This window comes from Phodopus roborovskii, unplaced genomic scaffold (genome assembly GCF_943737965.1).
Source record: "Phodopus roborovskii unplaced genomic scaffold, PHOROB, whole genome shotgun sequence".
Lineage (NCBI taxonomy): Eukaryota > Metazoa > Chordata > Mammalia > Rodentia > Cricetidae > Phodopus > Phodopus roborovskii.
Genome location: NW_026126571.1, coordinates 629,702 through 694,900, shown reverse-complemented (window position 1 = coordinate 694,900; position 65,199 = coordinate 629,702). Strand labels below are relative to the sequence as shown.

Genomic DNA, 65,199 nt, shown 5'->3' with positions numbered 1-65,199 from the left:
TGATTTTTATAGTAGCTTGGACAACAGGGGTCCAGCCCTTTTCTCAAGAGCAAGGGCACACTCATCGAGTGTCCTCTAAGCTGTCCTTGAGTTTTTGTGCACCAGAGGGCTACCACTGGCCTTGCAGAGCCTATTCTCAGGGAGGGCACAGAGAAGCAGGAAGGTGGGCAAAGGCGCAGAGAGGAACAAAGAGGCAAAGGCAGGAATCTAGGGCAGCGGAGGGGTCACTTCTTATCTGCGGGGATTATAGTTCCCACCTAAGCTTTGCAAAGGGTTGTGGGCAAGACCTGTTTTCCCATTCTTTTACAGGCAAGGGACCAGGGTCCTTTTAAGCAGGGTGAGGAAGGACCTTAGAACAGGAACAGAGCCAGCCTGAGACCCTGGACTGAAGAAAGGGGAGTGTGAGGTGAGCTTTCCAAGGGCTCCTTGGGGCTAGCAGGGCTGGCAGGGAGAACTCTGGGGTGGAATTACCAGTTTTATCCTTCCAGCTAAACTGTCCACAGACAGCTGGGAGATACTAGGCAAACCCTGTTGGTTCTTAAGTGCCCAGGCATGCTTTCCACCCACCATTGCCTGAACTCTTTGTCCTCAAGCTCCTTTTGTTCCCAGTTTTACTCATCTCTGGTTAGAGAAATGAGAAGTTTTGGGGTGAAGAAATTGTAGCACCAGATAGAAAAAAGGTCAGGGCCTAAATTATGCAAATTGAATATAAAATGGAGGGTGTCCTCTATTCAATAGTGGGCAGCTTTCTCATCACAGGAGTATGCAAATCCCTGTAGAAGACAGTGCTGCCTTGCAGTGCCGTTTGTAAAGTGTGGACGTGAGCTGTTGGAGGCCGGGAATGTACCGAGAAGGGTGTGGAAGGGCACTGTCCTCACTACTTTGCGTGTACAGAGCTGAGGAGATGCAGCCATCCTGGTAGCTCTGTGTCCTGAGGAGCAGGCCTTGAGACAGATCTGTGCCTGTGCAGGGACTTCTTGAGCCCTAGAGGAGCTTGCCTTGTACCTTCTCTTCAGACCTCCACGGTTCCTGAGGCTAACCCTTCCTATTGTCTCAGGCCCATCTACCAAGCCTTGAAAATGTCACCTAGGCAAAACTCCCCTTGAGCCAGTGTCTCCTGACTGAGCTCCTAGTCTGCTCTGGCTGGGGTGCTCTAGGGACACTCCCTGAATCCAGGCTCCCCTGCACTGCCCTGGACTGTGGAAAGGGTTGTGTGAGTGTCACTGAGATTAGCCACACTGGCCTGCATTGGGAACATGCAGGGGACATCTGGGGACAAGAAGATCATTTCAAGTTCTGGATGACAGAAGTATTCTGACCGAGAGCCCTGACCTGCCCCCAGGAGACCTATGGGTAGAATCCCAGCTTAGGGACAGTCTGGAAGGCAATGGCTATACTCTATGGCCTAAGGTGCACCTGGAAGTGCTTGTCTGTTCAGAGACTCAGCCTGTGGTCAAAGACAGTCTCAGTGACCAGGGTTCGGGGTTAATATGCTCAAAGGTTTGTTTTAGGACAGGCTTGCATGTGTATCAGCAGTCCACCCAGGGTACCAACAAATTTTCTCTCCTTCGAGTGTGGCCAGCAAAGGTGGCGCTCGGCCTCCCTATGCACAGCTAGCCTCCTTGCAAGTCCTCAGAGACAGCGCTCTGATCCACCTGCAGCACCTCCAAGAAGCCCTGTGCATTACTGCTTGCATTTCAGCCCCTCTCCTCAGTGCTCACTGGGACTTGAAGAGAAATGCTTCCCATTAGGAAATGCTGCAGCTCTTGCTACGGGGCTGTGTGTCCCTGTGGACCCTCTCCAGGACCTCACTTGGCAGCTCAGCAGTAAGGAGTCAGAATTCCCTCCATGTTCCCTCCTCCACATCACATTTGAAAGGGAAGAAAGGCCAGGCAGAGAGGGGCAAAAGGGTCCCCAAAGCGAAAGAAAGAGTAGGCGGACGTGCTGGAAAGAGTAGACTTTTGGCCCCAGAGTGGGTGGGTCCTGTGGTTTGGATTTGGTGGCTTAAAAAGGGAGCCCTCCTGGCTGTGGATAGGATCTCATGTGCATACCTGTGTACAGGTTCAGTACCTATTTGCATGCCGCCTCCTTGTATACCTCTGTCCGCCCGTGTTTGTGTCCCTCTGTCCACAGGTAGATGGCCCTGTGGTGGGTCTTCCTGTTTCATCCTGTTTCATCAGGCAAAATGGAAGGCAGTACTTCTGGGAACCTGGTCACATTCTTAGGGTGCCTCAAGACAACAGGACCCCCCTCCCCAAACTACTTCTCCAACCAAACTCTGCCAAGCCGTCCTATTAAGTAAAATGTCCCTCAGCTCTTTATTTCTGGGGCTACAGTGGTCCTGACAGAACTAACCTAATGTCCAAGCCCAACTGTTCTGTGGGAATGGACAGCCTAGAGGGTTCTTAAACGGAACCCCTAGGAATGCCTTCAAATTGGCTGTTTGGAGCTGGTGTTCCACTAGGAAAAGACAATTAGGGAAGGGAAGCTGGATTATGTCCCCTGCAGATGTAGTACTATAAGCATCCACCAGGTGGGGTTCCAGGGCAGAGAGTGAGCGTGAGCTGACCTTGCGCTAGCAGCCTGAGCCTGGCTGGAAGAGCCCTTCATGCCTCCAGCAACATAGGCGCGCATCTTAGACACTCTGGCGCGCATTTTCTGTTAGTGAACTCTAAAGCAGACCCAGTACTGTTGATGCAAGGAACTATTAACAAGGTAGGGTGGGTTAATTTTCTTTGCAAGCCCAGCACCCCAAACCACAGTTGGGGTGTCTAGAATGATTTATTATTATTATTTGCTCCGTGGAACGAGAAGACAAGAGGACTGGGGGAAACCCCGAGGCACTGGACAGGGAGAGCCACGCACTACTTAAGCAGATGTCGGGGCTGGTGTGCACATCTCGGTCCCAGGCTCTAAGGAGAGGCCATATAATAGGCAGATCCATGGGTGCCCAGACCCAATATGGCTCTGCAGAGACCCCTAACCTCACTTTTCTCCACCAAGGTCGGGCCGACGCCAGGAGGGAGCACATGCAGGTGCGATCTGGAGCCACAATCACACCTCAGACAGGCACACGCTCTGGGTTCTCTGTGGCTATGCTCACAGACATGTTTACTTATTCAAGCATTCATACATGCATGCCTCCGGGTTGTAGGGGCCACTGCATTTGTCTCAGGCGCTGGACATTTTCCGGGACCAGTATTGCAGTTAATTAGGGCAATGTAGGCTGTGACTTGTAACTACCTTGTGCGTGCGTGCCTCTCTCTCTCTCTCTCTCTCTCTCTCTCTCTCTCTCTCTCTCTCTCTCTGTGTGTGTGTGTGTGTGTGTGTTGTGTGTGTGAGAGAGAGAGAGATGGGGGTGTCCTCTGAGGTGTTGGAGAGTTCAGCATCAGTAGCTCCGGACAAACCGGTGACCCTCTAGGGCTTGTAAGGTAAGAAACAAGTGGACCTAGACAACTGAGGACCCTTCTAGAGGCAATTGGAAGGGAATGACACCTACGTGGTACTTGCTGTCTGCGGGATGAAATACCAGTAGAGACTCTGGCAACCCCCAATCGAGGGGTGGAAGCTGGAGGACGGTTCCAGGACCCAGGAGGGAGAAAAAGCGGGAGCGAAGTAGTTTTGTAGCCAAATGAGCACCATGACAGTGCGCACCGTGCGCGCCGGTGTGTCTGGTTGTGTGTGTGTGTGTGTGTGTGTGTGTGTGTGTTCGCGCGAGCGCGAATGTATGTGCACGCGCGCTGGGCGTGTGTATCATCTCATCCGTCTGTAGGTGCTGGACTCGGTGCAAGACGCGGGCGAGAAGGAAAAGAAGGCGCGAGGTGAACTGAGTTTGATCCTGAGGCGCCTACAAGTGGGTCCCCGGCGGGCGGCGGGCGGGGCGGCTGGGCGGGAGGCCGGCGGGAGCTCACACGCTCGGCAGCCGGCCGGCCTCTCACCACGCCTCCCGCTTTGTGAGCGCGCCCAGGGGGGGTGCTGGCTGTGTGCCCACGGCGCGCCTCCCGCCTCTATATAAACACACGCATCGCCTTGCCTTGGATCAAATCAGATTGAGAGACGCTTTTCAAACCACCAGCCCTGAAGTCCTGCCTTCTGCTTTCCCCTCTTTTATCCCCTTTTGCCCGTTCTTTCTTTCTTTTTTTCCCCCTCCTCTCTTTTCTTTCCCCCAACAGCAACTCCAGAGCCGAGAGACTGCGTCCCGGGACAGACTGCCTTTTCTTAATTGATAGATAGCCGGGCTCGGGTTTTCCACCTCCTCCCCCAACCCCACCCCGCCTCACCCCTCCCTCCCGCCGCCGCCCCAGCGCCCGCCCGGGGCTCTGTCGCCGGCTTCGTCCCTTCCCGGCTGCGGCCCCGCCGACTCCGCACTCGGGCTCAGGCCAACGCGCCCGCCTCGCCCTCCTCCGGGTGCCGCGGCCGCTCCAGCCTCTACACTCGCCTCATCCGGGGAGCCTTTTCCCAAGCCCCCAAAGTTTCTGGGTTCGTTGGAATTTTTGGATCCCGATTCCCCCCCCCCCTTTTTATGCACCTAGGAATTTCGGAGGAATAGTTTTGATAAATTGATCGCAATTTCCGCTAACTCTCGGTTCTCCTTATTTTTTTGCCCACCTCGCTTTGAGCTTGGAAGGGGCTTCCGAGAGGCTCCTGGTGGATAAAGTTTTCCAAAGTTTTTCTAGTGTGATGGTTGAGGGGAGGGCAAGCTCGCTAGCTTGACTGAGCTCCACCTCACCTCCCCAGAGCAGCCCTAAGCCCGCGTAAAGGGACAAACAAACAAACAAACAAAGTTACACCTAGAGTCGCCTCGTGTCTTCTCTCTTCTTCCAGGAAATCTTTTTCCTCCCTCTCTTCGGCCACCTCGCAGACTCCAGACCCCTTCTCTTGGCCCCATCTCCTGGGTTTCGCCTAGGGGTGCCAGGACCCCCGGCTGCAGCCTCCCCTCCCCCGTCACTCTGGTCCGGCCCTCCCCTCCCCCTTCGCGGCCCGCACAGCCAATCCCCCGAGCGGCCGCCAACATGCTCTTTGAGGGCTTGGAGCTGGTGTCGGCGCTGGCCACCCTCGCCGCGTGCCTGGTGTCCGTGACGCTGCTGTTGGCGGTGTCGCAGCAGCTGTGGCAGCTACGCTGGGCTGCTACCCGCGACAAGAGCTGCAAGCTGCCCATCCCCAAGGGCTCTATGGGATTCCCGCTCATCGGAGAGACCGGACACTGGTTGCTACAGGTAAGCGCACTCTCGCTCAGCTGCTCCTAGAGTCCGCTTGCCACGGGTGCCCGGCCAGGGGGCGCCGGTAGCTCGGACACTCGGACGAACTGGTCCCCGCCCCGCCCCTTCTCTGCCTCAATCGGCGCCGCCTGGGTTTCCCCAGCTCGCCTGCAGCTCGGCTCGGAGTCCTCGGGCTCCCCGCGAGCTAGTTCAGAGGGCTGGTGACGGTGGAGGGATGGGTGAGCAGAGAGGGCTCCCAAATGTGATGCGCCTGGGTTTCCGACACCCAAGCAGGGATGCGCGGAAAGGTCTGCGGAACAAGTCTGGAGGGGCGTCGCTTAGCTTTCACCTCTGTCTCTGAGCCCTAGTCTGGGTTAGCGTCCTGGGTAGCTACCTAGACGCTGAGAGGTAAAAGAGGAGAGGGCCGGTGGCAGCTTGGAATGGTAAGACCTGGACAGCATTCTGCAGTGTATCCGGCTCAGGTACAATTGGGCTGGTACAAGGTGCTACTCACAACGTACGTGTGTGTGTGTGTGTGTGTGTGTGTGTGTGTGTATGCGCGCACGCGCACGTCTGTGTCTGTGTGTTGTGGTGGGAGAGGAAACAGGGTAACCTAAGGAAAGTTCGAGGCAAGAGAGCTGAGAGCTCTCAGCTTTCGGGGAAAAGGGTCTGTTTGCTTATTGGGTGGGGACAGTTTAGCAGAGGGAAACTGGGAGAGGTATGTTAGAAATTCAGAGTGTGCGTATGCAACTGGACGCCTCAAAACTCCACTCTGATGACAATTGGGGCCAGGCTCGTTGAGGACCAGACCCAGGTAAGTAGCAGGCAGATTAACCTGGAGTTAACCTCATCCAGTGCTAGACAATCGCTTTTGCAATTTGATATACCCCAGGATATTTTTTCTTTGGAGAAGGGGGTGCACCTCTGGGGGTAACAGTGGGAGGTGAGTTTGTCGGGCGGTGATCCCAGACGTTAGAGGCAGCCGGAATATCCCTAAACAGACAACCCCAACTCCTCAAAATGAAAGATGAGCGCACACGCGCGGACCTATGGGTTTAGACGTGCGAAAGCTTGGCTTGAAATTAATAGACGCGTGCAGTCAGTGCTCGTGAGCGCGCGCGCGCGCGCGCGCGCACACACACACACACACACACACACACCACTGTGCCCAGTCGGGAGCCGAGTGACAAGAGAGGGGCCAGTATGGAGGGGCTTGAGAGATATTCCTTTCCCGGGATCTCTCCATGCATCACAGTCGGACCTTCTCTTTGGGGGTGGGGTGCTTGTCCAATCGTGTGGGGTTCACTTCAACCAATAGGACAATCCTTAGAGACAAACATCTCTTTTGCCTCTTTATTGTCTCCACGTTTAAAGGGTTAATTGTGGCGGTGGTCCGGGCTTTAGCCGGGAATTTATAAAATAAAATAACTCAAGTGGGCAAGGACTCCGGCCTATTTAAGGCAAAGCCTCGGCATCATCGTTCCCATCCTGTTTCCTGATCTGCCCCTCCCCCATGTCCCTTGCCCTTTTTCTCAATCCCACAAGGGCCCCTACGGGTGTGGTACAGCCAGCACAGAAGCATCCTTCGCGAGGGCATCGGCGCCCCTGGGGGTCAGATTCCCCGGGAGGAGGGACCCGGGTTGCTTAAGGGGTTAAAGTGAACCCTCCGAATCCGGTGGGTTTTTTCTGAGTAATTTATCAGATTTTACGGGGGACCTCCAAGGGCTCTCGGTTTCCACTAAGCACCATCTAAACAGAGCCCAGGGCTAAAAATACATTTTTGTATAAATTGGACTCGCGGCCCGAATGGCCGCCCCAATGAAAGTCCTCTTTGTGAAGGCCGTGGAAACTGCGGACAAATAACTCTTTATTAAAGCCACAAAAAACGCACTTTAATTATAGTTAGGCAGATCAGAGGCGGGGGTGGGGGGGCGGCGAGGCGGCGGCGACCTCGGAAAATTCACAACCCAACTTTTGTGTCGAAAGAAAAGAAAAACAGAGGCAAAGACGGGAGAGCAGAGACGGAGTGAGACCGGCCGAGGGAGACTGCGCGGCAGACGAGGACGCGAACCCCGCTCTGCGCCCCCCTCTGCCGCACCCCACCTCCGCCCGACTGCTCTTAAAGGAGCCGGCGCCGTCTAAAACGGCGTCTGGATGGGGGCGTCCCCGACTCCGCTCCTCCAGGTGGCGCGGGGGATCCCGCCTCGCCTCCCTGTCGCGCGCCGGGCCCAGGAGCATGTGGAAAAGCCATTAGGAATCTGGGTTCTGTAGCCACTTTTCGCATCTGGGGCGTGTTCACTTCTAGCTGGAGTTCAGTTTCCCTGGGAGAAAGGAAAGTGAGAAGGGGGCGGTCAGCCTAGAAAAGGGGAGCTTTCTATCTCTCGGTGGAGGGAGCCGAAGTGTTCCTGGGAGACCACGACCCAAAGGCGGGAGCCACGGCCACAGTTCTGTCCTGAAGGCCGGCGGGAGAGGCTGGACAGGTGGCTCTCCACCCCTTGGCACTCGGTGCACCCTGGCGGGAGAAGGGTTAAGGCGGGCTGGGTGGCGAATGCGTTGAAGGTTTCCGGCACCACGGGACACTAGCTGCGGAGCGCCAGCCTGGCCCGGGCCCCGAGATCCGGTTACCTGCGCGGGTCACCGCGTCCCATCCCACCGCCTCTCAGAAGCACCTTCCTGGGGCTTCCGTTCCGAACTTCAGGGCGGTGACGAAAGTCCGTCCCAGTTATTCCCAGGACAAATGCTCCAGGAGAGTCGTGGCTCTGGGCCCAAGACTCCACCCTGCGGAGCCCACGGAGGGCCACACCGGAGCAGAGAGGAAACTCCAACCCCCATCTCTGGGGACAGCCTCCGGGCACGCACAACTCGCCGCTATAAATAATCTTTGGCCTGCGGCCACCCCGCGGGGTCTCGCCAGCCCGTGGCCTGGAGCCTGGAAATATTTATTCCGAGAGGCTTCGCCGCGCAGGGGTGGGGGATCAGGCTCCAGCTTCGGGTCCAGCCGTCGGGGATAGCCCCCTCCCCACCCAAAGCCATTACTAAAAGCAGCCTTCCGTGGGTGCCCCTAGATCTTCGTCCTCCCGCATTATTTATTACCCTCCAGGCCCCACTTCCCAGTCCTAATGCACGCCGTGAAAAATAAAACCCGTAAGTGTGTGTGTGTGTGTGTGTGTGTGTGTGTGTGTGTGTGTGCGCGTGTGTTAGATGTTGGGGCATGACAGGAACCGGATGGCGGTGCCTCGGGTGGGGCTGGATGCAAGGTCCTCTGTGAGCCCTGAGAGGCTTCTGTGTATTCCCGCAGGGTTCTGGCTTCCAGTCTTCGCGCCGGGAGAAGTACGGCAATGTTTTCAAGACACACTTGCTGGGGCGGCCGCTAATTCGTGTGACTGGCGCAGAGAACGTGCGCAAGATTCTCCTGGGAGAACACCAGCTTGTGAGCACCGAATGGCCGCGGAGCGCACGCGTGCTGCTGGGCCCCAACACGGTGGCTAATTCCATTGGCGACATCCACCGCAACAAGCGCAAGGTAAGAGCTCAGATCCTTGCCCTAGGACTATGTTCCACCGGCAAGGAGCGCAGAAATCTGAGCTCCTCTGCCTAGACGTTTCCTGCTCGAATCAGAACTAGGCTCGGGCCTCCTTTTGATGCACCCTTTACTGGCCCACTGCGCGGTGGGCACCACTGGGGTTAATGGGCCTGCCTGAATATGGTCTGGACTAAGCTTGTATGTGTGGGGTCTGCAATGATAGATGCGGTTACTCAATGCACCAATCTACTGGAAAAGGAAGAGGGCGGGGCGGGCGGGTCCACCCCCCCCACACACACACACTCCTCAACCCCCATTTCTCAAAGTTTCCCCCAGGAAAGCACCCAAAACCGATCATGCTAAAACCAAACCTGGCCTAGCAGCCACAGGTTGCCTGCAAGGCGTCTCTGTCGTGTGTTGCGGGGCTGGAGGTAGTCTGTGGGCAGCGATCTCCTGGCCTAGCCTGGGGAATCAGTTGGTGGGTTTGGGGCCCCTGCCCTGGTAGGTACGCAGACCGGTGGTGGGGAGGACAAGGGGTGGGAGCGCAGTTTAGGTGCGCTAAGGTTCAAAGCGCATCCAGCTTCCAGAAAGAGGAAGAGAAAGTGGGTGTTTATCCAGTGGATTTCCCGAGCTAGAGCAGAGACGCGCAGCAGGCGAGCAGCGCGCAAGCAGCACGCCTCCCCGCCCCCTCCAGCTGCGCAGCCGCCACCGCTGGGCTGGGAGCGCGGGCGGCACGTGCTGTTTGAACTGCAGTAACCCGAAGGCTGAGCCTGCCGGCTGGCGGGCGGGGCGCCGGCCTTGGGCTGGAAGCCGCCAGAAGGGAGGCTGCAAGGCTCCTTCACTCTGTTTTTTCCATTGGGTCAGAGGATTCGTTCAGGTTTGGAACCTAAAAAGAAAAAAAAAAGAAGGCCTCTTGCGTCGGGGAGGAGCTGTGGAACGAGGGGTGGGGGAGAGGCGAACCGCGGGGATCATGACCCTTTCCAGCAGCCCCACTGTTAGGTGGTCTGGGTAGTAGTGGGACAATCATGGATGCAGCCTCTGGGTTTTGATGTTGTCTGAACCGTCCTGTAAGGGTCGTTCTCCTTGGCAGGCACAAGAGAGGAAAAAAAAAATTAAAGGAAGATGTGCAGGTTTCTCAAGAATTCTACAGAAGGGCTTCTGAAGGCCTGACTGGATGCTGGAAGCAGTTAACCACAACTCGCAAATGGGGGAGGGGCTGAGGCAGGGTTTCCCCCTTTAGACTCCATCACAGCTTCTTTGCACGCTCCTTTATGAAGAGCTAAGAAAAAGAGAGCCGAGACCCTTGGGAGCCCAGCTCCAAGCGTCCTTACTTCCCTCCAGAGGCTCCATGCAGAGGCATCTCAGATTTAGAATGAGATTTGAACTCCCAAAGTCATCACAGCCTGCACCACTACCAGAACCTGCCTGCTGGGAGTGCAGGAAGCTGGGGTTGGGGCGAGTTGCTAAGAGGAAGAGGAAGGAAGAGAGCTTGACTAGGACCCAAGTGTGAGGCCCAGGGGCGCACACAGGCCTCTGAGTTTGGCTGGTACCGGGGAAGCTTACACTCACACCCTCTTCCAGGGTTACCCTCTGGCTTCCAGGAGCCAAGTGGGAAAGGCCAAGGTTTGAGTCCACATTGTCCACCTGCAGGCACGGGGAAAGGTCAGACGAGCAGTGCCCGGGGAGGCATAGGACAGGAAAAAAGAATTCTGATGAGGTGGGAAGCAGGGCATGCACTGGGACTCTGAAGTCCCCCTTTCCTGGGCTCCGAGCCTTCTGGCTCTTAGGGATAGAGCAGGTCAGAGGCTAGTACATATTGACCCAGGCTCCAGAAACAAAATCCAGAAGGAGTTTCTGTTAAGTGTGCTTGCTTTGTAGTGGCCATGTGGGTAGGATCCTTCTCGCATCACCCTAAAGTGTGATCCATAATCCCATTTACAGAACTTCACTGGTACTAAGAAGCAGAAAGTAGAACGTGATAGGAAGGACAAGATTTGAATACTCAGGGGCCATGTTCCTGAACGCCCAAATTGCCCTGAAGAGATAGGTCAGTTTTGAGAATGCAAAAGCCTGGAGGGCACCTTATGGCCATGATGAGGGTAATGCAGCTCCCGTTACAGTGAGGGCCATGCCCCAGCCTCATTAGGAGTGGGGCCCAGGTGGCTGGCTGGCTGAGAACTAGAAGAGTCACTGTTTCCATTAAGGTGGGTGACTACTGCTTCTCGCGGAGGTCTAACCAGATGTGTGGGAGAGGTCTCCTCACAGGCTGCATGCACTCCACATGTTGGCCCTGGCTGCCCTGGTGGTCTAGGACTAGCAGGGGTGGGACTGCCTGGAGGGCTCCAGAGTCACCCCTCATCTGATTGCATCACCTGTGGAACCCAGGCCTCACACCCCCTCCCTGCCTCTTCCTTTGGAACCTTCCAACCTGGGGCAGAGGGTCCTAGCTGACAGATTGTACAGAGTGGCTGGCCTACTGCCCAGAAAGGGTGGATGGAGTCTGGTTGAGGAGGTAAGGACAAGAAGCTGTAAGAGACGAAAAAGAAGGCAGCACATCTGGAAGCCTCAGCTCTCCAGCCCCATTTTTCTCTGTGCTTTTGTAGATGGGGCTGGGTCTGGACACTTAGACTTCAGTGTACCAAACAGGGGACCCAAGACTCCCTAGAGTCAGAAAGATGCAAGAGTAGGTTCCCTGCCCCCTAGATGGGCAGAGCCCAGAGTGGTCCCTGGTAGTAGAATCATGGGGGAGGCCAGCCACACCTCATTAGGCTCTGGATGCCTCTGTCTCATTACACAGGCTGTAGCCATAGACATGCCCACATGGATCCAGACTTGGCCCAGGGTAGAAGCTGATTCAGGGGTCCATGGATAGGTAGGTAGCATAGCCAGACAAAGGGGACAAAAACCTTTGTCCTGCTAGATGAAGTCCTTCATCCAGAAATTAAGGTATCCCCAGCAAGTGGGCCCAGGGGCTGTGGAGGAGGCTGGTAGTAGGAGTGGATCTCTTTGAAGGTCAGTGGGGGAGGAAGCCCAGGCCAGCTGCCAGAGTGTCTGGGTGCGGATGCCTCCCTCTGCTTGCCCTTGCTGCAAGGAAGCAGGCTGGGTGAGTGTGGGGGCTTCTGCTTCCTGTGTTCCTTCCTTTCTGTGTCTGTCTCCACTGATGGCCCCCTCACCCTGCTAGCAACTGTGGCCTTGGTGGGGAGAGGGGAGGCTCAGCTGGAGTCTTTTCTGGCCCTGAGCCCTGATGACAGTTCTTGTAGTCATCTTGGCCTCCCCAAGCCCAAAAGATTGATGTGAGGCAGAGGCTGGAGGATCCTACCATAGGGTGTAGAAGTTACTCTATCTACTCTATGACCTTGAGAAGTCCTTCGCTAGTGGCTCTCAGCTTCCTGAGAGGATTTGGGGGGGGGGCTGGAAGATGGTAAGCAACCGGGCGGCCAGTTGATCTCTACTCTGCCAGTACATTGGTTGGGAGTCTGTGGAAGAGTTTAAGTAGGAGGGTACACACATGGTGACAGAGACGTGTGCAGGTAGGGAAGGGGGATGCTTGGCCAACCCTGTATGACCAGAAGGGATGAGTGAGGACCCCCTGGGTGAAGGGGAAGCCAGGTGGCTTTGCTGGCGGCAGCACCCTCTTCGGACCCCCTCCTTACCCGAGTATAAAGTACACACCTTGGCGTCACCCCTATACAGACTGCTGCCCGCCTTCTGTTATTCTTTCCACTCCACAGGCCGAGGCTCCGGTGGCTTGGCTGGGTGGCCTGCCTGGCCCCCACCCCTCCTGGGCAGCAGCTTCCATTCCTCCTCAGCTGAGTCACTGGCTGGGCAGTGGGCTCCCTCTACGGCCCTGCCCACCGCTGTGGCTGCCCATCAATTTGCCCATCCACCCTCAACTGCTGGCTGATCAGGAGGGTACTACTCCTGTGAGGCTGTGGGATTTTACAAGGTGACCTCTCATCCCAGAGACATCCCATTAGAGGCGAGAGGAAGTTTGGCTGAGAAAGAAGACTTCTGTAAGATTAGAGGGGATTTAGGCTTTGACGAGCTCAGGTGAACATTCTAGGCTCTATGCAATCTGGGTCCATCCACAGGGAGATAAGCAGATACTGGGGGTAATTATGCTATTGAGGAGACAGAAAGGACCAGGAAATGTTCTGCAAGGACATTTACAACAGCGACCATCCTCCTCCAGACTTTCTTGTGATTCTATGGGTGTCCTGAGGTGGATGTTCTGGGTGTCCTTGCCCTCCCAGCAGCCAGCCCTTGCAAAGACCATACCTGTTGCTTGATCTGCCGACCTCTTTTGGGGCCTGGATGGTTCCCATGGACCTCTGTGAGGCATTCTTGGCTTCACTCTGGGAGTTCCCCAGGGAAGACCCCATGAAAGACAAAACAACCTGGCCACTGTGTTTTCTGTGGTCAGGGCCAGTGCTTCCGGGCCAGAACTGTCTTCATAGGGAGCTGTTGCACTCCCTGTGCCCCAGGCCTGACCCCCCAGTGGCCAGTGGCCTCAGATCCAACAAGCTGATGGGGCCCAGGCCTCTCCCTGCCCTGGCAGGCACCTCTGCCTGTCCTCAGTGGTGGCTGGTGGTTTCTGGGCTGCCTGGCTTTGGGAAGTGCCCGCCTTGTTAGCCCTGGGCACAGACCCAGAGATGTGGACTTGGCATCCTCCCAGAGCCTGGGAGGCCCCTGTGTGGCTAGAGCAGCTGAACCAGAGGCAGGGCCACGGACTCGGTGACTCTGAGCAAAGGCTCCTGCTAGAGTGCCTGCTACCAGCCTTTGCTTGGTTCTCATGCCTGTGCTTTTCCCTCCCTTCACACGGGAGCAGGAGGAGAGCCTCCAAGGAGAAATGGGGAACATCTGGGGGGAAATGGACTCTTGGTAAAACCTATGGGGAAACTAGACCCAGAGGAGCAGCAAGCCGGGAGACAAGAGCCTGGACGTTCACTCCTCTCCTCAGAGCTCCGGGAAGAGTGGCCATAGCTCCTGGCCTTTCTCAGGACCCCTTCCCTCTTGGGGACAAGTTTGGACCCCTGCTCTAGAGTTCTTAGCTCCAGGCCATCCACGTCTCTCTGAGTTGTCCCTGCCCTCCTGGACCCCTCAGGCCAGAGGAGAGATTCAGTTAGCCGTCGCTAGATGGCGCAGGGATTGTAACCTAAGGGGCACAAGGGGCTTGTTCATGATCCCAGTGGGCCCTCTCAGAATGCTTTTCTATCAGCCATTGGGGTAGCCTGTGCGGGTCTCCCAGGGCCTTGGTGTGGTGGGTGTGAGTGTGGGGTGCCAGGCTGTCTCCACAGGGCTGGAGTGTCATGGCACTGTCCTGCTGGGCAGGGGTTCTTCTTGGGAAAGTAGAAATAGGTGCTAAGATGCTGTGTGTCTTGAAAATATCCCAGATGTCTCTTGGGTAGGTCTCTCACCATCTTATGGATGAGGAAACCAAAGGCTTGGAGTTAGCATCATGACCACAGGCACACTTTGAGCTGGTTGACAAATCCCTTATTGTAAGTTAGGCCTCTGGTCACCACTCCGTTTGACCTTCCTTGTCATTTTCTTGCGGTTTCCTGATGGCTTGCTTCACTTTGTCTGGTTCTGGTGACAGTGGCCTCTGCACTGTCTCTCCAGTATAAGCCATCTTTGTGTCCAGATCTCCACTGGGCCATTTCGTACTCTATTCCATTTCCAGTTTGCTGGTTCTCGGCCAGTGTGGCTTCGCTATCCCCTCCTACCCCACAGCCAGCGTCCGTGTTCTCTTACAGTGAGTTATCCCCCAGCCTCCACACTGTTTCCCGGTGAACCCCCAGAGCTCTGTTCCCTGTGGAGTCCTCTGTTGATCAGTAGTCACTGATTGGACTCCCCTTCAAGTCCCCTTGGCTGAAGGCTGAACCTGCTTCTAAGAACACCAGCACAGGGGCTCAGGAAACCAATACAGTCTTCCTCTATAACCCTCTGACCAGAAGTAGCGGCTGAAGACCCCTGCCGGGAAATTCCCCAGAACCCCCCAAACCGGGCAAGGTGTGAGTGAACTAGAAGACCTTTGTCACCCTTGTTCCTCTAGGCTGTCCCTTGGCGGTGGAACTGGCCTGGGCAGTGTGGCCCTCTGCCCCTCACTGGCCTCCCTCCCCTCCCTCTGCCCACTGGGAATTGGGGAATGAAAGTGCTATTGTGCAGAGTAGCTGGGCCACTGAAGGGCCAGCACTGTTATTTCTGCAAACCAGCCCTCCCATTAGCCATGCAGGGCACAAGCCAGGAAAATGTTACCTTTTCCTCCATGAGCTGACTGCAGGGGAAATTCTCACATTTACAGTTTGTGCGGTGGTGGTTGTGTTTGGGGGGCAGACGGGAGGGCAGTGTGCTTGTGTGGTTTCGCACGAACGGGCGGGTGGGCTTCCTCTCCTTCAGTGTCCCTCTTTTCCAAGCTCTAGGGGTACTTCTGCTCTGGACTTGTGTCTAGCGATAGAAGTAGACCCACAGGCTGTGAGTAAATAAACAGACTCCCTCCCTCTCTTGGCTAGAGGGTAGCAATGTGAAAGCATGCTGATGTTGGGGTGGAGAGGAGGCACTTCCCAGTCAATCCAGAGGATGGGTGCAAGGCCAGGAGATGAGAGCAGGGACCCTGGATGGCCCTAGAAGACGCTAGAATTAAAGGGTCTTCTGCCTTTGCAACCTCCTGGGATAGAATGCTATCGCCTCTAGGCCTAGCCACACAGTAGATGTTTGGATGATACAGTCTGGGTCCCCAGAGAATCCTAGCAATAGTTTCTCTATCCTGCCTGCCGATGGAGCAGAGGAGAGCCATATACTTATTTCCCAAGTGTGCTATGATCAGACACTTGCGTCCCTCCTCTCCTCACACTTCTGCCCGAGGTCCAGGGACTCTGATAGTCCCTCAACAGAGGTGCAGAGTCCTTTGTATGGCCCCATCCCAGCCCCTGTGGTTCCCCAAGGCTTGGAGAGCCTCCCACTCTCTCACAGACACAGGCAGTAAGGTGATGGCTCAGTGTAGGGGACTGCATAAGGGAGCTGGGTTGGAGCCACCCCCAGGGCGCTTAGTAGGGGGGATGTGGACAGCCAGTGTTTCCCCTGACCGCAAGTTCCTTACCACCTGCCTCCTCCTTCAGGTCTTCTCCAAGATCTTCAGCCATGAGGCACTAGAGAGCTACCTGCCCAAGATCCAGCTGGTGATCCAGGACACACTCCGGGCCTGGAGCAGCCAGCCGGAGGCCATCAATGTATATCAAGAGGCCCAGCGACTTACCTTCCGAATGGCTGTGCGTGTGCTCCTGGGCTTCAGCATCCCCGAGGAGGACCTGGGTCACCTCTTTGAGGTGTACCAGCAGTTTGTGGACAATGTCTTCTCTCTTCCTGTGGACCTTCCCTTCAGTGGCTACCGAAGGGTGAGTACCCACCACCTGGGAAGGGAGGGCACAAGACTGCCTTTACAAGGGGAATGCACTGCCAGACGGGCTGAGGGGGAGCACAGGGCATGGGAACAGACAGATGAGAGCTGGGGAAAGCAATGGGACGGGCCTGGAGCCTTTCCTATATTCCAGAGGCTTAGAAACACCCCTGCCTTCAAGAGGAGCTGATGGTCCACTCTCCCCTAGGGCATCCAAGCTCGGCAGATCCTTCAGAAGGGCCTCGAGAAGGCTATCCGTGAGAAGCTGCAGTGTACCCAAGGCAAGGACTACTCAGATGCCCTGGACATTCTCATTGAGAGCAGCAAGGAACATGGCAAGGAGATGACCATGCAGGAGCTAAAGGTGGGCATTCCATGTGCGCCGTGGAACTCCCTTCTCCCTTTCTGAGCAGTGGTGGCAGTAGCTGCCTCAGGCCCCGTGGTGCTGAGGCAGAAGCAGAGTGGCATCTGTGCCCTTGCTCTGAAGGATGCCTGGGGCTGTTCTGGGCTTGGGATTATGTGTACCATGTCCTGGGGTGGCCAGGCCCCATGAGCTCCATCCTACCCATATCCATCTCTATCGTTCTTAAGATGTTTTTGAGCAGTGACACTTAGGCCTACAAAGCAGCTGTCAGAGGCCTGTGGCACCTCCCATTGAGCCTATTCCTGGGTTATTCTCTCAGTTCATTACATGGTCCTGAGGAAACGTGTGCCCAGAGCCATGCAAACTGGAGGCCAGCTGCAGACTCAGAGAGCTTTGACTGTAATATGGGCTCGCTCCTCTTACAGCTTCTCCAGCCATGCTCTACCCCACTGCCTGGACACAGCTGGGCCTCAGTCCCTTGGCCCTGCAGTAGGCCCTGTCTGGGGAGCTCTTACATGTGAAAGAGCTTGTCGCCCCCACCATTCTGCACCCTATTCCCTGCTATCTACAGACTTCCCCAGGAAGCTGGGGAGATGCCTCATTAGCAAGTACCCAGGCATTGGGAGGAGGGGAGCTCTGGGTTTAACTGAAGTCCCATCTTAGGTCCTTCTGGCTTCTGCATTATGCTGCTTCTATTTTATGCACGCCTGCCCATCTGACCACCTGAAAGGCATCCCTTTTGTGGTAATGGAGGAAGAAGCTGGGGCATGGATACCTAGTTACCTATCACACACACACACACACACACACACACACACACACACACACACACACTGCAGAGCCTCTGCAACATGACCTTTCTCTCCCACGAGCTTATTGGTTGAGCAGGTCAGCCGGTGCTGGCTCCATTTTAAGCTCTGGAGCCAGCAGGCCTGTACTTCTGCCCTGAGTCATAGCAGTGTGTTTCCACTAAGCTGGGGGTCAGGCTATGACCTCCATGAGCCTTTTGAGAGTGAAGCTCAGAGCAAAAGTGTTGGCGGCTGCCAGGAGGTAGGTCCTGGTGAAGATAGGCTCTGGGGAAAGGTAGCTTCGGAGGTCCACCCTATGTGGCTGCCGCAAGTAGCCCAGAATGCCTGTCTCTCTGCTGCTGCAGGATGGTACCTTGGAGCTGATCTTTGCAGCCTATGCCACCACAGCCAGTGCCAGCACATCCTTGATCATGCAGCTGCTGAAACACCCCGCCGTGCTGGAGAAGCTGAGGGAGGAACTTCGGGCTCAGGGCCTGCTGCATGGTGGTGGCTGTCCCTGTGAGGGCACCTTGCGCCTGGACACACTTAGCGGCCTACACTACCTGGACTGCGTTATCAAGGAGGTCATGAGGCTGTTCACGCCCATCTCCGGTGGCTACCGTACTGTGCTGCAGACCTTCGAACTGGATGTGAGGCTGGGCTCCTGTGCTGGTGATAGTGGGTGGCTAGAGCTTTGACTAAACACTGGGGGAAGATGGCCATCTTGGGGTCTTCAGTATGGTAGTGGGGGGGGGGGCAGAAAACAGTGCCGATTCTAGTAGCTTTCAGTAGAGGTGAATGAAGCCAACCTGTGTGTCACACTGGATGGGATGCTGCTTGTGGCCCATATGGAGACTTGAACTTCCGTGCTGGGGGAGTGTCTTTGGTCAGGGACAGTCCTTGAACATCTGAGGATGAGGACAGGTCAGTGGGCCTCTGCTGGCTCTCACCACCCTACTCCCTGCTGCATCTCCCTCCAGGGTTTCCAGATCCCTAAAGGCTGGAGTGTCATGTATAGCATCCGAGACACCCACGACACAGCACCCGTCTTCAAGGATGTGAACGTGTTTGACCCTGACCGCTTCAGCCAGGCACGAAGCGAAGACAAGGATGGCCGCTTCCATTACCTCCCGTTTGGCGGTGGTGTGCGGACCTGCCTGGGCAAGCACCTGGCCAAGCTGTTCCTGAAGGTGCTTGCCGTGGAGCTGGCCAGCACCAGCCGCTTCGAGCTGGCCACCCGGACCTTCCCTGGCATCACTCTAGTCCCTGTCCTGCACCCTGTGGATGGCCTCAGTGTCAAGTTCTTTGGTCTGGACTCCAATCAGAATGAGATTCTGCCTGAGACAGAGGCCATGCTGAGTGCGACAGTGTAGCCTCACTCTGGTCTCAGCCCAGCCCAGCCGAGGGGTGGGGGACAGAGACAGAGACCTGTGGGGTGGGGAGGGGCTGGATGGGAGGCCAGCAGCCCCCCCCATGCTGTCCTTCTCTGGCCTCTTCTCGGCTTCCCCTTCCCAAACACACAAGGGCCCTGCCCCCTCCAGACTCCCTGTTCTCATGGATCGCCACTGCCCCCTAGCTTCTCCTGGGCCAGGGCCAGGGCCAGGACGGGGCCCTGTGTGCCAGTGACAGTGTTAGCTCCAGTCGCTGAGCTGGGGAATGTGCTTATTACCTTCTGAATGATCCCTCCCCTTACCCCTTTGTCTTTTTGTTCGTGGTCTGATGGTGGTGAAGGCAGGAGGGAAGAAAAGAGGGGGCCCGTGGAGCATTCTCTGGCACCCTGTACCCCCCACACACACACCTCCTGTCACTGCTCAGTGTCCAGAAGAGCATCTTGGGGATTCTCACCTAAGCCAACTTGGGCAGGGCAGGAACTGCCACCCGCCTTGATGGGAGGGTGCTCTGTGCCAGCCTAACCAGTTTGGACATTGGAAATTACCTATTGCTGCTATTTGTTCTCTATCTGACCTTGGGGTACAGGAGCCTATAGGCTCAATCCCCAGCATCTTCCTTGGTGGCCCTGGGAGGCACAATGTCACTCCTCCCCCATGGGATCTGCTGAGCCAGGTGGCTTTTGGCTATAGCTGGACTCTCAGCCCACCCCTGCCCCTTAGCCCATATTTATTCACTGACCTTGGCTACCCTGAGCTCTGGAGCACACACCTGCCAGCCTCTGTCCTAGCTATCCTTTTCAGGGCTTATATGAAGCAAGAAGACAGGTTTTTGATCTAACCCAGCTCCCTGGAGAGGGTTAACAGCTCTCTTTGGCTCCAGGCAAATGTTCAGTGTCACCTCAGCATCACCTCCAGGTGGATCACCTCCGCCGTCTGTCTGTCAAAGCCCTGGGCTTGTGGTAGGCATAGGGCCTACCACTCTCTGTGTGCTCCCTGCCTGCCCCTGCTCCAGCCACTCCCCTAGTGAGGGGGATGTGTAAGGATACGGGTTCTTCTGAAGGGACTTCTTGTCTTCCCTTCCTTAACCCTGACTCTTTGCCCCTTTGCTCTTGGGAGAGTTCCCTATCCTGCACCCACCCCCATTCCCAGCCCCAGCCACCACCTAAGCCCAGCTCAGGGTTGAAGCAGAGATGAAAGCAGAGAGGCTAGGTAGAGAGAGCTCTCCCTCTGAGAAGCCTCAGGCCCTCCCTGTCGGGTCCTGAGACACTGGGGGGAGGGGAGGGGGGAGGCTGCAGCCAGAAAGCTGTGGAGGAGGAGAGGAGGAGGATGGAGAAAGGACAGATAGAAGTAAGGTTAGAAGAGATTCAGGTGCCCAAGGGCCAGTCGGGGTGGCTGGCTGGAAGGGGCAGGGCTCCTGCCTCTGGCATTTTGAGGCCTGGCCACTAGGGACACGCTTCCTGGGAAGGGTGTGGGGCTCTGGGGAGTCTGTAGGCAATTTTGTCTGTTTTCCTGTTTGCTTTTGTTTCCCATCCACCGCTTTTTGATGTTAGGGAGGCAATGGGCCCTCTTCACAAAAACACAGAATGGCAGCCCACACCAACCCGACCCTAGATGGTCACTGTCTTGGAAGTTCAGCCATCTCACTAGCCACACAGGAAGATGTCCTATATGAGCTGTGCTTCCCAAACATTTCGATGGTCTCCTGCATTTTCCTGACAGAACCGAAACAAACAAGAGCATTAGAACAGATGTTAGCGGCAAAATTAATGTGAAATTAAAAATAAGTGTATTCCTCGATTTCCTTTCCCAGTTCTGAAACAGACCGAGATGTGTAAAGACTCTTCAAGGCTTACAGAAGGAATAGGTGCATGCTGCTCTACAACCTTCAGAGTCTGGAAGGTTGAATCCCTGCATGCTAATTCTCCTTGCCTGCAACCATCTGTTTCAGACTGAAGATGTGGCATGTAGTAACTCTGGCCTTGGTGAGGGGCAGGGGGACTGGAGGGCCCCGACAGGCTTCAGGGGCCTGTCCTTGTGAGGGGCCAGCCCAGGAGTTGTGCAGAAGGAAAAGCTGAGGGGGATCCCTGTGAGCGTGGGAGGAAGAAAAGATGAATCTGCCTGGATGGGTCTCAAAGGTAAGAGGCAAAGGGGCCCAGGCGCCTGTGGGGACACATTTCTCACCTTAGTAGATGCCTCTGTTCTGTGTTGGTGTGTTTCATTGTGGTAGCATTAATGGGTGATGTATTCTCACATTCCTAACTATTGTAACTTGACATTAAAAAATTAAACCCCACAAAACTTCCTGCCACGGGCTTTTGCAGATTGAAGCACTTTCAAAATTAGGCGCTGGCATGTGCGTTCTGGGCAACCATTTTGATCCTGCCTGGATTTCTATTATTTTATACACAAAACTTTTTTTTCATAAATGTTATAATTTTGTGTCTGTCTTTATAAACTATTATAAGTACTATTTTTGTTATAATTCAAAATAGATATTTAGTATAAAGTTTTTGCTGTTAAATATTTGTTATTTAGTAAAATATGAATTGTTCTTTATTGTAAACATGGTTCAAAATATTAATATGTTTTTATCACAGTTGTTTTAATATTGAGAAAGCACTTGTGTGTTTCGTTTTGGTATGAGCTGGTGCTGTGTGTGTTTGGCTGTCGTGTGGTTTTGATGTGTATATAATATTCCATGATGCATATTACAACAATGAATGTCATTCATTTTGTGAAATACTCAATGTGGCTCTTTTATTGGCTTCCATAATAAACTGTGGGGACTCAACCCTTGTGTCTGTTGGCTGTCTGGTCTCTTCCCCTTCAGACTTATTAGAAGGCTCCTGGGGTTATCCATCAGCAATGCCCAAACCAAACTGTCAGGAAGTTCTAGAATGTGTTGTGGAATTCTGTCCCATATTCCCACACACAGAAAAGGCTGTGGCAAGGTCCAGGGCCTGATGGGTGACCTGACAGCTGGGAGACCACACCCCTACCAAGTGTGACTAGTGCACTGGTCTTTGCACTGGAACCAGTGGCCCAAGGGTTATCTGTCAGCTTGAGCAAAGATGGCTCAAATCCACAGCAGGTACAGGAGTGGGTCCCTGTTTTAACTTCAGCCTCTTGCCTGGGCAGATGATTTCCCAAATCTGTTTCATGGCTATCATGGGATCAAGTACATCCCACAATCACACATGCTTGGAAAATGCAATGAACAAAATTAATCAGGTTCCTGTACTGCAAGTCTTGAGCCCCAGGATGGTCACGGGGGTCAATATGAGACGGGGCTACAGTGGTCTGCAAGCCAGACTATCCCAGAGGCTTTCAAGAGTGGGGGTGTAGTGGAAAGGCACACCCCACAGGGCTGGGGCAAGTAGTGTTCTCAGGGGCTCTAAGGACCAGGGACGTGAATGTGGCGAGGGATGCTGGGGGCCAGGAAGCACCATTGGTCTCACACTTGGTCTTCTCCCCATATCCCGGGGGAGGCCACTGCGTCTCAGTGCGGTCACCTCAGGCTCACAGTCTGACAAAAGCCCTGCCCAGGCCCAGGCATACAGGGACGCAGGGCCTTATTTGTCTAGATCACAAAGACAGGCCACCGATAGTGACACTAGGGAAAGGCCCTGACCAGGCATTCGGCACTGCATGCACGGTGGACAGAGTCCTCCCTCTTCCCATCCCTGATTGCTCATCCCCAACCTTCCGCCTTCCTTCCTCCTCGGTGTGGAGAAGGCAGGGGACTCCCTTCCCCATAGAAGCAGAATCCCCCCCACCCCCCGCAGTGTTGCTGACCTTGCAAAGGTCACAGGGGAATGAAGAGAAGGTGGCAGGTAGCAGCTGCGTGGGTGCCCTGCTCCACAGACAATGTCCTCTGCAGTTCCCTTGGGCAGGCCCAGGCTCAGCCTGCAGTAGCAGCAGTGCAGGTGTCTGGGGAAACTTTCCAGGGAGGCAGCTTTTCTCAGTCCATCAGGGAGCTGGTCCTGTCATCCCCTCAGCCCCTGCTCCTCCCACGGGGCTGGGGCCGGAGTCAGGATGGGAACAATGACACTAGCTCCACTCCTGCTTCTCCAAGGCAGCTGCCACCTGGGATCCCTAGACCTGAAAGGGGACCACAGACACTGGACAGACAAACAGCTACCGGCACTGTTTCTCAGGCCTGGGGCACCAGTTTAGAGAGAACCCGGAAGGTTCACATTCAGCCACCTCCCAGCACCTTCCCAAAACTGCCCTGGCCTAGGCTGGGCCTGGCTGCCCAGGGGTAAGCAGAGTGAATGAAGTAAGGGAGGTGAGAGTATGCTCAGTTCCATAAGCCTTGAAGAGAGGGGGGGAGGGAGGGAGACAAGAAAAGGAGGGAGGGAGGGAGGGAGGGAGGAAGTGCTTAGTGAGATGAGAATTAAGTAGGGATGTGATGACTAGGGTATATACTGGGACCACACTCTGAGCCAATAACCTCAGAAGCCTTAGGCCTTTTCTCTGCAAGGACCCTAGTTGGTCCAATTTGAGTCAGGAACCAACCCCTGGCCAGGAAGCTGGCTTCTGATTGGCCCCCAGAGTGGGAACAGTTGGCATGCAAGCAGAAGCCAGAGGACACTGCTTTTGGTCCTTTGCCTCTCCTACGTCTCAATGGTGAGTGGTACAGCTCAAGTTCTTACAGGCCTGGTCCCAAAGGCTACCTCCTAACTTACCACACAGCATTCCATCAACACAGCAATTGCAATTGCTTCCTTTAGGTCAGCAGGGATGTCTCTCCTGCTTCTGTCTCTGACCTCTAGACCTCTGGTTAGGTAGAAGCTACCCAAGAACATCCTTCTCCTTCTGTCCCACCCTCCTCCTTCTCTTCTTCCTCTCTTTCTTTCCTCTCCCCCTCCCCTTCCCCCACCCCAACATTTAAATCCAGCTTTTATATTGCACAGAGCATATCCTCACCACAGGAGTGGCTCCCATCTCAGGTCCCTCTCACACCTGGGGTGGGAGGGTATTGCACAGGTGTGCACTCTGCAGGGTCAGGACACTTCCCAGCTTTCTTAGGATAATCTTTGAGATTATACTATGAGCAACTCCCAGTGCTGCTGTGAGAGCTGAATGGAGGATCCCAGGAAGGCTGAACCATGGAGACCATAGGTAAGTAAGAGGCACATGCACTCATATACATCTATATGTACATATAGAGTACTTTTGGTGGTACTAGGGAACTGAAGCTTACACGCGCGCCTGCGCTCGCGCGCGCGCACGCGCGCACACACACACACACACACACACACACGTCAATGGTTTAAAATTAATTTAATTTGCATTTTGTGAGTATACACCTGGGAGTCAGAAGACAATTTGCAAGACCCTGTTCTTTTCTTTCATCACATGAGTCCTACAGGTGGAATTCAGGTCATGAATCTTGGTGGCAAGTATTTTTACCTACTGAGCCATCTCTCTGACCTCCATATGTATGAAATGAAGTATATTGCTAAGGATTCACCCAGGGTGTGTACAACTGTTGGAAGAGCAAGGCCACAATTCCCACCCAAGGGCTCCCATGGTGACGTCATGGATATTGTCCTTGTGTTTACAATAGGGTCCATGCTTGAAAAAGCTGGAACAAAAACCACACCCCAGGCCTACATTTATCTTTGTATGTGTGACCATAGGCTGGTTGCATCACAGGTCTAGGCACGCACACACACAACACACACACACACACACACACACACACACACACACACACAAAGAAGAGACAAGGAACGATTTGGCCGGGAGCAGTCTCTGGGAAGACTGCTCTGAGGGACCTGTGCAGATGCTGTGCTTGGCAGACAGCTTTGAGAGTTCCACAGCTTTCACTGTCTTCACGCATTCCTGGCTCTGCCAACTCCAATACCCAGTTGACATCAGACTCAGGGCTGCACAGAGCTCCTGTCCCAAGAGCAGTACCCCATGGGAGGGCCAGTATTGTGACAGAGGCAGTGCTGAGTGACTGTGAATGTTGGACTAGAGTCTGGGGTTGAGTCTCATCCAGACAGCCTTGTAGAAGAGGGGTTCTCGACCTGGGTTCTAGGGTGGCTTAGGGAGGCCTTGTTTTGTGCATGTGCCTGCCTGGAGGGATAAGCTCTGAGCATCCACAACTCCTTAAGGGGGTCCTGAAGAGATTTAGCAGGGTTCTAGGTTTGGGTCAAATAGCAGAGTAATGAGAGATAGTGTGCACACGTGTGTAGGTGCACATGTATGCAGATGCATGTGGATGCCAGCGGTCAACCTCATGTGTAGTTCCTCAGGAACCACACAGCTCCTTTTTTATTTTTAAGAGAATGTCTCACTGTCTATTGCTGCCTGACCTGGAACTTGCTATGTAGACAGGGCTGACCTTGAACTCACAGAGACCAGTCTACTTCTGCTTTCAAAGTGCTGAGGTTAAAGACCTTTGTGCCCTACTCACTTTTTGTTTTTAGACATATTATTTTTACTTATGTCTATACATATGTGTTGTACATGTGTGTGCAAGCACCGATGGAGGCCAGAAAAGATCATCAGGCCCCCTAAAGCTGGAGTTATGGGCATTTATGAGACTCTTGATGAGTGTGCTGGGAACCAAACTTAAGCTCTCTGCAGACAGCAGCCCTCTTAGAGGCTGGGCCACTTCTCTAGTGGGGCCTTGGCCTGGAACTCCCCAAAAAGTCACGGCTGGCTGGCCATCAAGTATCAGGAATCCTCCTGTCTCTGTTTTTCTGGCTCTAGGATTTTAAGCCTCTTAATATTTGGATTCTGAGCATTTAACTTCAGATCTTCAGCCTGCTATGGGCTTTACCTCCCTACTCCTTGGGATCCATTTTTATTCTTCATTTTCCTGTATCCTTGGCTCTAATGTCTCTTTTTATAGATGGCTCTGAGTGCCAGGTCACACATTGGGTGCCAAAATGTAAATGGAGTTCTTAATTGGTCTAGATAATAAACAGCTGGAGTCAGATGTAGAGGGAAACTCTGAGAGACCAGAGAGAAGGAGCAAGCCACAGCACGCCTTACCTCCTTAGCATCTCAGCAGACAAGAGAGCCGTTTCCTGTTTCTCCCTGTTTGTATCCTGTTTCTGCCTTACTTACCATCTTTCTGTACAGACTCCCAGACTTCTATGGTTAGCTAGTGGCAAGCTCCATTCTCGGAACCACCAGAGACAAGCTTTATTTATACAAGCAAGATTCACCGTGTGCCCAGGATCCGACATCAATAAGGTAAGATTCCTTTACTGTAGACTCTCTCGGAGGTATTACCTGAGGTTGGGAAGAGTGAGGAGGCCTCCCCTGGCTTGAAGGCTATATGTCCTGGCAGCGGAGCGTCTTTAGGTAGGCCTGGGGCATTGGCATTATCTTCTGGTTTGGGAGGAAGCTGCTGGGCATGGCCTTCCCTTGACCCTCCTGAAGGATGGGCAGCAGAGAAAGGCCTCAGGGACAGGGCTCCGAGATGGTGGGCGGCAGCAGGAGTGTGGGGTAATCAGTGTCAGCATTCCCCACTCTGGCTTTTTGGTGGCCCCTGGGCTAGGGGTGATCTCGCCTCTCGCAGCACCTAAAGCATGACAAGCAAGGAGCTATGCCCGGGAGGCTGGGAGGGGTGTTGTGAGTGCAGAGAAAAGTCAGGGCATGTGTGGGCTGCAACCAAAGGACTAAGCATAAGGTGTGTCCCGAGGGGCCGACTGGCAGCATGAATATAGGGTGGGGTGGCCTGACAAAAGATCTGGGGGTCAGGGCTGGCTCTGTGCTGGCTTTGAGCAGTGCTTAGAAATGATGGCACAAGGGTGTGGGAAGGCTGGGGGCCAGGAAGTGATCTCTATGGCTCTTCGTGCCACTCCCATGGTTGAGGGCCCCGCCTCTGAGGGACAGGGTGATGCCTACCCTGGAGGTGGAGGCCAGCATCTGCTTTTCAGACTTCTGGCCTTAGGCTTCACTCACAGGCTGCAGCTCTCAGACTGGCATGTTACTTCCTTAGCCTGAAAGTGCGTGCTGTTTATTAACAGAAAATGAACGTCACCTCAGGACTAAGGGTGGTACTGAGCGGGATGCTGGGAAAATTCCTCTTTGAACCAGTGCCAGATCAGAGTGTAGCTTTCATCTTCCTAAGGAGCAGAAGAGGCTGGGGTGCTGCACGGGTAGAGGGTCCAGGCAACTGCAAGGGACTGAAATCGCTCTATTACTGCCCATGTCTTGCATACACTCAACAGGAAGAAGCTTGCTGTAGAACGGGTTGTCATGGTCCAAAGGCAAGTGGGGAAGGAGTTGTCCAGGAGGAGGGTGCTCCAGAAGGGGGTGATTCTGGGAGAGGGATCCCCCAGCAGGAGGTGCTTCTTAGGAGAGGGTGCCCCAGGAAGGAGTTCCAGCAGCCCCTTGGCATGTTGTGACAGGGAGAGGTGCAGGCTAGCCAAGCGAGTCAGCCACAGTGAGTCAGGCTTCTGGCAGACAGCCCCTAGCTCAGGGCATCTGTGACTCAGCTACTGACTGACAGGCTGTGGACCCACAGTGAAAGTGCTGGGAAAGGGTGGCACCGAGGGTGCCCGCCCTGGGTGCCTCTCCTTACTCCTTCCCATCCTCCACCATGCCCTACTAACCTCCCAGCACTCCACAGGTGGGAGGTCCACCTCCGTCAAGGGTCAAGGATTCCCTGTCGCTCAGAGAAACAACCCATGCTGCAGCTCAGAGGGACCTTAAGAGCACAACAGGGGTAGGTAGGTCCAGTTCAATACTTTCCTGTCTTCCTCCCCCTTTCCAAGTATGTACCCTCTTCTCTGGATCACAGGGCAGGAAATAGGACTCAGTAACCAATCACAATGCCTAGTCTCTATCCACAGCCTACCAGAATCTTCCTTTGATTGTTATTGTCCAGGCAGGGGGGACTGGAAGCTGTGTGGAAGGGCTGAGGCTTAAAGAGAGTAGGAGACCTTGTGAGAGGGAGCCGGTGGTAGAAGGAGGTCTCCATAAGAGAGGATCCAGCATAGTCCTCCTCCCCTGGGGAAACATCAGATCACATGACCAGGCTGAGTTCTCTGGGTGTACAGGGACCCTCCAGAGTTGGTGCTGCTGGAATAGCACGGAAGGACCCAGAAGGACCAGGGATCAGTGTGGGAGGGAGACAAGGGCTCTGGGAAAGCCTGGTGTGGAAGGTGTCTTTCTCAGCAGAATGCCTCCCTCCTGCCAGGAGCTGTCGCCCTAGTCTCCTGGACCCTGGACTGGGGGAGGACGCCCAGCAGGGATTCAGTTTCAGAAAAGTCAGTCTTTGGTTCCCATTCCCTTGTCTTGGTTCAGCCACAAACTGTCCATCTTGCACCAGCTGTCACATAAACATTCCACCCAGGGTGAGCTGGAGCAGGGACAGAGCAGACTGCCTTCCTTATCTGGGAAAAGCAGTGCATCTTCTGGAGCGAACAGAACTGGTGCCAGGGACGCACGCACGCGCGCACACACACACACACACACACACACACACCCTGCCCCCTCATCTTGTAACTCTCCTCTGGGATCTTCACACTCCGAAAGTAAAGACTAGAGACAGTACACTGTCAACTTAAAGGTGGAGCAACTGAGTCTAGGGGAGTAGAGGTGACACCCTGGGGAGCCAGGTTCCACGTAGGTAAAAGACTCTGTGACTGCACAAAAGGTGTCAAGCTTTCTCTCGGGTTTTTCTGACTGTTTAACAGTAGCCCCCAGGGCTGGGCACATCTCCAGTCGGTCCAGCTGATGAACTGGAATGGGTTCAGTGAAAGAGAAGAACTCTGTAGCCTTCACACACCTGGCTGGTTGGTGCAGGTGACAAGCAGGGGCTGAAATGGACCGTCACTGGGGTCCCTGTGGGGATCCCGGAGAGCTCTTGTGTCTTGGCAACCCCCCCCCATGGGAGATGTCATTCTATAAATATGTTTCTCGCATTGGTTAATGAATAAAGCACTGTTGGCCAACAGGAAAGCAAGATAGGCGGGACTAGGAGAAGGAAGTTTCGGGGAGAGGTAGGAGGAGATTCAACATGTAAGACCCAAGACAGCAAAGGTCTGGGCCCTCTCTCCGATAAGATAAGACCACGTGGAAATACTTAGATTGATAGGAATGGGTTAATATTTAAGACAGAGCTAGCCAATAAGAAAGACAAGTAACAGGCCAACAGCTTTATATCTAATACAGCGTCTCTGTGTGTTATTTGGGGCTGGCGCAGCTGTGAGACCAGGCCGGCAGGAAAACTGCTCGTAACAAAATGGCGCTGCAACGTGGACTCAAGAACTTCCACTTAAAACTTGACAAAAGCTTAAAAAGGGGCTTTAGAAATAAAAGAACAGAGATAAGCAAGGCTTCTTGGTAGCAACATTTTTCTTCATTGGGCTCTGTTTTGCTGAAGACAATCAGAGATTTGTGCAGCTCCTTTAAGGGAGATTTCCTGACTCAGCATAGCGGCAAAAAACAAAAATCGCACAGCTTTTAAGAAGCACTGCTAATAATTCAATGATGTGTATGAGCAACTGGTTTATAATAATAATAATATAATAATAATAATAATAATAATAATAATAATAATAATAGAGTAGCTGGGGCACTGGTGGCACATGCCTTTAATTCCAGCACTCGGGAGGCAGAGGCAAGTGGATCTCTCTCATTTCAAAATAAACCTGGTGTACGGAGTTAATTCCAGGACAGATAAAAGTTACACAAAGAAACCCTGTCTCAATAAATAAAAAATAGAAATAAAAGGAATAGAGCGATAAAAAAGGCACGTAAATAAAAGGAATAGAGCGATAAAAAAGGCACGTAAAGATGAAAAGCACAAAAAGAGTCTGTATACTGTATGGTATTGTGTTGTCTTTGTATCGTTTTGACTGTTGAGGAAATAGCAACAATTGTTAAAAGAAATGCTGCTGGATTATATATTTTGAAAATACTTTGACTCCAAAATTTAAGTCTAAGGACAGGTTGCTGGGGAAAATAATTAATATTTTTGTTCCCACAGAAAATAAAAAGCTGTGGATTCCTTCTAGACTAACATGGTTTGATCAAGCAAGACCCCCTGAAATAGCGTCCCAAGTGATCCAACATTCAAAACAGCTGGGACAAGGCAGCCAGGATTTCTGCATCTTCTTAGGATTCCTAAGACAGCGCCCCCTACCAGCAGGAAGCAGTTTGGAAAGAACTAGGGAACTAGGAGACAAGGAGCTTTCCTGGAGACGTTAGACCTTTCAACATGTAGGACCAACAGGTAGAACTCCGGATCCCCTCTCTGGTAAGATAAGACCACATGGAAACACTTAAATTGATGGAAATGGGTTAATATTTAAGACAGAGCTAGCCGATAAGAACGACTAGTAACAGGACTACAGCATTGTTTCTTATAGAGCATCTCTGTGTGTTATTTGGGGCTGGCACAGCTTGAGATCAGGCCTGTAGGAAAACTGCTCGAACGTCATTCAGATACCGCACTGCCGTGGGGAAGCCCTTCCACCTGTGACAAGCACTCAGAGCCAGTCACCTGGACCCTCAAGCCTGTGGGTGGGTGATGGAAGCTGTGGCAGCCCCTTCTCTCCCTCCCTCCCCAAGGAATAGAAAATGTGAGGCTTTGCTGTCTCTTTCAGAACCCACGAAAATGTCAGTGGCCGGTGTGGGAGCAGCGAGAGGGATAATTACTCAAATGGTGGGTTTTCCTGAGAAGATGCTGTATCTCCGTTCTCTTCGACCCAGCACCTGGTGAGTTAATCAGCAGCAAACACTGGCTGCAGGTAATTCAGTGGGTCAGGAATTTGGGGACCGCTAGTAGGGTATCAATGGCCTTGGAGCTCATTTGGGGCCAAGGTCTTCTAATCAGCTGCTGGGACTGGCTGTCACCAGAAGGCTGGAGGGACCAGGAGGTTTTCCCAGGCTTGATATTAGCAGGAGAGCTTGTTCCTTTCTTCAAGAGGAGCCTCCTCCAGGGCATCCTCAGAAATTCACAGCTAACTCTCTAAGTGAAAATTTAGCAGGCAGGTTTCAGACTGGGGAGTTCAAAGTCATCACTCTGCATCTAGGAGTGTCATTGTTTTACCAGCATGGCCACACAGCGAGGACACCAGAGCAGATGCCCTAGGGACACACTTAGGACACACACAGCAAATGTAAGGAATGAGACAGATCCCCCCCCACACACACACACACCGTAAGAGAGTAACTAGGGAATGAAAAGAAACACTATGATTCCTAAATTAGAAAAGTTGTTTTTAATGTGAAAATTCACTACTAGCAAATTTTAAAAGGCAAGATGTGTATAGCAGCTCACTGAATGAGTAGGAAACCAAGTTTGAGGCTTCCAAGGAAAATGAAAAGTGAGAGAGAGAACTGGGCAACGAGGTGGGAAGTGGGTAGGGGGAAGGGGGAGGGTTGTACTGTCGGGGAAGGTGGAGAACGAGAAGGGGGGGTTGAATTGAGCACCGGGTATCTGTTGACACACACCAATTAAGAGTGGGTGCCACTCAGAGCAGAACCTTCACTCAGCTGGTGTGGGGCCCTAGGTTCAATTCCCAGCACTGCAAAGGAGGAAGAAAATGCCAAGGGGGAAGAAAGAAGAGGAAGGAGAGGAAGGATGGGCAGAAGAGGAGGAAGAGAAACAGGAAATGGAGGAGGGCTCAACCAACAAATCATGCATTTATTGAGCTCATTGTAAGTCAAATACCAATGGAGCTTTTCAATTTTTAATTTAAAGTTTCTACTCGAAACTGCATTGGATTTTATAGGAGTTAGAGAGATGGCTTGGCACTTTGGAGTTTGTAGTGATCTTGCAGAGGACCCAAATTCATGTCCAGCAGCCCATAGCCTCCTGTAACCCCAGCTCCAGGAGATAGGACACCTCTGACCTCTTAGGCCACCTGCTCTAGTGTGCACATACATATGCATACATATCCACATAATTTAAAATGATACAAATAAATAAATATTTTAAAATGTACTATTCTACCCCCTCTTACTCTCTCTCTTGTTTTTGAGACAGGATGGCCTGGAACTTGCTATGTAGATTCGGCTGGCTTTAAACTCAGAAATTTGCCTGCCCCTGAGTGGCCTGAGTGTTGGTATTAAAGGTGTATACCACCATGCCTGGCTATTATTTTCCACTTCTATAATCAAAACATAAAAGAAAAACAAACAGAAAGAAATCATAGAAAAAATTTTCTCTGATGTGAAGAAAAGAAAAAGCTGTCAAAGTGGTAAATCTGATGTGAGGGGGCTCTGAAACACTTAAACTAAAACCCTCTTGCTCAAGTGTGAAGGAAGACATTTTCAGTAGGAGAGGAAGAACTTCCCCACAGAGACTCCTGGCTTCACTAGGGTTCCACTTTACACAATCATAAACTTCACCATGAATCAGCGTGGGCCAGGTTTGGGTAATCAACAAGATCCTAAAGAATTCTATACATAGCTATGGCATCACTCATATATAGGTCAAGAAAGAGACATTCTTAGACACGTAAGGACTTATGTAAACTCCTGAAAAATAATGGTCTCAAAGAGCCGCTAGTGAGCAGAGACGTGAGTCAAACCGAGAGCCTAGGGATGGTAGAGATGGGGCAAAGGACAGAGGTGTGAGTAACTGGGCTGGAGGAAGAGGCTGTTGTCTAAATCACTGTTCAGAACCCTGGTTGTGAAACCACACGCAGACATCAAAAGTAACTCTTGAAGGAAAAGAGGTGCAGATTCCAGGCTTGTGGTTATTCTGAGAAAATGTAATAGATGAGTCCCAAGCTCCTCAGCTCAGATCCTTGCTGTAAGTTTAAATAACATATGTACTATTTTATGTGTGCATTGTGAGTCCCAGAAATGCTCCTAATATGTGAACCATCACTCTAGCTCTATACTTGCTATTTACTTCTTGGACCGAGCAGGAGACTATTATTGGCATTTGGTTGTTGTGATTCCTTCCATAGCCACAGATCTTACAAGCTTTTACAGGAGAGCTAAGGAGAAACAACTGACTGAAAATTCATAAAAGTAAGGGAGCAAATGTAAAGTGTGGAATGTTCTAGAAACAGCACCAAGCTCATCAGTTTCATAACAAACACAAACAGCAAGTGCTGTAGACAGGTGAAAAATGTTCAGATGCAGCAAACAAACAAAAAACCCCACCAAAATATAAACTGCTTGCCAGAACAGGAAATGACATGCAAATATAGAAAGTATAGGATGAGGGACGGGGCACGGCTCAGCTAATAGCATGCTTCTCTAGCATTCACAAGGCCCTAGGTTCAAACCCAGCACTCAGGAAGTGGAGGCAGAGGGATCAGGAGTGAGTTAAAGCTAGGCTAAGCTACCTGAGACCCTGTGTCAAAGAACTTAAAGAAACGAGCCTGGTGGTGGCACAGGACTTTAATACCAGCACTTGGGAGGCGGAGGCAGATGAATCTCTGTAAGTTCAAGACCAACCCAGTCTACATAATGAGTTTTAGGGTAGCCGGGGTGAATTAGGAAGACTTCAGTTCTCAGCTGGGGCAGGGACCTGTTCTGACGGCAGGGGACATTTGGAGATGTCACACCAGGATTGCTGTGACAGCACACGTGGAGAAAAATGGATTTTCTTTACCAGCAGTTATCAATTGGAGATAACTTCTGGGTTAGGGCTGGAGCTTGTGTCTCCTTCCCCTCTCAGCACTGAGACTCCATCTGACTTAGACCTGTGCAGGCCCTGTGCATGCTGTGGCAGCTTCTGGGAATTCAACCTCTCAACTCCAGGCGACTAAGGATCTTGATAATACAGACTATGGGAGAGGCTCACACAGGAGAGAGGGGGCAGCAGCTGCACCTCCTACCCAGTTTTTCTGAAGAATCTACAGCCCCTCTCTTAAAAACAAAACAAATGACTGTTCTTTCTTCTTCTTCTTTCTTTTTAAGCCTGTAGTCTGCCAAGACACAGAGCTATTTTGCTCTAGCGTGCTCACAGTGTGGTCCTCTTATCCATGGCTTAAACCCCTCCTGGGAGCTGAGTAGAGACTCCACCTCACACCAGAGCTGCTGGAGAAGGGCCAAGTCCAAGGCTCTCCAGAAACTCGTTAGGTCTGAGGATGTCAGTTCTCAAGCGTTCTCTACAATTATCTAGTGACCAAGCAAATGGGGACATGGGGATTTGGGCCCGGGGCAACACTATTTCAAAAAGATCCTTGGGTTTTTTCTGTTGCATCCAGTGTAGGACAGCATGCAGTGGGCAGATAGAGTTAGTGAAAATAAAGAAGGGGATGTGGGCTCCAATCTGCTGCTCAGTTGCTAGGCACTCACTCCACAGAGAGGCAGGGACCGGGGAGGAGGACAGTCGGAGTGGGGACAGAGCCAGTGACTCGGATTCCCACTCACATCTTCCCGAGGGAAGGCCACTTGAGCTCAAGGTTCAGGCCAGCTTGCGTCTGACACATGTGCAGCAGAGGCTGTGGCTTTTAGGTTTCTGTGCAAGACAGGGAGAGCTGGCTTCTAGTGAGGCAGGCATGGGCTTCTTGTATACCACAGCAGCCATGAACTGACCTGGAGCTGCAGACATCCTTCCCAGAGGACATTCGAAAAGGGGCGGGGTGGCTGGTGACAGCCAGACAGGGCTGAAGAAAGTTGTGGAAGGAGTTATAGCCCCTCCCACTTCAAGCTTTAAGGCAGGTGCTGCTGGCTGCAGCCTGGCATCCTCCACAGGTCCTCTGCAGGCCAATCTATGTTCAACAGAGCAAAGCCTTCTGCGGTGAGCACCTCAGGCGACCTCTCCCCTCCACTGTGCCACAACCTTGGTGGTGTTGGGGGGGGGGTTTACAGGTCACAATTACTGGGCAGAACGAGATAGATAAACGGCAACCCCTGCCTACCTGTCCCCTGTGCGCCACTCTCTTATGCAGAATGTCTACTGCGCAGACCCCGGTAAAGCCCTCACCAGAGCCCATAGCTGCTGGCCCTTGATCTTGGACCTCCCAGCCTCCTGAGCTGAGGGAAGTAAGTGCCCACGGTCTATAAAACACCTCACCAAGGTAATTTGGTTTGTGATGACATCCCTGGAATCCTCCCTGTTGAGGTGAGAAAGACCTGGAACTTCCTGAGGTGTGGGGTCTCCCAGAGAGCTCAATCCCACTCTCTTTTCAAGCTGTATCTCCAATAACAGCATGTGTGTGTGTGTGTGTGTGTGTGTGTGTGTGTGTGTGTGTGTGTTCACCTGCATTTCTCACGGTGACAAGGTACCCAGCAAGCTCCTTAGGGGAAAAGGCAAACTTTGGCTCATGATCCCAGATCTGAGAGGGTGGGAAGGCATAGGCAGTTTTTAGTGGCCACAGTGCAGGGCTGGGACCTCATATACTTTGTCAGACCAGGAATCGGCGAGCAGGGAATGCTGGTCCTCCACCCTCTCTTCTTAAGCCCTGGACCCCAGACCATGAGATGGTGCCACCCGCATTCAAGGAGGTCTTCCCTGCTCCGTTAAACCTCCCCATCAACCTTCTCATAGACACCCTAGAGGTGTGTCTCCCAGGTGATTCCAAGTCCAGTGGACAATGAAGGTAAACCAACATGGAGGGGAGGGGAGCAGAGAGGAGGAGAGAGGACAGGATGAGGGCGCAAAAGGGCAAAAGGCGGTTCCCAAGAGTGGCAGACTGGTTCCTGTGGTTGGGATGCACTGCTCCGAGAGTTGAGGAGGAAACAGCCTGTTGTCTTACACGAAGCACGCACACAGGTACATGCATGAGCACACATACACATGCTCACACACTTTCAGCTCTGGGGCCATCTGAGAAAGCAAGTTCCCCACAGTCACTGCCGAGGACATGCTCAGAAAGTGTGCTTGCACAAGGTCACAGAGATGTCGTCAGAGACCTCTGGGATGACACATAGGACGGTGTACCTTTTCTAGCCAGAACTTAATGGGAAATTCAAAGCCACACGGGCAGTTAGATTCCGTCGCTAAGTGACTTCCATGTCTAAGAGGAACTGTATACCTCACTGACTCTGTGACAGCTGTCTAGGACAGAATGACAAATGGCGAGAGCAACAAGAAAAATAAATGAGCCAAACACTTTTTTTTTTCCAGAGAGAAAGAGAGAGAGAAGCAAACAGCCACCGCCACCCAAGGAAATGAGAGCAGCAGACGATGAAACTAATGGGTTAGAAAATAGAACATGAATTGATGAATAAAAGCAGGGTCTGATTCTTTAGGAGGGCCGATGAATTTCAGGAACCATCAGAAGCCCAATCAAGGGGGAGAGAAAATATGAGCATGTAAAATGAGAAATGGGAGCGAGTAAAATAAAAAACACAGAAATAGCTTTCATCTCCCTGCTAATAACCCTGAAAATCCCAATGAAGTGAAGGATTTTTTTTTTCTAGGAAATGTAAATGACTAACTTAGAATGTAGAAGTGGCCGGGTGGCGGGATGGACAAACAATCTGGGGAAAAACTGAAAAGATGGTGAAAAAAATTAACCCCAGTCTGAGTCAGGGTAGTTTCAAGGCTTCATGCTTTGTAGATGGGGTGAGGCTGTGGGTAAAGAGAGGTAGCTCTGGTCAGCACCTTCCTGAGCTGGCAATGCCCGGTGCCAAAGCCAGCTAGATGGGCAGGAGAAATCCAGCCCAATGACAGAAAGATTGGAAAAACCTCAACTCAGATGCCTGGAAAGCTGACTCTGGAAAAGTGTTTCGAACTGCAGCGTCCCACACACAGCAGGGCCCAACATGCAAGTGTTGGATTCAGAAGCCTCGTTTACAGTGAACAATTATGTTTTGGATCAGCATGGCACATCAGCTCTGTTACAGAGAGACCTCAGATTCTGAAAACTGCCCAAGTTTATTATTTATTTATGTATTTTATTTATCGTGAGTGTGTGTGCATGTGTGTGTGTGTGTGTGTGTTGTCTGTGTGTCTCTGTGGGTGTGTTGTCTGTGCATATGAGTGTCTAGGTGCACAAAGGAAGGCAGAGGAAACAGCTCAGTGGGTAAAGTGCTTGCCGTGCAAGCATATGGACCTGAGCTTGAGTTCCCAGCATCCACATAAAAAACATATACATTCAAACAAAACAAAATGAAAAAAATAAGAAAAACAAAACCCAGGCATGGAGGTATGTACAGGTAACCCTTGCAGCAGGGAGGTAGAGACAGGAGGTTCCCTGGAACTCACTGATTGGCAGGTCAGCTTAGCTAATCAATGAGCTCTGTGTTCAGTGAGAGATACTATCTCAAAAAACAAAGTGGAGATTAACAGAGGAAGATGCCCACTGTTGGCCTCTGGCTTCTATAAGTATGTGCAGACATGCCCACAGACATCATCACCCCATCACCACAACTGAACACACACACGCAGACACACATCATATCACACACACACATACAGACATATATACACACAGACATACATATACACAAACCTCTCTCTCACACACACACATATTACAAACACATCACACAAATTGACACAAAGGTCCATGGACAAACACAAGTGCAGACCCATGAGACACATAGCCAGACACCATTCAGACACATACATTTACACATTTGGACTCATGATGATGATGATGATAATTAATAATAATAATTAACAAAAACGTCTTGACACAAAACTAGTCACAAAACCAGACTTGGTAGGTCAGCATTTTAGAAAGTTCTGTGGTGTGGCTAGCTATCCCTGGTGATGTCTCTGTAAACATTAGGTGTGAAGAATGCTCCTTCCCCATGCCAGAGAGCAAGGACCCCTCTCCAGTAAGAGAAGCAGCAGCCTCAGGCCCAGACAAAGGTGCCCTGCTCTGCTCACATCCGCTAACTCTGCAAGCTTAGCAAAGCAATTAAAGAAGAAGATAAAATAAGGGCCATAAATATTCCCAAAGGCAAAATATTACTGCCATCATTTTCAGAGGATGCGGTTTTTTAATTTGAGCATCTGAAAGAGAAAATCAACTGAAAATGTCACAGAGCTAACAAATGAGAAGCTGAGGCACATGGCCATAAAACCTAACACCTTTGACAAGGAGCAACTGTTAGAGCATACTGCAGGAGTATATTGCAGTCACTGCGACACCAGAATTTATGGGATTAAGCTTAACAAGAGGTAGATGAGATTTATGTAGAGAAAAAGAAAAGACTTTGCAGAACTCCAAACAAAACTTACAGAAAAGAAGCAAATATGTTTCAGGCTGGGGGATGGCTTGGGGATGGGTGCCTGCCGCACAAACATGGCGACCTAAATTCAGATCCCCGGCATCCATGTAAAAGCCAGGAGAGAATGTACCTATCTGTAGCCCTGGCATTGGGCATTAGGGTGGGATGGACATAGGTGAAGGCTGGCTGGGTGGCCAGTGGAACCAAAATGGTGAGCTCCGGGCACAATGGCAGACCTTGCCTAAAAAAAAAAAAAAAAATAGAGGAAGACACCGGCCCAAGATTGACCTTGGGTTTACACCCACCTCCACATCCTCACACATTCCCCTGTGTAGGGGGAGAAAGACACAAAGGGAGGAGACAGAGGGACAGAGGGACAAAGAGATAGAGTCCAAGCTTTTCATTTTTAGGAAGAATCTATTACATACAATTCTAATTATCTGTGTTAGACAAAATTCTAATCAATTTCTGAGTGAGATTTTTTTTTTTAAAACTAAGAATATCTTGACTGCACATTTCTTGGGACGAGCAGCTGTGTGCACATTTTTACTAAGAACAAAGCAGAGAGGCTTGCTCTGCAGACAGTAAACACAATTAAGACCCCCTCACACACACAACGAAAACAGACTTACACGGCAGAAAGTTCCAGAAGGCAGTGCCCCCCAATACAAATGTGTGTGAGATTGATTGTTGACTACAGGGGTAGGCCAGATGCTGGAGAAATGACTAATCAATATGTATGGCCTAGGGAATGATGAGCTGGGTCAGCAGGTAAAGGCGCTTTTAGACAAGCTTAATAACCTGAGTTTGATCCCAGGATTCAAACGGTAGGCAGAGAAAACTGACTCCAGCAAGGCGTCCTCTTGATGGAGTGCACCCTAATGTGTAGTAAATAATAACACAAAGAGTTTTCAGTTCTGCACTGGTAGGGTCTGGAGTCCCCTGGAAGGAGAGTTCTTTGAGGATTGTCTAGACTAGATTGACATGTGGGCTGTCTGTGAGGGGAACAGATAGGAGAGGGTGACTTGAACACCAGTATCTGCTGTTCCATGCTTCTTTTTTTTGTTGCTTGTTTGTTTGGTTTTTGGAGACAGGGTTTCTCTGTGGCTTTGGAAGCTGTCCTGGAACCAGCTCTGTAGACCAGGCTGGCCTTAAACTCACAGAGATCCTCCTGCCTCTGCCTCCTGAGTGCTGGGATTAAAGGCACCAACGCCTAACACTCTTGTCCATGACTGCAAAGGGCACTTCCCTTTAAGGACAGGCTGTCCCAGGGGACTGGGAGTCTGAGTAAGCCAGCCCTCCACTAAGTTGCCTTTGTCAGAATTTTTGTCACATCTCAGGGAGAGGAACTAGGATACTTGCCAGTGCTTGGCCATTGCATCATCTCCCTACCCAAGCTGTGGTTTTTATGCAACAGCATAAAAGTATTCCCTTCTTGTTGCATTTCTACAGGAGCTCCTGCGAAGGCTCACCATCACTCATGGTGGGTTATGTTGGTTTGTTTTGTTAAGATAGGGCTTCACTCTGTTGCTCAGGGTGGCCTTGAACTCACTGTGTAGCCAAGGATGGCCTTGAATGTCTAATTCTCCTGATTGTCTCCCCTGCTAGAATTATAGGCCCTTGCCATCACATCTAGTTTATGAGGTGCTGATGATAAAACCCAGGGCTTTGTGAAAGCTTGGGCAAGCTTCTCATCCAATTAGCCCCAGTTTCCCTGTCCCTTGCTGGAAATCCCACCATTAATCTATAGTCTACTTAGACAGGTCTCTCTCCCTCCCTCCTTCCCTCCTTCCCTCCCTCCATCCCTCCCTTCTTCCCTCCCTTCCTCCCCCCTTCCCCTTCCTTCTTTCCCTCTCCTTTTAGCCCTGGCTGACCTGAACTTGCCAAGTAGATCATGCTGGCCTGGAACTCACAGAGATCCACCTGCAAGGGATCCCCTGATCTGCCTCCCAACGGCTAGGATTTAAGGCATGCGCCGTTAATTCTGATGAATGTACAATCATTTTTCTTTTTGCCTACATATGTGAGTGTAAATGTAAGGGTGGGCTTGGATGCACACATGTGTCTCTCCTGCATGTGTATGGAAGCCAGATGATACCCCAGCTGTCTTTCCTCAGATATGATTTCTTTATGAAAATTTCTTTCACTAGCCTGGAACTTGCCAAGTAGCCTAGGCTGGCTGGCCAGAAAGCACCTAAGTTTTGTATTTAGAATAATCAAAGAGCTGTAACCCAATAATAAGATAAATATTCCAGTCTTAAAAATCAGTGTAGATGGACAATGGTGGCACACACCTCTAATCCCAATACTTGGGAGGCAGAGGCAGGAGGATTCCAGTGAATTTGAGGCCACCCTGGTCTACAAAGTGAATTCCAAGACAGCTGGGACTGTTGCACAGAGACACCCTGTCTTGAAAAACAAAACAAAAACAAAACAAAACAAAAATGAGCAATGTAGGGGCTACAGAGACAGCTCAGCTCCTAAGAACATACACTGCTGGCAAGGAGGAGCTAAATTCAGCTCTGGTACTTAACCACCCACAACAGGCAGCTCACAGCCACCCACAGCTCCAGCTCCAGGGAATCCAGTGCCATCTTCTGGTCTCTGTGGGCACTGCACACACATGCTCATACACATACACATAAATAAAAATAAACCTTAAAACGTGAGCAACATATTTGAAGAGACAATCCTCCCCAAACAACCCACTGCTGTTGAATAAAACAGGCAGGGATGCTTGCATCACCATCTCTCAGTAAAGTACAGAGTACTTTAACACACTCACCAAGGTGAGAATGTTAAACATCTCCGAGGACAAGCCGAAAAGACGACAGGTTGTTTGGAAGCATAAGACGAGAAACTCACTGTGCAAAGCAGTATGACTCACTTCTGACCTAGAGCCCAGCAAGCCCCTGCCAGAGTTTCCCCAAGAGGAAAACAGTATCCTTATGCAGGTGCTTACAAGTAACTTCTCATAGTCACTTTATTCCTAAATGGCCCAAGCTAGAAATAACCCAGATGCCCAGCAACCAACAAGTGAGTCAAGAAAGCGAGGCATACTCTGTGCTGTGATGCTCCTGTGGCATAGAGTGCTGTGCAGGTGCATCTAGGGAAACCTGGAGCTTCATGAAGGCGCCGGAGGCAGCAGGCCCTTTGCAATGCCATTTACATGCTCTACAGTGACAAAAGACTCAGGGTTGCCTGGGTGGGGGCCACCAGAGAAGACTGGAGCAGAAAACCACAGGGCATGTTTTAGGGACATGGAAATGCCTTGTGACTTCAAGGTGAATGTGGATTCATGGATGTGAAGAGTTACATAATTTCCCAAACTACATTCAGAATAAATGATCTTCAATGTGTCTACATTAAACCCCCAACAAATCTGATTTCTCAAAGGAAGAGGGAAATATAAAAAATGGGAAGAACACTGAAGATTGAAAAGACTACAGGGAAGATAGCATGCTCAATCTCAGAGCTAACGATGGAAAGGAATTGTCGCACCCAAGTGGCCCTGACCAGGATCGTAAGGCTTTGGGGGGAGAAGGGGATTCCAGAGCAATGCCTCAGTTGATACTGTCAGCAGCCCTAGTCCACTATCCCAGGGTCCCCATAAATCTTTTTTGAAAAGTTGATTGTATTTGTGTGCACATGTGTGTGTACGTGTGGCTGGAGAACAACCTGAAGGAATTGGTTCTTTCCTTTCAGGGTGTGGGTTCCAGGGACTGGATTCAGGTCGTCAGACTTGGCAGCAAGTGCCTTTACCCACTGATCCACCTCACTGTCCCCCTGAATCTTGAGAGATTCTGCCTCGAGGCTGAACTTTCTCCACTGAAAGATGAGTAAGAAACAAAGGGAACCACCACAAAAGCTATTTCAACAGAGAAAGGAGACAAAGCCTCATGAGTAACACTGATGACAAGTGGATGTCAGTGAAAGAAACGCTTTAGGAGATAGACAGACATTTCAGAAAAATCTGCCCATCACCTCAAAGGAATGCATGAGAACATGAACCCCTAGAGAGAAGAGGAATAACTCAGAGAATAGGAGAAATTAACCCGGATGGTGGTGCATGCCTGTAATCCCAGCTCTTGGGAGGTGGAGGCAGGTGGATCAGAAATTCAAAGGGAGCCTCAGTTATAAAGCAAGTTGGAGACCATTAGTAAACTAGAGAATTGTAAAATGTAGTAAATGTGTTGGTAAGACATAAGTCTTGTTGACAGTCTCAAGAGTGAAATGGACTTTTGCAAGTAGAGTAAGATGTATAGCAGCTGCAAGGGAAAAAATCTGATAAAATGAAATAGAGAAGAGAAAAGGTAAGAAATAACCCAGTGTCCAAAAGATATAAAAGGAGGCTGGCATAGTGCTGGGAAATGGCTCAGACAGTGGAATGCTTGCCTTGCAAGCACATGAACCAGAGTTCAATCCCCAGAGCCCAAGTGAAAACAGTCAGGTGTGGAGGAACAAGTCTGTAATCCTGGTCCTGGGAGGCAGAGACAAGCAGATCCCGGGCTTCACTGGCATCCTATTTGGTCAGGCCAATGAGGGACACTGTCTCAAAAAAAAAAAAAAAGATTAAAAAAAAAAATCAAGGTGAATAGAGCCTGAGGAACAATCCAAGGTTAACATTTAAGTTCTTCACATGCAGACACAAACATACATGTGTACCCTCCCCCAATATACACACACCATCATGCATACATGGGCATGTGCTCACACAAAGTTCAGCATAAACCTAATTGTTATTTCAATAGTAGATAGCACAAATGAATAGAAAAATTTAGAGTAGAATGTCTCTACTAGGGGAGCTTGGAAGGAAACAGTTGTCTTACAGATGGAGCTGGGAGGTCATTAAATAGAAAGACTCATGGGGCCAGCCAGCCAGAAAATAAGTCAGTCACAAGTTAAAGTATTGGTTTCTCAGAAGTTGAAAGTAAGTTCTTATTGCTGAAGACACCATGCCCTTCATACATAGAACTCAGAGGATCCAAGTTGGATTTGACCTGAAAGCTTCCTCCCTAAGGACCAGCTTTCATAGTATCCAAAGATGCTGTACAAGAGGGAGGGAAGCAGTTGATAGGCCTACCTCCCTGTGATGCCCATGAACCACAACACAGCCAGCATGGTAAAAACATCCCTAAGGGTGCGATAGTGGCACTCACATCTTGACAGTAACCAACAGCTATAGATAATTGGACTCAGAGTTCACTCAACAGGAGGAAAATCATGCTTGATACTGGAAACCTGGCCAACTATCTGGGACTAATTATGTTATGGATCTTAGAGGAGAACCTACTACTGTCACTTTATTAGGCCAGAACAATTCCTAAATGCATTCTAAACACTTACACCCACAGAGAAGTGTAGCTTTGTCCATGATAACCTAACCACACAGTTGCCAAACAAGGCCCGAAGAAGTACAGCAGCACCAGGAGACATGCCAACATGGTGGTCAGGGGGAAACCTCAGGGAGGGATCCCATCTTTACACAAAGAACTACAGACGATGAAGGAGTGCCGAGAGAGCAGGAGAATTAGTGCCCCCTCAGGATGAGCCCCTTAACTGGTTACCCAATACCAAGTGGCCAGCTCTGAAGATGTATGCAAACAAGCCACACTAAACAGACCCAACAGGTTGTGTTTATACATTTCCTTGTTTATATATCTAGAAGTATCAATGAGAACTAAAGAAAAAGAAGTCATCAACTAGATATTTTTCAAGGGGGAGGGCAAGGGAGGGGTTGAACAGAAGAAAGGAAACGGAAAACTATATAATTATGTTTTTGTTAAAAACAAATTAAACAACAACAGCAACAAGAAAGGATAAAGCAAGCAAGCAAACAGTATCAGCCAGCTTAGGCAGGCCCCCATCAACACTCAATTGCAAGTTCTGCAGAGTGCTGATAGACACGTTACCCAACAAGTTTTCCCTCGGCCAAGTTGTCACTCAAGTGCAAAGGCAGTAGTCACTCACAAACACGGAAATATGCCGGGACTATTGCACTCGTAAATCCTTCTGGAAAAACTACCTGATAATGGAATCCAGTTGATCCTGAAATGACGCTAAATAAAGAACTCTGGAATGGAGACACCAGCACACTCAAGAGTTAGTGATGAGCATGACTAAATTTACATGTGGAACCATTACCGTGCTGCTATAATGTCCATGCTGGAAAAGCATTGCTTGCAGCCCACACCAGTACAAGCTCACTGCTATGCTAGACTAGATCACATTTTCTTAATCATGTGCACTGATTCTTTGTATAGAAAAGATTTTTGCTATATATGATACTGGTTTCTTTGCTATATATGATACTCTAGAAAGTCAGACTCCATGTGACAGGTTGAGGAGCCTTCTGGAAGAGGTTATGCTGTAAGATTGGAGAGTACCATGTGTGATCTGACTGACTGAGAGAGGTTAAAGGAATCTAACACACAGTGTCATTTTTTTCCCCTAAAACTTAAATACAACTTTTGGTCATGTTCCAAGAGCTCAGATCTTGTCCTTGAGGAAGAAAGTGCTGTATGTAGGTAAACTCAAATTAATATTTTACTAAAACTGAGTGATATTGTATGTGTGCATACATATGCGTAGTGTAGTGCATGTGTATGCATGTGTGTATTTGGAGCCAAGAGTGTACATTGGGAGTTTTCAACTATCTCCTCCTATCTTTGATTTTTGAGACAAGGTCTCTAGCTGAACCCACAGCTTACCAATTGGCTAGGCTTGGTGGCAAAGCAAGCTCTGGGATTCCAGCTGTGTCCATCCACACCATCCTGTGTTAGGATTACAGATTTATACAAACACTCATGACTTTGTCTGCATGGGTGTTAAGAAATCAAACTAAGTCCTCATTCTTTGGTGCCAAGCACTTTATCCACTGAGCCATCTCCCAGACCCAAGACTCTGAACACCAGAGTAATGGTCGCTGATACCCTGTCCCAAAGACCAGCACAGGGCAGAGAGAGGTCCACTTTGGCTCATGGCCCTGAACTCTATGTTGGCTTTGTCTTGAACAATCCTGGCTGTCAGTGACTGTGTCCACTGGGAAATGTCCCTCACTGGGACCACATCTCTGGTTTTTCTACCTACATCTACAGAGGGTGAGGTGGTGGCTTCTTCTATCAATACCACTGGTAGCCTGGAGGTCAAGGGTGAACATTCTAACTGTGAGACAAGATGAGGACAGCTCCACCTAGAAGACTGGACTTTTCCCCACCTCTTTATTTAGTTACCATGGTAACTGCCTCTTCCTACATATAGCAAGAATTAGGTTTGCAAGATGGCTCCTCTCACGTTCTAGGTTGACATACAGAGCAGTTAAGTTCCATCAAACATGGAACACACTCCTTCAGCTTCACTAAAATTAAAACCTAGGTCACATATCCAAGTCTTGCCAGTATCCATGGACGAGAAAGGCACTGAGAACATTAGCTGAACCATTTGCACTAAACTAGGGGTAATTCCACGCCCAGGGGACATTTAGCAATGCCTGGAACATTCTGTCATAATGTAGGCATGCATGTGATGAGCATCTAATTGCTAAGGGCCAGCAATTCCTTATACAGAACAGCCCCATATTGCCCCAACTAGCCTCAAAGCCTACAGTGCTGAGATTAGAATTCACTTTAGAGCCAAGATGGGGTGGGGGTAAGGGCCATTAGATTGCTTGGCTGGCACACAGTGGGTGAGGAAGTAATGGATGCTGGGAAGGTGATATTGTGTCCTTGATAAGTGCTCAGCAGACCACTAGGTGGCAATGGGAATATTATGTGTATGTAGCTGATACACTCTGGGGACTCCTAGACATACTTGTAGTAGAGATTGCATGACATGGGCTAGAGATATCCAGGTTATTAGCATCAACAGAGTGACCGACTCTATTTGTTCCCAGAGCCTGACGAGGCTTTGGCCAGCTCATCACAATTATAAAGATTTGGAAATTAGGCCTGGTGGTTTGGAGTACCATTGCCTGCTAAGGAGTCAAATATTTCAGGTGTATGGGTGGGGGCTGAATTTTGGTGCAGGGTGGGTGCTGCAGAGATGAGTATCCTTGAGCTCGGGGCTACAGACCTGAGTGGTGATGGAGCTCACTTTCTGGAAGTGATGGGATTTCACAAAGGAGAGATAGCAGAAGAGGAGGGTGGGCAGGAGGAGGTGGGAATTTCAGTGGGACAGGTAAGAAGACTCCATAGGGCCTGCTGCTAGAAGAATAAATCTCAGGAGAAAATAGAGGGCATCAGTCTGGGTGCCACTAAAGAGGAGACAGTTACAAGATTTGGAGATGGGTTGAAATAGAAAATGAAGGCATGGGGTATACGTCCCACTTACGCTCCCCACAGTTTGGCTTCGTGGTTGTGCTCCCGGCCACTGAACCAGGGCAGAGGTGGCAGGAAAGGAGACAAATGGGAGAGGAAATTGGTTGGATCTGGAGCTCGAGGGGTTATGAGTTAGTTGATGGCACTGAACCTATGGTAGAGCTCAAGAAAGGGTGTCCCTGAGAGAACATAAAGCTGCCCTCTTAGGACAGGCGGGGGAGGCGCCTGAAGAAGAGGAGATGGGAGCTAACACAGGAGTAGGGGAGAAGACAAGAGGGAAGCACCAGGTCTGAAGCTGGCAACCTTCAACAGTCTTCCTGTAATAAGCAGGGTCCGCTTGCACGTGGTGGGGAGAGGGTGAATCCGGAGGAAGAGGCAGTGAGCTGGGCTCGCTGTGGAGCCTAGGAAGAGGACCAGGGAGAGATGAGGCAGAGGGAAGAGAGAGCTGGACAGATGAGACACTTAGAGGAAACTGAAGGCGACTTCCATTAACTAAAACCCCGGTTCTCAGAAGAGCTGGCGACGACATTAACAACGGACTTCTAAGAATTGAAATGGGTGTTCATGTAAGTGTGGGGAGTGAATGCTTTGGAACATACACTTTCTTTTGGCTTTGATTGAGCAATGCTGAAATTATTTTCTTATAAAAGGATCACAAAACAACTTTAAACTTAAGTGATTACAGAAAATATAGCTATTTCACACTGTCTCAATTCTTACTGATAATTAAATGATTATCAATGGCAAATAACTGGATATGGATACACACACATATATATGAGAGAGAGAGAGAGAGAGAGAGAGAGAGAGAGAGAGAGAGAGAGAGGGAGAAGCTGAGTGGCCAGGGAGCATGAGACCTCTGCTTCCATGGTTATGGCCCTTCCAGGACACTTACAGATCTGTCTCCAAAGATCCAGGCACATCCCTGATTTCCAGTACATTGCAGGGAGAAGACAACTGATACTGAGGGGTGAGCAAGCCCTTCACAGCTGAATTTACCCCCTTTCTTACACTGCAGGATTCCCCTCTGGCCTTTTGAGTGTAATAATTTTCCGGGATCTTATCATTACTGGTTTTAGAACGCACAATAGTGCTATGTTGAGAAACTGCAGTCCTTGTAGTCATTTCCTCACAGACACTGAGGCGTTTAGACTTGACCTTACAAAATACGGGAGGAATTGGCTTTGTCTTGCCACCCCCCTCCTCCAGGAGTCTTCCTTTACTGCAAATGGACTCCACCCACTGCCTGGGGCTGAAGCTAACCTTTCCAGGGGTGAATGAGCAGTAGCCAAGGCAGAGGTGTAGTTCCTACAGTGCCCTTCTCATGACTCAAGAGGAACTCAATGGTGGCCCTGGGGTGCTTGATGCCTCTTCTGACACCACTTGGGGAGACTCACAGGTGCTACCTGGCAAGCTGGAGGAGATCTGCATAGCTCTGTAATGCCAAGTCTTTGTGGAACTTAGGGGAGGAATGATCTGGATTTAAAAGCTGGAGAGGAGGGCTGGAGAGATGGCTCAGTAAGGCACTCACTGGGCAAACATGAGGACCCGAGCTCTCAAAAAATGTACATTTAAAAGCCAGGCAATGTAACTAGCATGTGCTTGTAATCCCAGGGCTGGAGTGACAGAGATAAGTGGACCCCTGGGGCTCAGTGGCCAGTCAGTCTTGTTGAAATGGTGAATACCATGTAAGTATGAAAGACCATCTTGAAAACCAAAGTAGGCTGAGTCCTGGGGAAGGACATCTGAAGTTGACTTCTGGCCTCCACACATATTCAGACATGTATGCATGCACTACACACATGCACACAAACATGTATAAATAAAAAAGATGTTTGAAAACTGGACAGAAGAGCTGGGGAAATGGCTTATAGGGTAAAGGTACTTTCCTCCAAGCCTGACAAAGTTGGAGCCCCAAGATCCACATGGTGGAAGAAAAAACCCCGGCTCCTGAATGCTGTCCTCTGACCTTCCCATGTGCACCATGGCGTGTGTGTGTGTGTGTGTGTGTGTGTGTGTGTGTGTGTGTGTGTGTGTATGCATATATATACCCACACATTAAATAAGCATATTAAAAAATTCAGAGATCAAATATTTAGCAGTAGTAACAACAAAAAGGCTGGCAAGATGACTCAGAATACGTATGGTAGGAGAAGAGAACTGAGCCCCTCCATACATGTGTTATGGCATGCACAAGTTCATGCACACATACATATGCACACAATAAATAAACACACAGAAAGTCCTTGACGGAATCTGGGTTGTGATGGAAGGTGTGAAGCCTGTAGTCTTAGACCATGAGAGTAAAGTCGTGTGAGAAGCTGTAGGATGGGAAATGTTCACCACTAGGAACAGACCCAAGGGCTGCCTTTCACGTTCCTTCCTTATGGGGCTACACAGTAGGAGGTAGAAGGGAAGGGCAGAGAGTCTCTGGAGTCACCCTGCTGGGGTCCATTAGAGACCCGGGAGCTGGGGTGGCCTGTCATTATCTGAACTTCCTTCCTTCTTCCTCAAAGAGGAGGCTGGATGTCAGTCCATTTATAGGAAGTCTGGATCAGGGATAAGTCACAGATAGGGAGGACTATAGGGAGTGGGAGGGGCTATGTCTGTGATGGATATAAAGTAATGTTTGAAGCTTTTCTGGGATTCGATAGTTCCAAAGACAAGGGCTTCCCTTATGCCCAGACTAATGTGGGTGTCTGTGGGGTTTCTGACCTGTAGTGTGCCTGGTTGCTTTCAGGATTCCAAGTCCACTCAGGCGTTGGTCAGTTTCTTGCCCTCGTTATTCCATTGTAACCCCTCTTCTAAGGGAATCCCACTCTGTGGGGGGCCGTGTCTGGCTCCTTGGCTGGCCTGCTGGGATGCTCACAGATACACACCAATGTGGGTATCTTCCTTATCTCACTGGGTGTCTCCAAACTGGCCCTGCTAGGATATAATCCCGTGATTTGGCTGGCATCTTTCTACTAGCTGGATTGTGTGTCACTGCTCATGGTAACAGCCCTCAATGCTCCAGAATTGTATCTAACTCCAAATTCCAGCTTTACCACCACCTACATGTCCCCAAGACTCTGTTCCCATAGCCTGGGTGCTGGAGTGCTAGTCTGTAGGGCTCTAATCTTGGACCCTGATCCTTTGGTTACATTTGATTAATAGTCAGAACTTAAGGGGTACAGGCATGCCTGATTTGTAACCAGGAGAACACAGCTCCTTGGCCATGTAGAGCCTCCCTGGGTATCTGAGGTCAGTCTATATCACCGCCATCTCCCACAGGCCTGGATTTCCCAGGTTACCTAAGCATGGCTTTGCTCGTCCCCAGCTATCCAGGGTGAGTGGCTGCACCCAAAGGGAGTTGGATGGAAAGATCCAGGTCAGATGGAAAGAGATTTCTTCAGAAGTCTTGGCCCAGTTAATGACTGTGGTAGCTATGGATACAAAGGCTTAGATGATGTATGTTTATCAAATTTGGGTAATGACCCAGGACTGAAAAGAATTAGTGATTAATAAGGTCAAAGGTCAAAGCAACCTGGTCAGACTAGAAAGATGGGGCCAAATTACATCCGATGACTCTTGAGGTGGACACACGGGGAGTGTGCCTTACCTCCACCCGATTACAGCATCTTACCACACTGCATTTGTGTGGGAGATCCCACCATACTAAAAGAGGCACAGAGCAGGGAAATGTCTTCCGTTCCACTGCCTGGGGGGAGTGTGCTATGGAGACAGTCTAGAGCACTCCAGAGAAAGCCCAGTGAATCAAAGTGAGGCCAAGCCAGGCTCCTGACACCATCAGGGCTGAGTTAAACAGGCCTGGGTTCTCAGGCCCGCTCCTTGCAGTTGAGAATGACCCTGCACAATGCTGATCCAGCCTCACTCAGCTGGATGAAACGTAAGAGACTCAGCCATGCTTTATCTGTACATCACAGTCTCGATGGCCATGTATTCCTTGAGTGGATAAATCATTTTCAAGCTGGTTTTATCTGTGATCCACAGAGAATGGAGGAGACTCAGGTCCTGACCATGTCTGAGTACACACAAATGAGATAACTGGTGTGCAGCGTCCCTCTAGGTTGAGTCTTTCTTACCTGGACATGCTGTAACAGACAGCTCAGGCCACCCTGACCCATGGAGCAGGCTGCTGCTATAGCTTGGGAGGAAGATGTGCATGGCTTGAAGTGAGATGATCCCACAGCAGGAGGAGAACACAGACAGCCAAGGCAGGGGCTGGCTCTGTCTTGGTGCCCTGGCCCTGAGAAGTATTGGTGGGGGATCAGCCAAGGGAGGCTCTGAGTGGCAGGGCTGAGGGAGGACAGAGAAAGAGAAGTCTCTGGAAGGAGATCATGTTGAGAGCTTGCTCCATGGTGTCTCATGGTACTTGCAGTCTTATGGACTCTTGGGAGCTCTTGTGTGGGGGACAGACTGTTATCTGAGGACTGGAAACTGCTCATATTAACTGGAAGCTATGGTCAGGCAGTTAGTGGGATGACTCAGGCCTGGTGGAGAAGAAGAAGGTCTAACTAGGGGCTCCAGGAAGCAGCCAACTTCCTAGAAGTGCCCAGAAGGTGAGGGCACAGAGGAGGCTCGAGGTAGAGGGCTACAGGGATGCAATGGGGGAGAGCTCTGATGGATTTAAATGACTGAGCTTTTGAGCAGATGGATGGAGGAGTAGGCAGGGGGCTGGGGAAGCCGGATGTGAAGGCTCATGGTGGACCATCTACTTTGAAAGTCAACAGGCTCTAAGTGGGAGGAAGAATTAGGAGGGAACACCCCCCAACATCTGAGGATATGGCAGTCCTGGCAAAGAAGCCGGAAGCAGGGGAAGAGGAAGGAGAGAGAATAACTGGCCAGTTGCATTGTGGGGCAACTTGGGGGCCAGAAAGGAGCGGGGGCTGTGGTGTCTGGTCTGAGATCTGTTTGAGACCCACAAGAATGTGCTCAGGAAGGGGAATGCAGAACTGAAGGTCTGGCAGTGGCTTGGCTGGATATGCTAAGGCCTTCACTCTTCCCAATGCAAGCCCTTCTTCCCTCACCCCTTTCTCAATGCCTCCAGCAACATAAGTTCCCCGGGGTGTTTGGGGACCAGCTAGCCCAGGGTGTTCTCAGGAGCCAAGGCTTCTAGAAACGGAGCCCCAGAAGTTCTCAGAAAGCAGCTTCTGGGCTGGGGAGATGGTTCTGTGGGTAAACTTACTGTGTAAGCATGAAGATCTATTTTGGATCCTCAGAACCCATGGAAAAGTTGGGCACAGTGGTGAACACCTGTAACCTCATGGCTGGGGAGGCGAGGGGAAAGATTCAGGAGCCTCCTGGGGATTGATGGCCAGTCAGTCTAACTAAAATGATAGACCAGGTTCCAGCTGTCTCAAAAGCCATAAGGTGGAGAGAGGCAGAGGAGAAATACTCAGATATCAACCTCTGGTCTTCTTCACTCATGGGTGGAGGCATGCACCTATTCTCTCTCTCTCTCTCTCTCTCTCTCTCTCTCTCTCTCTCTCTCTCTCTCTCTCTCTCTCTCACACACACACACACACACACACACACACACACACACAATGAGACTGAGAATGCTCAGTGGGTAAAGTACTTTTTATGAAGCCTGGTGACTGGAGTTTGACCCCAGGACTGGAGGGAGAGGATAGACTCCACAATGCTACCCTCCTCTGGTTTCTACATGCATGCCATGGCATGACCTCTTCCTAAGGTACAATACTATAAATATCTTTCTGGGGTCCTTCCTAGGTGTGGGGGAGCTGGAGGGTCCTCACACACCCTCCAACTTCCTATGGGGCCACCCACTGGGGTCCCAGCCCTGCCTTCCCACTCTTGGGCTTCATGTCAATCCTTGCTATTGATGGATAGTCCTCTCTGCTCACCCTGACCTTGGCATTTCTGGAGCAGATGAGTGTCTGTCCATGAGGATGGCTACCTTCTCATCCCCATTCCCCAGTGTCCAAACATAGCTATGTGGCAGAAACACATTCATGAGACGGGAGGTGTGAGGGTGTGAGCTACTTTCCAGTGTTTACTGGAGTTTTGAGGACAGGATCTTTGCCAGAAAGTGTCTAGAAGGAAAGACGCTGTAAGGTACAACATCCTCTCTGGTCCTGGCTTCTGTTCTTGCCCCTGAGATGGCTCTGGATCCCACACCTCCATGGGAGACCTGACTTTGTAAGAAGGTGATTCTCCATAGTCTTGTCTACTCCAATCTCATAGGTATCTGCTTGAGAGACAATTGTGGGTGGGCAAGATGGCTCACGAAGCTCTGGGGATGCTGGCCTCTGCTACCTCTTATTTGGCCTCCTCCAGGAAGGGAAGACGATGCTCATGAGGACAATAACAAAGGCTATGGTACTTGACTGCCTGGGTAGGCTCCTGGTTCAAATCCTAGTTCTCTGTGTATTAGCAGAGCAACTGTGGGCACACTTTTTTGAGTATCTAAATTTCCACTTTTGTTTGTACCACTTTTGTATGGTGGGTGCTACCCCAAAAAAAAGAGTTTAAATGAGTTGATCAATGGGTGGGAACACTAGAAATCTCTACAATGTCCGGGTGTAGTGTTTGAGCCCTTGTTCCTTCTGGCAGACAGCCCCTGGTTCCTGTCTTCAGAACATCCTCCATTCCCGGTCTGTGTGGGGAGCAGGCAGACAGGAGATGGTAAAACCCTGGGTTCCCCACCACCCCCAGGCAGGGAAGGCGGAATGTGGGAATGTGCATGTATTGGAGCAGAGCTGATCCGTGAAGCAGACCCTGGAATGCACTGGCTCATCTGCTCAATCCCAGATGGAAATATATGCACAGGCTTTATAAACAAAGGCAGCGTGTTAAAAAGAGAACAAACCAGTGAGCCGGCCTGAACTGGAACCGGAGCTTTGGATTTTCTGATGATTTTCTTTCAATCTAAACAGAGCCTTTCCCTCCCCACTCCGGAGCCCTGACTCCTCTCCAGACCTGGATGCTGGTGGCTGGGGCAGCCACCCTCTTCTGCAGCTCTGCCACGCGCCACACTGCCAGCAATCTCCAGCTGTGCAGAATTCTCCCAGTTGCTAAAAACTCCTTTTAAGATGCCAAGTGACTGATTGTGAAGGAGGACATGCTCTTGGCCATTGAGAAAAATCAGAGTTCAGTAGGCCCATTTTCCCCTAGATCCAGGACACGTGACTTCATGGGTGAGAGTTGAGACACATTATGGCGAGATCCCTGAGAACTCTGGCTAACAGACAAGGTACACGTGTGCAGCTTCTATGAGAGGCCCAGCATCCCTAGGCTCCTCCCCTTGACGCCCCCCCCTCCCCATCTTGGGGCAGAAGTCACATCAGAGAGGCAGGGGAATCTCACCTTTGGACACAACTCCTGCCCTTTGAGGTCCCCATTTCTAGTCTTTGTTCCCTCTCCCTCTCTGACTGGTCACAGCAGCACCCCGACTGGGACTCCCTTAGCCTCACCCCACTTTCTCAGTGTGTGGTTGACTCCCTCCCTCCCTCCCTCCCTCCCTCTTCACTGGCCTGACCCAGCTGAAGCTGACCCCTTCCAGGCAGTAAGTCTCTTGACCAGCAATGTTATTGGCTGCTCCAGAGCCCTGCAGACAGTGGGAAAGAAAAGTTAGGGAGCCCTGGGTCTGTCTTGGCAGGGTTTGGGGTGGCACACACGACCTTCTCTGCCTCTGTGCCTCCCAGGCTGTCCTCATATTCCCACCTATAGGCTGAGCAGCTCCCAGCAGGTGTCCTTCCTTACACCTTGCTCCTCTGCCAATGGCGAAAGTGACTCTTCGGCAAGAGGCCAAAGAGTCCTCCCAGTTTCATGCCTTCTTGCTTCTGTACATCTTACCAGCCTTCTGTGTTAGGTACTCTGTCAACGCTGTGATCAAAGACATGATTAAAGCCACTTAAGGAAGGCTGGCCGGCTTTATTTTAGCTCATGATTGGAGAGCGCAGCTCGTCATGGTGGGGAAGTCGAGGCAGCATGAGCCCGAGGTGGCTGGCCACCTTGTGTCTGTAATCAAGGAACAGATCTGAAAGCTAATGCTCAGCTCACTGCCTCCTTTGCAGTCTGTCCAGGACCCCAGCACATGGAACAGTGCTGCCCACATGGAGAATGGGTCTTCTCTCCCCAGGTGTTTTGTCAAATTGGCAATACTAACTATCACATCCTCCAAGTCCCAGGGAACCTTCTGGTTGACATTCACTGAGCCCAGCAGCTGTGATGGTGTACCCATCACAGGCTGTTCAAGTGTGGGTCTCAGCCATATTTCTGAGCTGGCCTTCTTGCTTCACCTGCCACTCAGAAAGGCATAGCACAGGAATTCTCTAGGCCTGTGGCCGCAGACTCTCTGAAAACGGGAAGTTAGCACTAATGCAGCTGCTTGGACAGTGGCTTCTGGAACTTGTTGACTTGGGGAGTATTGAGCCTTGAAGATAACTGTCTCTCCTGCCCCACCCCTGCAAAGCTCAGTGATCACAGTCTTCTCCAGGCCATCACCACCATGAGATGGCCTGCTTGTGGTGTGGAGTTCGGAACTCCCCAGAAATTGGGGAGGTGCTGCAAGCAGGGGCCCCCTCCAATCCTGTGGCAGCAAGCAGTAGACAGGAGGTCTGGGTGGAATTTGTCCCTGAGGGAGCCTCACCTTGAGGGAACAGTATGCTCCCTACTTCCCAGGGGTTCATGTGAGAATCAGTTTTCTTCTGGAAAGAGGCTCCCACATGACCCCTGGGTGAAAGACCAACTGCTCAGCAATTTCCAAGGTAGCAGTGACCATGGCTGTTGTCCTCCAAGCCAACCATTATTACCCATGAAGCCGTATCTTTGTACCCCCACGCTTCACGCTGTAGACATGTTGAGGGAAAGCTGTCAGTCACAGGCATGGAGAAGATAGATGGCTGACAGTGCCTGGTTGAGCCTCTGGCCTTGATATTCTGGCACCATTTCAAAACCCAGCAGCCCAAACCCTGGAGGCCACCGTTCGCAGCCCTTTTGCCTTGAGGCCCATCTGGCTGTGACCCTGATGTCATCACTCCTTGGGGCCAGAACCAGAATGATTACTGTGGTTACTAGCAGAACAATGCATGACTCAGCCCTCTATGCTTCTGTTGTGGGTTCTAATTTTAGGCCATTGTTCCATTCCTCTCTGATTTTCCCAGAATCCTAAGGGGGGTGTGGAGGCCAGCTGGCCAAGACAGAGACCAAGAAAAGGCGGAGGAGGGGCAGAGGAGAGAGACAGGATATAGCTGCTTGCTCTACGGTATGGGGCAGAAGTAGGAACATGGACAGACATTGGTGGCTCTGAAAAGTGAGCTCTTTATAACCAGGACCTTTCTTCTGGCCTCCAAAACAACCCGAGGGCTGATAATTTGCTCTGACCCCCAGAGTCCCTCTTATGATTCAGGTCTGTCTTCTGAGCTATGGGAGGACGATCTGAGAGCCCCACAGATCTGAATCACGTGGGCTTTCAGGGGAGAGAAAAGCAAGCCTCAGAGAAGCAAAAAGACTCAGGAGTCCTAGAGTGTATGTGTACTCCTGTCCGTCGACCCTAACCTGAGTAGCTGGAATGAGGGATAAAGAACTGCTCTCAGGTCCCAGGCTCATCCGTGTGTTTTTCTAAGCAATCTGCAACTGCCTAACTCCACACATGGTCCAAACGTGAGAGTGGCCATTAGAGTAGGGTTACCAAGCTAGACTCCATCCAGGGTTCTTCCTTACCATATTCCTCTAGGAATTCTTCCTGGTTATGACCGATGAAGAAAGGGCTCACTGTGGAATCCGTCTGCCTGAGTCTCAGCACTCACATGATTCTAGAAGTTTCTTCACACTCACCTTTCTCTAGTGGAGATGGAGAACATGGTATGTGAGTTGTAGGTCCTACACACACACACACACACACACACACGCATTCACACACACACACACACACACACACACACACACACACACACACACACAGAGCTGGGTTAAGTTCCCTCCTTGCCTTGTGAATAACTGTTACACAGCCTGGCTGACTTCCTCAGAGCAGAGGTTCCTTGGAGGTAGGCTGGGTTCAGGTCTGACAGGCAGACTACTTCCAGGGGGCTGTCCTAGAGTGGGAGTCTTGGGGCAGGTGTCTGGGCCACAGTCTGAATGGACCTATTCGGCATTCAAGAGGCAGAATTAGATCCTATTTTGATGGAAAGACTATTAAAGCATGTCAGTGGGTTTTCACAGCCATCCCTCATTCAAGATTCGATCTAAAGACATCATGCTCTGCTCTTCAAGATGACTTACTAACTTCCAGGTCCTTGACGGGTTTGACTTGCCCAGAAAGACTGGATTCTCCTAGAGTGAGAAGGGATAAAAGACATGGCATCATGTACTATAGTCTGCAGACTACAGGAAAGGCCCCAGGAACTAGAACTGATCAGGCATCAGGCTGACATGTCACCCACAAACTGTTCCCTAGGCTTCAAGCACAGTCACACTTTGATATACCATCTCAGGAGCTGTGTGCAGGGGTTAGCGTTAGCTGTCAACTTGGCACATCCTGGACTCACTTGAGAAAGAAGGGTTGTTTGGGCATGTCTGTTCCCCTTGATTATTAATTGAGGTAGGGAACCCCGGACCACCGTGGTGGCATCATGCCCTGGATGGACGGGTGTTTCGGGACTGTGTTTGAAAGCAAGCTAAGTGTCATCTACTATCCGCAACATCTGCCTTAGTCCCTGCTGTCCTTCCTCGGCTGTAGGTGAGTTCTGAGATTAGAGACAATACTTCACGGAACGGCAAACTGCCTTTGAGCTCCTGCCTTAACCTCCCTCAGTGGTGGACTGTGCCTGTGAGCTGAAATAAATAAATAAACCCTTTCCTTCCCAACAGTGCTTTTGGCCATAGTGTTTGCCACAGAAACATAATGAAGCTAGAATAAGGAACTTCTCCCAGTTCAGGGAATGGAAGGTCCTTGGGTACTGAGGGGGTGATGTACAGGAGTGGGACAGAGAACACAGTCTCCCTGGAACGGACTCCAAGACGTAGCTTAGTAGCTTCAGGCTTGCACGTGGCTGACATAATTAATGTCAGTAATCAGCATTGCTCAAACATATTCATAACACTGATAACCAGAAATACTCAGATATATTAAAACTCACTCTGATAGTCCATAAGCCCCATTTTGTTCTTTTCAGCATCCTTTGTCATATGTTGACAACACTTTGCTGTCTGTTCCTTTTGAAGAGTGGAGAATCTGTTTGGAAATCGGGCTGTGTGGATGAGGCTTGCTGACTGTGGGTGACATCTGAGGGCCACATGGCTGGGCTGATTCCTTAGATGCCGTCACTGTCAGTATCTTTACCTTTTCTCTGGGTGGCGAGTTAACAAAGGAGATACCCGCAGTCTCCAGTTTCAGCATAAATCTTGCTATAGGAGTGTGGAGCTGGCATTCTCCATTTTACCAGATTCCTCTCTCTGTAGTGTGGAATCTGCCCCTCTTGCTCAGGGAATTTCAGCTCCCTATTATTTGGAGGGGATCTGATGCTTTCTTCTGGCCCCCACGGGTATCAGACATGCTCTCAAGATCTCTGTTCTGGATATTCATGGAGGCAGGCCGGTAACAGCTCAGCCAGCTTGGGCATCAGCCTCCAAGGACACAATTGAAGGTGGGCTCCTTCAATTGAAGGGATGTAGAGGATTTAGGGGCTTGGATCTTGTTGGGCGACAGTTTGCAAATTCTGCCATGAGACTGGCCAGGTAGGCTTACCTTGGGGACGAAGACTGGGGAAGAATGGCATCAGGCTGATAGCAGTGTCCCAAAGACAATACTCAATATGAAATGGAGGTGGCATGTCGGTGTACAGTTCATACTTTCTGCCAGAGCTGCCCAGATACCATTGGACCTAAGCAGAGATTATCTTCCTAAGTGGAATGTGACCTTCTAAAAGGCAAACTGGCTCAAAATATGGTTGTATGTTAAAGTCATGCTTGTTTAGTGTGTGTGTGTGTGTGTGTGTGTGTGTGTGTGTGTGTGTGTGTGTGGCACGGCCTGTAGGAGTCCATTTTCTTCTACAGATCAAACTGAGGAATCTCACTGGCCCAAGAACCACTGAGATAGATTATGGGAGACATAGCAAGACCATCTTCCCTGTGAAGTAAGTAGACAGGTTACCTCATGTAGTGGTTTAAATGAGAATGGCCCCTATAAGTTCATGTGTTTGAATGCTTGGTTCTTAGTTAGTTTAAAGGGTAAGGGTTTGTGGCCTTGTTAGAGGAGGTATGTCACTGGGGGTTTCAAAATCCCATGTCAAGCCGGGTCTCTCTGCTTTCTGTCTCTGTCTGTCTATCTGTCTGCCTGCCTGCTGTCTACAGAACAAGGTGAGCTCTTGCTCTCAGGCTATTGCCCTAGCATCATTGTCTGTCTGAATGTCACCATGGTAATAATAGACTAACCCTCTGAAACTGTAAGCAAGCCCCAAGTTTATTCTTTCTTTTAAAAGCTGTCTTGGTCATGGTGTCTCCTCACAGGAATAGAGCACTAAGTAAGACATCCTGGGACCTATGAAAATTCCTCTTTGAGGGCTAGTCTGACAGGATTGACTGGGATGATAATGTGGAGTTGGGTTACAGGCATAGGGAAAAAAGGAGAACCTCCACGCCATGAGGATACTAGAATGTGAGACCGGCAGAGACAAAAGGAGAGAGATGGGTCAGGGTGAGGTGCCGCAGCCTACACTCTGAGGGGTGATCTTAGATGTCACCATTTCATGAAGGTAAGAGGTCCAATGGCTCAGTCTTAAGGAACAGCTGTCATGGCAACAGAATTCTCTCCATGGATACTCATCTAAGCCATCCTCTGGTCAACTGGGAACAAAGAGTAATAGGAGCAAGCACCAGACACGTCTGCTTTCTCCAGGACTATGCGATCTGGAGGGGAGCCAACACACAAACAATTGTTGACAGGCTCTGTCATCAATCTTAGTCCAGGGCTGAAATGCAAACCTGGTGTATGGGCAAGGCGAAGCCACCAGATGCACGAGTCAATTTGCCTGCTTTAAACAAGGGCTCAGGAATAAGAAAATGTACTTCACTTAACCCAGTGCAGACAAAGAACTATCCCACATTCCTAGTGAGTTAAGGAGGGCTCACCCAAAGTCAGACTCTAGCGGAAATGAATCTGTCTTTGGAGCTTGGGATGTGAACCAACTTCTGTGCTGGCAGGACCCACACTAGGCTTTTCCACTTGGGTGCCGCAGATTTGATCTCAGGACCTTACGACCTTGAAGTGGTCTTATCCCAGTCCCCAAGAATCAAACTCTTTAGAGAACTAACAAAAGAAAAATATAATTAATGACAACAAAAACAATAACAAATTTAAGTAATAACCTAGGCCCAAACCTTGGTCACTGCCATGGAAACGTTCAGATCGGGCTATGCCAGGAAGAGAGAGGACAGTAACAGGGAGCAGTAGCAGCAGGCTGGAGTCTGGGACGCCTAACAAAAGCCAGGTCTATTGTCCCTGTCTCTACTGAGCTGGCACCAGCTGCACAGGCAACAGCTCTAAAACTCTGTGACGCATCAGGAGTCACAAAGGGAGTCAAGATCCACCAGCCACTCCAGAAAAGCCATCCAGAAGATGTTCAGCATTTGGTACCTGGCACTGTATAGGGCTACTCCTTCCTCATTGTTCTGTAGACCCCACATCAATATCCCACGGGGTCACTCAGTGAAATTCGGTTTTTCTCAGCGTAGCTAAGTGGTCACAGTACAAAGCCATCATAATAATTCAATAAGAGAGAATAAAAGCAAAATGCATCCAGTAGTTAAATCGTAAATTTACAGAGACCAACAAAATAAACTTAATGAAAGTAAAAGGGAAGAACTAATACAGACCAAAGCAAAACTTAGTAAATTAGGAAATGAAGACTCAATAGGCTTATTAAACAAAGTCAAGTACTTATTTGTATAAAGTAAGAAATCCTGTGGCTGCTTATAAAACAAAAGGGTCCTCACAAATCACTGAAAATAAGAAACAGTACAAAATCCTAGAAAGAGTGATTTCTAAAATGAAGACAGCAATAAATAATTGGAAATTGAAATAAATAAATGTTAGTTATAAAACCACAATAAACTTAATAATCAGAAAGATATTTCAATACATGCTTATTCAAAATCAAAAGTCACCCTGAAATCCACACCAATATCATGAGGAAGCTATACCATGTTCATAAATCAGACAACTCAATATTACGATCTTAAGTGCCCCCCAAATGATCTACAGATCTAAAATAATTTAAATCAGGGCTGGAAAGATGGCTGGAAGGTTAAGAGCGTATGCTGTCATTGCAGAGTATCTGAGTTCAGTTCCCAGCACCCATCCAGGGGGGTCCAACACCCTTTTCTACCCCAAGAGCTCTGCACTCATGTGCCCCCACACACACAGAGATACATGTACATGCCTATAATTATTTTTTTCTTAAAATAAGCTAGGTGGTGGTGGTGCACACCTTTAATCCCAGCACTTAGGAGGTAGAGGCCAGTGGGTCTCTGAGTTTAAGACCAGCCTGGTCCACAGAGTGAGTTCCAGGACAGCCAAAGCTACATAGAGAAACCCTGTCTTGAAATCGCCTCCAAAAAGTTTTTTTTCCCCTGTCTTAAATCTCAGCTGGCTACTTGGGGTGGGGTGGGGCATGAAAAGACACAGTAGAAACTGGCTAGGGAATTTTAAAATTTATATGGGGGAAAAAATCAAACAACCATATTCAAAGCACTCTTTTAAAAACACAGTAATGCTAGGGGGCTGGGTGATTTTGTTTTATGGCAGAAAAATTGGTAAGAACTAAGCCTGTGTGGGATGGCATGGGAACAAATGTGTTGATCAATGGGATGAGAGCCACTGGGGGACTTCTCACAGGATGTGAGGCTAGTGACACTTTGAGCTAGGACCATGGGATATCTTTAAGCTAAAACATCAAGCCTTGGTTCCTAACTCAAGCAATAAAGAATTAACATGGAGCCAATCGTAGACTCACATGTAAGCCACAAAACCCTAAAGCTTCTAAAAGAGAGCACAAAATCTTTGAGACACTGCATTAAGAAGGCGTGTTAGGTCACAAAAAGCAAAAGTATAAAAAGAAAATCGGAATCAAGCAACATGAACCATCTTGCTATTTGGAAAACATTTTAAGGAACTCAAAAGACGAACTATAGCAGATGTCCTGCTAGGCCACATAAGACATTCTTTTCCTAACAAGGCAAAGACTGCATGAAAACGGATACGTTGTTTGAATAAACACAGCCTAAAACATAGTATTGGTGAAGAGGGGTGTGTATAGCTGCTCAAGTAATCAGACATCAGGAATATGCAAATTGAAACCCCGATGAGATATTACTGTATGAACGCTAGAACAGCTAAAGTTAAAAAGAAGTGTAGCCAGTGGAAGTGAGAACATGGACAGAGTGCAGCCACCACCCTGAGCATGGGCGAGTTCCAGACAGTGTCAGAGCCATTTTGGGAAAAGTCAGTTTCCCATACATTTTTTTTTTAATGGTTTCCATTCTTCCCCAAAGTGACAGCTTATTCATACTAAGACAAACATGTAGCATGTCCACATGCAACATGTGTCCAAATGTTTATAATAGTTTTGTTTGAAACAGCCCTGGGTTCATTTCCCAATGCCATTATATATTAGCATGACCGAAACTTGGTGGTTTTATTCTCTCACAGTTCTGGAGATCAGGAGTCCAACTCCCCTCTGTGGCTGAAATGAAGTGCTGGTGGGAGAAGTCTGGTGGATACTCTCTAGGTAGTAGCCCCTACTGCTGCCAGCACCCTTTGAGGGCGTGGCGTCACTTCATCTCCGTTAGACTCCTCTCTGCTTTGTCTTCGCCTTCCTTCTTCTCCCTGTTTTTCTTTTACAAGGGTACACAAGATTGCACATAGTGCCCATCCCATATTTCAAGGTACCCTACTCCTCAATTTTAAGATCTGTCGTTTAGCCCTCTGCGAAGCTTTCTCTGTAGTAACATTTACAGGTTCTGGGGATTAGTGTGGGTGTCATTGGAGGAGTGATTTTGTTTTTGAGCCGGTCTTCTGCAAGAACAAGTGCTCTTAACCACTGAGCCATCTCTCCAGCCCCGAGAACATGTTTTTAATTTATTTAATGAAATTGATTTAGCGCCACATAAAAATTTGACAAAAATAACATAAAAAGGGAAACAAACAAAAGGTACTCGTAAGTGGGCCATGGGGACTATTCCAGAAAGTCGAGGGAGGTTTGGGGGACTGAGAGAAAGAGTAGAGAGCTGGGAATAAGAGTTCAGAAATATATCAGTTGCCTAGCGTGTATGAGATATTGGTTCAAGCCCCAACACCACACTGGAAAAAAATAAGGGATGTGAGGGAAGAGGAAAAAAGGGAGAAAGGAAGAGGGAGGAGAAATGCAAAGATGGATGTAGGGAGGAAGGAGAGAGAGAGAGAGAGAGGAGAGAGAGAGAGAGGGAAAGGAAGGAAGCTGAGCACCATCGATCATACATATTGTTTTTTCTAGGTGCTTAGGAGGGTGAGGCAGGAGGGTTACTTGAGTTTGAAACCTGCTGAGGAACAAAGTGGATCTGTTTTTTAGAGCAATGCAAAACAAAGCCTAGAGGCATGTCAACAAGTGGTACCCAAACACAAATGACTTCCCGTGTGTGATGGGTTGTGAACTTAATATACCTGGGAAGATGCAAGCTCCCTTGAGGAATTGTCTCCATAGGATTGGCCCTAATGACCTGTATTTGCATATTGGTAACCAGCAACCAGGTCCTGAGGTCCTGAGGTTGTCTCTGGGACTGGGTCCCAGCCCCAATACCACACTGAGGAGAAGAAGAAAAAAAATGAAAGCGAAGGAGAGGAAGAAGGAAGAAGTGATTGCCAATTCCTCATCTACTCCGAGAAGTAGAGTCTACAACTCCCCTTGCCTCTGTTTCCCACACAGAGTCCTAGGAAGCTTGGCATGTGCACGCCCACCTCGTGGCTAAATAAACCTCAAAACATTCTTATATAAATCCTTATTGTCAAATTATAATAAAAAGCGAAAAGCTAGGGAGAGCAACGTGGGAGTGTTTTTTCAACAAGAATGTGGGAGTCTATATTCTGTAGATAAGGAGCTCTTAAAGCCAATAAGGAAATGAATAGTTTAATTATAAACATTGGCAGATTCACCAGGCAGTCCATGAAATGCCATAAAAAGCAAGCAAACAAACAAACAAACCCAACCCTACAAACATGTTGGAAATCAGTGCAAAATAAGAGCTCTTCCACAGAACAGACTGGCAAAGGTTAAGAGGAAGGGAATTGTCACGAGCTTGGGCACTTTCCTAACTTGATTTGAACATAAATTGGCAAAGCCTTCCCCAGGGCTTGTCATCTGTCTCCATTAAGTCTTGAGATTGTGTAAGTCCTCTGACTTAGTGTTTTCTGCTTCTAGGATGGAAAGTTTCCTACAAAGAGCTGGAGAGCTCTGAGTAGAATGATGGGTGGACGCAGCTTTCTTCTGTGCCCTCCTCAAGCCTCACGAGGCTGACAGCAAGTTAAGAGAGCAAGGAGATGACAAGGGGATAGAGTTGTCAGTGGAGCCTCAGAAGTAGGAAATGCATGAGCAGAGGAAATAAAGATTGGACACATAAGCCAGTTTTCTTTCCCCCAAATCTCGCTACACTACAGTATAAGATGGTTTTTTAAAAAAGATGGTTTTAAAAGGCGCAAGCTCCCCTCACTCTAGCACTGAACGCTGGAGGTGGAGGCTGAGAGGTTGCAAGCTCCAGACCTTCCTGGCTACGATGCAGTGAGACCTTTGGGAATTCACCAGGGGAGAGAGGAGAGGAGGCAGGAAAAGGTGCTGTGTGCCTCCAGGCTGGAAGACAGTGGAGGAGGGTAAATCACTACCTGGCAGAACTCGGGAGTTTGGGAACTCGCATGAATCCTCCAGGCCCAAAGCAGATGAGGAAGGAATGTATGTGGTGAATGCAGGTGAGCTTGGGAGAAAGCAGTTTATGGTGTGATTTTGTACAGTTTAGAGAATGATCTACAATAGTACATTTTTGGTTTTGAATGAGTGAAGTTCATTAAAAATATAGCCAGCTGAAGTAAAAGAGTACATAGAAAGAGACGGATGCTAGATTGACAAACAGGTAGATAGAAGAGCAAAAAATGATCAACAGGGTGCTCAACACATCCAGAGAAATGGCTGGAGAGGACAGGCCAGATAGTCAGCTGTAGCCCCTAATAGGGACAGCCCCTACCGAGCAGTCTTCCAGCTGGTTAGACAAATAGCCACAGGAAGGTGACATCATCAAATTTGGGGGGGGGTCTTATACACACTCAGCAGAGCCAGGTGAGGAACTTGAAGTGGTCATCTAGAGTTCAGGTTGAGCTTTCCCTCCATGTTTGAACTCCCAGATTCCCTTTCCCATGGCTGGAGCTTTTACTTCACGGGGCTGAACAGTGATGACCTTTGTTGGAAATGGTTTGGCTTCTAGCTTGTCTTAAAGACACACTGTTTTTACTTCTGGTCTGTTCTTCTGTTCTGTTCCCTTCTGTCACAGAGTAAGAGAGGTCAGCCCATCCACAGACAGACAAGGAGCCTTGGAAGGCACTTTCAGACAAAATGTGCTTGGGTCTGAAATGGGGCTGGGCCATTTCCAGAGCCAGCTTTTCAGAGACCCCAAAGCAGCACGTGGCATGTTAGTAATATATGTGCATCACATGGGCTCAGGTCTCTAGGTCTCTTCCACACTCTGTGCTCCTGCCTCTTTCTTACCCTGCAGGTGACAGCAGGTGTGGAGACAGCTGTGGCCACTTCCTGATTTATACCCATGTCCTGCCAGGTTCAACGTCTGTGGCCACCTTGCCTTCCCCTCTGCCTTGCAATCTCCCTTTTCTGTGACAGCATTTAGAATCCTCCCAAGTGGCCCAGGGTAACTCCTTCACTTCAAAATCCTGAGTTTAGTGTTAACTGCAAAAACCTCTTTACCAAATAAATGTAAATGGATAGGTTGTATGGACTGGGATGTTGGTATCTTTTCAAGGGACATTTTTAGGCCGACACATTATATACTAAATAAAATGTATCAAATTTAGGATGTTTAAAAATATTTATTATTTTAGATTTATTTTGTGTGTGTGTGTGTGTGTGTGTGTGTGTGTGTGTTTGCTGTATGTGCA

At 50.1% G+C, this 65,199-nt stretch overlaps 1 protein-coding gene across 1 annotated transcript; it reads left to right on the top strand.

The window, feature by feature from the left end:
• Positions 1 to 4,536: 4,536 nt before the first annotated feature.
• LOC127235697 (cytochrome P450 26B1) lies at positions 4,537 to 18,754 on the top strand. Its single transcript, XM_051203060.1, has 6 exons — positions 4,537 to 5,216; positions 8,497 to 8,721; positions 15,840 to 16,115; positions 16,326 to 16,481; positions 17,635 to 17,919; positions 18,250 to 18,754. Exons 1-6 carry the CDS (start codon positions 5,013 to 5,015, stop codon positions 18,640 to 18,642), a joined length of 1,539 nt encoding a protein of 512 aa, XP_051059017.1. The 5' UTR covers positions 4,537 to 5,012; the 3' UTR covers positions 18,643 to 18,754.
• The last annotated feature ends 46,445 nt before the right edge of the window (positions 18,755 to 65,199 follow it).

Coding starts and splice junctions, on each gene's coding strand:
- LOC127235697 (XM_051203060.1), top strand. CDS start 5,013: ATGCTCTTTGAGGGCTTGGAGCTGGTGTCGGCGCTGGCCACCCTCGCC. Junction 16,116..16,325: donor CCTTCAGTGGCTACCGAAGG/GTGAGTACCCAC, acceptor ACTCTCCCCTAG/GGCATCCAAGCTCGGCAGAT. Junction 16,482..17,634: donor TGACCATGCAGGAGCTAAAG/GTGGGCATTCCA, acceptor CTGCTGCTGCAG/GATGGTACCTTGGAGCTGAT.